Source organism: Xyrauchen texanus, chromosome 23, assembly GCF_025860055.1.
Source record: "Xyrauchen texanus isolate HMW12.3.18 chromosome 23, RBS_HiC_50CHRs, whole genome shotgun sequence".
Lineage (NCBI taxonomy): Eukaryota > Metazoa > Chordata > Actinopteri > Cypriniformes > Catostomidae > Xyrauchen > Xyrauchen texanus.
The window spans coordinates 12,834,924-12,907,012 of record NC_068298.1 but is presented as its reverse complement, the minus strand read 5'-3'; the positions used below and the strand labels follow the sequence as shown (position 1 = coordinate 12,907,012).

Genomic DNA, 72,089 nt, shown 5'->3' with positions numbered 1-72,089 from the left:
GCTACATTTTTGAAAGGGGATTTTAAGAAACTTCAGTGGAACTCCAAATGACATACTGTAACTGTACTTCTTTCGGAGTTGTTTTTGTTTTCTTATAAACTGATAAAGTTTTAGATCAAATTCCAGCTGAATATTTTTCAAATTTCATATTTATAAATTCTATTAAGTAGCTTTTGGACTTTTGCAGTGTAGCTTGCAGTGTACTACTTTCTCTAAAGTTTAGCATTCAGCTTATAGCTTTTTTCTGTATTATGTAGAGTAGTTGGTAAATTAGTTAGCTAGTTAAATTATTGTATAACTTGCACAACACTGCATAGATTCCAATAGGCTCTATTTTCTTTGATCTATAAACAGTCGTGAAAATGTAAAACATGACTGGTTAGTGTGAAATTTTAGACAGCCTGCAATGTTTACCATGTATTATTGATCTCAAAATGATTTTGGGTGTACTTCAGAGGCTGGCCCTGTATACGATTTACTGGGTATTGTTTTATTTTTCATTCTAATTGTCATCATCCTGTCTGTTTTAATAGTCTGTGGCCTATTGTGGTAAATGAAAATTAACAAATATTATTTTCATCATTTAAACATTGTGAGTTTAATTGTTTATCTAATATGTAATGTCCCACTATTACTCACGATGACATTTCATTGCCACGTTTAAAAAAAAAAGTAGCTAACCACTCTTGTATTGGATAACACAATAATTAATAAGCATTAACAAACTTTACTAAAGAGAGTATCATAAGGCGTGAGCTAATTTGTCATCAAAGGGAAATTTGCATTATGGGATAATTGCACTATCTCTGTTCAAAGGTGTGAACATTTACTCCAGTGTTGCTAATTAATTTTCTCTCAAACAGGATGGTTTTATTCAAATGAGCCAGTCCCTTCATTAGCACACCTGTGCTTTGCTCCCTCATTAAAATTGGTATCCTGTAAATTTTTACATCCACAGACAGTGGCTCTGTTACCAAATATTGAGCAAAGTAGCACTGTGTTAATTAATGTTATAACGAGTCGGTGAGTCAACGAGGACTGATTTGCATAACCTGTGCAAAAACAAAACCCGTGATGAGTATTCGCTCTCTGCTATTGTCGGAGGGCTCTTCACAAAATACCTTTGTATTGTGTTATTTCTACCCTCTGGCCCTCTAACACACATACTGACACCATGTGGAGCAAAATGTAAAGCAGGAAATATCAAAGAAACAATGGTTCATTAAAATGCAGTTTATAAGTCACACATTGAACTTTGTTCTTTTTCTATGTTTCCTCATATGGTGCATGATATGGTATGTAATTTCCATGCAGCAATCCAGTAATGACATGGGTATGTTGATGGTAAGGTGCCTCCGAATCCCCTTCTGCAATCATACTAACTCAGTTTATTCTTCAGCTCTCTGGAATAATGTATTCTAATTGGTCAATCTCATTGCATAAACCTGTGGTCCAATATTTTTGTATTATATCTGCTAAACTGTATATTTGACCATTGTCCCTGACAACCAATCTCCTACACTTTGTTAGTCTCTAGTATCACTCCATAGTCCATTTATTTACTTATTTGTTACGTAAGTAGCCATGAAAATACAGAATATTGCACAGTAAGCCGTTCAGTATTTCAAAATAAACACCTGCAGGATGATACAAGACCCCCGCTGCATGTCATCTGAGTTTATTTTGTAATAGACTACATTATCCCTTACTTATAAATAATAATAATGAGGATGCTCCTGGTCTGATTATGTTGAGCTCTCTTGAAAAACTTAGGCTACAACTATATCACAGATTCACGTGGCAATCAGGCGCTTTGTGTCTTTTGTTCACTCTAATAGGCACCAAACCAATGGGTACTGGCACTGTCTAAATTGGCCTTTTGGACATGGGCTATTTATTGGCTATTTGTTTAAAATGGACTGTGGGCAAAGAGCAGGCTTCTACCTTTCCCTTAAATTGTATTTTGTATAAAGTCTCATGGGTGTATTCTGCATTCATGCATGCCAAGTGAGGGGTGGGACCCACATCCTGCAAATTAGCAGGCCTATTTCCATCCAAAAGTTTGGACAGTTCAGACCAAGCGTTACACACAGGCCCATAGAGGAAGGCCATAACCATTGTGGTTGGACCAGAGGCTATTCCCCCAATTCAAAACAGTTGACTTAGTTATTACAACTAGGGATTACCCAAATAGTTTTACCATGCTCTGTTAGGTTTGGCTCATGTAACATAAGGTCGGGATTGGCTACGGGGAGGTTTGTTTATTTAACGTGTATTGTGCTTGCACAGGGGTTTGTTAAGGTGTGCGATGAATCCTGACTGTTTTCACTGCCGTTGACAGAGTGGAGCAGAACATTTGACAACTGCATTAGCAAAGAAAGCACAAACATCATTACAGTGACCTTGTCAAACCATCAAAGCAAAAACACTAAACAGAAATCACTCGCAGTATATTACTGATGACGAGTGGTTAAAAAAGTATTTTGGCAGGGATTGATTCATCATATGTTTCTCTTAATGAGAAAATAGAAATTCGTGAGGCTCTCTGCCCAAGAAGTTGGTTGCACAAAATCTTGGCACAAAACCGGCAGTGTGTGATAGAGTTAAATAAATGCACTTAAAGTTGTAATCATAAGCATATGCACCACAGTCTGTTGTGTTATTTTCCAGCACGCTAATCACCAAAAAGCAAATTTAGTGTGTCCTGCATGTCAAGATTCTGGAAAGACTTCACAGTTAATAATTCATAAGCACTTGCTAATCTCACTGTAGGAGTCTAATTAACGCATCATTAAAAACATAATTCTGATAATTATAATTTCTCACTTTTTAAATAGGAGTGCCACAGAACCAAGCAGAGCAAGGAAGGGTGTCTGTACAGCCAATTTACTCAGTGCACCAGATGCCAGATACGGGAGCAGGGTGTAGGAGGAAGAGGCCCAGAGTTAGGGAGGAAATCAAGGCTGGTACACCCTGTTTAGCTATCATAATGCATTCTCCTCTGTTTAAGTGATACTCCTACACAATGTTGACTTGTGTTATTTGATGTTTAGTGTAGTCTGATAAATAAAGATGACTTAAATAATATATTTGACGATCTGATTAGCAGAGTCACACCACAACTGTAAAAAAAAAAAAGGCCAAATCGTTTCATCAGGGAATATTTTTTCGATCTGTGCAGAACGTGCAAGTATTTATGGAGAAATATCGGTGTAAATGACTCGCAGTTCATCCTTCGTTTATTATGTCAACAGAGGCTGTGCCGGTATGAGAGAGACCCCAGATGTTCCTGGTGCGGCTGCTGTCCAAATCAATTAATCTTCTCTCAGCATGAATTCAATTCTCCTGCACTCATCAGAGGTGTGAATAGGTAAACATCACTCTATCCTCTTTTCCCCTCATGGTGCAGCGCCGCATAAAATGAGGCAAAGAGGCTGTTCAAGCGGAGTTGTGGCTTGTATATATAGAGGTTGGTATTGCTGCCTTCCCATCATGCCAAACGTGGTTAAATATGGCACTGATTTCCCTAATGGAATAGCATAAATTCACAAGCCTATTACAGTTGTGTACCCTTGTTGATGCTCTCTGGAAGAGAACGATTAGATTCTTCTTTCACATGCTGTTTGATGGAGCGATTAGCTAAAATATTCACCTTCTCAGTTGTCTGATAATCTGAAAGTCTGTGCAACCTGTGCACCTGTGTTGGGGTTGATGAGACTTCACATGATTAGACCTGGAAGACTCTTTTTGAATAAAGTTCCATTGTATTCGCTTTCGCACCTGCATGCGATCAGGAGGTGAGAGCTTCACCACCTCAGGTGTGGAAAGGATGTCGACTTTCGCTTTGTGTGTGAATGTATGTGTGTTTTTCTGTGTGTTGATGGCTTTGTTTCTTGCATGTTTGTGACTTACTAGAAGTGGTTCACAAGTTACAAACTGTGTTTAAGACAAACAAACTTTGAACATTTTGTGAGGTCTAACTAGTTTCTTGAGGTGTGCCTTTTAGGGAAAATGGAATTTGTGGTTTTTAATGGGGTCATAGCTTATTTTTTTTTTATTATAATTATTTGTATAATTTCTCAGACTTCTAGAATTAAATGATTTGTGTATGTAACAAACGGCCCCTTCACATGTTAAATGTGCCATGGCTGTGGGTTTGTTGTCATGTCCAAAGTAGTTTTTAGCTGCCACATTCTTTAACCTTGTGCTACCCACGTCCACATGTGTGGACAATGCATTTTGGCTTCACTACATGCAACATATAATTTAAATGAATTAAAACCAGCTGAATATTATTCACAAGACTCTACACTGTCATTTAAGTCATGTTTGGCAAACATGGGACAATGAAAATCAATACATAGATTCAGAATTTGATAATGCAAAACTTTATTTTAACATGGTTGGCAGTGATTTGATGAAGTTGGCCATTACTTTTAATCAGAATTATTTATTCTGCTTTATAGAAAACCAGCTTTAACGCCTCAAAACCATGATTAACCAACACTCCTGGACACACAATTTTCAGACTTTATATAGGTTGGTATTACTTTAAATTTCACAGTTTAGTCCTGCTGTCCACTTATAAGGACATCAATTTTTAGAAAATCTTTTTGCTCTAGATTTATTTTTTATTTGCTTGTTTATAAGTTGCTACTAATTACAAATCAAAAAGGGAAATGAAAAATGCACAAAGCAGTCACGCGGGGGTGTCAGGAGGTTAATAAATGTATTACACTGTGACAGGTTCACAAAACAATCTAGCTAATACTATTAAGATCTAATTAAATGATCAGTGATCTTGTCTTGTTGTCAGGAACAGCACAAATAAATGAAGGAGTCTGAAGGACTTGGAGGAGCAAACGTTAGAAGCTTTAGCAGGTCTCTCTTGCCTGAGCTGTGATTTAAGGCACCGTCCTCTCAGCTCGAAGACCCTGAGGATAAAGGTAGGGAAAGTAAATGAGGTCTGAGTTGCTATGGTAACACCTGCAGACCTCTTTCTGAGAATATAGTCCTGGTAATTTTTGTCCCATTCATGGAAGTCTTAGCCTCAGATGAATGTTAACTGCCCATATAATGCATGTTGCTCACAAAAACAGCAAGCACACACTACACAATTCAAGCTTGTCTTTTTTTATGTTTTGAGTCAACTAGAAGGCTTAGACCGCACTATTGAGAGCTGTGTAGTGTAGCAGAGTAGACTATCATGAGCTAAGGCCATCAAGAGATGAACAAGAGCAGATGGAATTGAACTGTTTTCTAAAACAAATGTCTCTTAGTATTTAATAGTTGGTTGTGTCTTGTGCCCCTTGATAACACTTCCAGTGCAATGTCACGTGAGGATTTCCATAACTATTAACAACACTTAATATGCAGGTGATAATCACTGACTACTAATGAGCTCCTTCTCAGTTCCTCTTTTGCACTTAAAAGTAAATCATTTACACTCATTAAACCTTTTGAAGTAATTAATGTCAACCGCTCAAAAGTTCATGCTTCATTAGTGGGTGATAGTGTACAACAGAAAGGGGTGAGATATCTCAACCGTTCTTTATAAACCCATCAGTATTAGGGCTGCTGCTGACAGTGTGGGCTGGCTGCAAATTCACGCAATGCTGCCACTACAGATGGCAAAAGCTTGTCCAGCCATGAATTCTCTGTACAAGATGGCTGGATTGGCTTTTGTTTCCCCATTGCCGTCTGCACACATTAACGATGGCCAGCTACTCGGCACATCACCGTGCATCAAGTGGAGCCCACGTAAAACTGTTATCTTTGAAGCATGGTGTCACTACGGTGAATTAGCTATCATCTGTACCTTTTCGGATTTAAGTGCTGGAGGCACTTTTCTGGCATGGGTGAAGTCTGTATCAAGACAGGAGGCCCACAGGTTTCTCTGACTGACAGACACTGAGGATGTCAGCTAGTGAGAAAGACTCTGACCTGAACAGAAGCGGGAGGCTGGTGCTGGCAACTCTCCCAGCTGAGGTGCCTGCCGGTGCAGATGGACGGGGTCTGGGTGTGGGTCTCTGTTATCGCTTTTCCACCGGGGCTGGTGCAGGAGCTGGAGCTGGTGCTTGTCCAGAGGGTGGCACCTGCTCAGAACCGGCTCGTATTTCCACTGACAAGCGAGCTGAACCCACTACATCAACAATAATGTGGAAGTTACACTACAGACACAAACATGGTGCCGTATGCAGCAAATATCAAATGTCTTTTTTACGTTTTACAAACTTACCTCACTTTCGATCATTTGGCTCGTCATCTGCAAGGCACGGCAACAGGCATAGAGAAGAGTAAGTATACATTAATGTTTTATATATTTTACCTCTACCGTTATGATGAGCGTTATTATTGTACACTCTAATAATAGTAATCCCATTGAAACTAATTTATTTTTCAATTGTTAATTTTTAACAGATAGCTCTGCGGATTAGGGCAAGGCACTTGGCTGTTGTGTGAGCATATCCTCGAGTGCGCCACTGGTGGGATACCAGCATTCCTGGATTTAATCCGACACAGTTTATCATGAATTTTCACATTTCCTGAGAGTCTTTTGATTATATTTGCCATCGTCTCCATCATGTTCTGGAAAGAAGAGTCACCAATTACAGTTTGTGTGTACCTGTGAGAAAACGGGTAGCCATTGCCGTATGGAAGTTGGCCACTGGAAGTGAATACAGAAGTATAAGTCACATTTTTGGGGTAGGTCTAACCATTTTTGCAATGCAGTGAATAAGGTACTTCTTGCTGTACACATACAATTCCCAGATGCTGTGTGATCCATAATATCCATAATATCTTTGAGGAACATGGAGACTGTTTCAGTGAGGATCACCTGTCTACGCTGCATTCAAACTTCCAGCCCCCTGTCCAACCAGTACCTGAGCATGGGCAAACAGAAGGAAATGATGTGCGAGCTGCATTATTGCACTTTCAACAGGCAGGATGAATGACGTTCTTAATATACTAATTGGTATTCATAATAGATGAACGGAGTCCATCACATAAAAATTAATAATTTTGCTCCATCCACTGCTGTTCATCTCTGTTTTTTTGGACCCTGTATTCCTTTTTACGTTTTTTTAATTTGTTGACCACTTGATAGACAGAACGGCTAAATCCTAAGGTGGCCATTTCACCTGCTATACCATCATATACGCACTCTAGTTGTTAATGTTTACTGCAACTCCGAAAAAAGCTTCAATATACAGATTATTGGTAAACCAATGTTTTTTTAAATGTCTCACTCCTAAATGATTGCCCCTAATCCTAAACATCTGGTCACAGCCTTGCAAAGTATAACAATAGTAATTTATTACTACTAATGCTTTAGTGCTACATTTTATTAACTATAAAATCTGAACAGATAATTTAATAATATCTGGAAGCATCACTCAGGCCATGTCCGAACTAATATGTTTTCGTTTGAAAATGCATTGATATAGCTATGTTTTTGCGCATCATCAACACTGGAACTGTGTTTTTCTCTCCATAACCGCATACTTTGTGTGATGAGGCAGGCAAGTAATAAGGATCTAAACACAGCTTTATTAAACTGAAAAACAAACAAGACAACTTGGAGCAAAAGGAAAAGCAAAACACAGGGAACCTGGCACAGACAACAAACAAGGGAACAAACAAGGGAACGAGGAACACCTGGGGGAACAATCAGGGAATGAGAAATAATCAGAGAACCAATCAAGGAATAAAACTACAAAGGATTACAAAACTAATAGGAAACAGGAACTAAACAAGAATTTCAACATAAGAGTACAAAAACAAAAGACAACAGGGAATATGACATTTGTAAAATGATGACGTTAAGAAACATAAACTAAGATATCACAAAATTTTAATTATGCACACATTTAAAAAATTTATTTTTAAAAATGTGTTTTGGGCAACAACATTTCCAGAAAATATCATTGCATCATGTATCAGTTCTTACAGTCCATATTATTGTACTTTGCCAAGATACATTTTTTTGCAAAAACTGATCATTGGTTTTTTTCATAGCACAGATGAAATATTTATCCTGACATGGCCAATATATTTAAACTTAAAGACTGCAGCTCACAACAAGATTGATGTTTAACCACATGACTTTACAATTAAGTACATAAAACAACATCCATCAAAATAAAATAATCCTATTCATTGAGATTTCATATCAGTATTTGTTATTTGTAATTCTTTTTTGATACAACATAAATCACAATTTTTATTATGACACCTAATGCCTACAGTCCTTTCCAAGATATGGTGTGTAGACCCTAGAGCATGTTCACATTACAGTGATGATATTGCAATGATTTAATGATGACAATTGAAATCAAAGTTCTAAAGCTATGTGCAGTAACCATTCACCATTCCTTTGATTGTAATAAAGATAACAGCAAACATGCTAGCAGTTACAAATTTGAGTTATACAGAACAATGACAGCCATTGCCACTGTTGATTGATACACAAGTTTTAGTAATTAATTGAATGACTACAACACTTCATGTTTATTTTATAATAACTAAGGTTTCGTACAATATACCCAAAATAAAAAATTCTGTCTCCCAAAACAGAAGAAATTAACCACAAAATCTAACACACACACACACACACGCAAAAGAAAAGCCATTCCCTTATGACTCAGTACAATTGACATCGCGTTCTGCTAATGCATATGGGGAACAGAGTCCCATCACGGCGCACTTCACGATATAAACTTCCAGAGAGGAAACATGATGCACGGTCCCGTGGGAAGGCGACCGACATGAGTATGCCGCAAGTGAGGACCGTGATGTTGGGCCATGAGGGCAACACTCAGAATGGATATATGAATTTTAGTCATACAGTATGAATTAACCCCTTCACGAACCCAGTAGGGAAGGAAGTTTTATTTAGAATGAAAGTGCTTGTCATTATGGGAACAAAATTGTCCAAATGAAGGCGGTTGTGTAAAGTGACAGAGAGCCCATACTTAAAAAGAGGGGCACAAGTACATATTTGGCCAATAAAATAGCAAGTGCTCTAGACAGAGAGGACTTGTTTTGAGAGATGTTACATCTAGGTTGTAAAACCTTGTGAATGAGTTTTGAAAAGACCTTCCTGCTGCAAAACATATATCTTGTAAGGACACACAGTTCGTCCATGCCCATGTAGAGGCCACGCCTCTACTTGAGTGTATTTTAACACCAATTGGGCAATTTGCACCCTGCGACTCGTAAGCCAGAGTGACCTTCTTTGCTTGGAGATGGATATTCCTTTCGTGTGTCCTCCATAGCACACAAAGAGTTGAGCAGACAATCTGAACTAGCATGTGCGCTCAATGTATGTGTGTAGTGCTCGCAACGGGCAAAAGAAATGCAATGACTGTTCCTCATCCAAATTAAATGGAGGAGGGAAAAAGTCTTGAAGGCGAACCGACTGCACGCTGAAGGGTAACCTTAGGCACATAGCCTTTTCTGGGATTAACAGTGGTTTTGAAATACCCAGACCAAATTCCAGACATGAACTGTCAACTGACTGTGCTTACAAATCACCAACCCGCATTACTGAGGCCAAAGCCAGCAGTGATGCGTTCTGAAGAGAAAGCACACACAATTCCACATAGTCTAGAGGTTCGAATGGAGGCCCTGCGAGCACTTTTAGGACAAAGTTAGGTCCCAAGTTGGGGCTGTAGCCAGGCGAAGGGGATTTAGCTTCCCCGCCCCCGAGGAATTATGATTAAATCATGATTTCCTATGGAAGTGCCGGTTTCAGGTTCGTGATACGCAGATAAAATCGCCACATAAACTTTGAGCATAGATGGACTGAACCCTGCATCTGATTGCTCTAAAGAAATATACGAAATTCAGGTATGGGGCAGTTCACTGGGTCTTTGCCATGTGAAAAGCAACAATTAGTGAACACATTCTATTTCAGTGCTTAAATGTGTCTCGTGGATGGTGCTCTAGCCTGTAATATGGTGTTCATAACAGACTGAGCCAATTCTGGCTCTGTTCAAAGGCCACATGTGTAGGCTTCGCAGCTCTGGCTAGAGATGCCAAACCGTGCGTTGTGTTTAAGAGAGAATATATTTTTTCATCTGTATTTCCCATGGAGGCCCATCCAGTATTTCTGCCATCTCCAGAAACCTGGACTGATTTGGCCATTTTGCCACAATTAACAGAAGTATTTCCATGTCCACTCAGACTTTGCTGTTGACAAAATGAAGGAAGTGCACTGGAGGAAACGCATACTTGCATTTTGCCTGCCATACGTGGGCCAGCATGTCATGGCGACATATATATGACACTACTGTTGTGTTGTCCGAACAAATCAGAATGTGGTGATTCACTATATCAGAATGAAAAGCTCTCAAAGCTAGAAAGATAGCCAGTAGCTCTAGGCAGTAGACATATCATGGCCACTTTGCACCTGTCCAGGTGTCGAAAATTGGGCGTCCATTACACACAATATCCCAACCTGTGTTGGATGCATTTGTGGTCAGCACTTTCCTTCTGAAAACTTGACCCAGCATAACACCCTGTTGGTAGAAGCCTGGCGCTCTCCATGGTGCTAGAGCAGCCAGACAGTGGCGAGTCACTACGATGCGCATGAAAATGTAATTACTTCAGTGATAATTTATTTTCAGTTTGAACTGAAATAGACACTGAAGAATGGTCTGTACGCATTCCTTCATGAGGTGCGCATGCATGAGCTCCTAAAAAGGAGATTTACTGTTGACATTAGATCAGATTTTCCATATGGCAAAGGAGCACGTCTCTGTGTTTGATCAGTATTGATTCTGATTGGATAATAATAACCAATAACTGAGGTAATTCATAACAAGCACACCATTTATTTTCAATGGGGCAAGCGGCGCATCGATACAGACTGAAATGAAAGACTTTAAATACGCAGTTCCCTTGAACATGGCTTGTGTTGGCGCAGGGCTGGCACTGAGGCATCTGCCTTCATTTGGGCCATGGCTTGTGTGTATATATATATACACACACACACATAAGGACACTCCACATATGCGTTAGCAGAACACAATGTCAAGTGTATTGAGTCGTAAGGGAACCTGTGACATTTGAATAATTTCTGGGAATGTTATTTCTGGGAGAGCTATTGAAACGCCATAATTTACGTCATCAGTAAGAACTTCTATGTTTTCGATGGTGATTAATGAAGGATGTTTCATGGTGAATAAAATAAAGATGATATTTTTCTGAAACAAGAACTGTTTGCAGAATCTTTTTAACAAAATGTTTATGTCTGCGGAAGTGCTGTGTTGTCCTAGAAGTCTTGAGTGAGACTTCCATGCTGGATCAAAAAGTCTGGAGTCTGGAGCAACATTGTTGTAGTGGAAGATGAACAAATTTAACCGAGACAGAAAATCAAAATGAGCGTTTAGCCATGAGTGTGAATTGCCTTTCTCACCAGACAGATTTTCTGATCCTATTATGGCTCCAGCTAGCGTTTTTAGTGCAAATTTCGCAGTGCTTGTGTGGATTGCACATGCTCCCGATGCCTAATGAGTGAGCATTAGCCAAGGGAGAAGCAGTAATTAGAGCAAGCGTCAGAGTTGAGGACAGATGGCATGCAAAGACAAGTATTTTCCTTCAGACTTATTGTCCCTCTCCTGTGAGGGATGTCAAGACATGCAGCTATGATACTTTTGAAACACTAATTACAAAACAGTTTATTTAGATGAGCTAAATGGGTTTTCCACAGTTCTTCTAAAACTAAAGGAGTATGTAATCTTTTTTATTATTATTTTTATTGTTCATCATAAGCACAGGAAGTTTGTTCGTTGATTAGAAATATTAACACTATAAGAAGTGGCCAAAAAGTGTTTCTATTTCTAATCAATCTAACCCATAAAAATGACTTTTGTTGGCAAAACCTACTTTGTCAGATGGATTTAATCATACTTCATAACATTTTTGACTTAATAAAATCAGTTAATTTAGATGTTAATACATGAAGCACATTTTTTAGTTTACCTGACCAATCATCTTCATAGTTTGCTCAGTGCTGAAGACATTTTTGCTACAGACAAAAACGTCTACTAATTAACATTTTTAATTTATTTTGTTTAGATGCTTTTGAGTATACAGTATTTGTTCAGACCATAGTGTAGCATGGTAGATGAAGCTGCCTTTCTAGTTGGGATAGTCATTGTTTATTTATTTTTTCAGAATTGAAAAAGAATGAAATGGTTATTTATGTAACGATGCTGGCAAGGACGAAGACGAAGGAGTGAAGATCCCATTTGCAGTTTATTTAAACAAACGTTAAACCAAAAACCCTAACAATAAACAAGAACTAAACATAAACATGAACTTGACTTGAACTAGACTAGACTTTACTTGGCATGGACAAAACAACAAAGTTACACTTACAAACAATACTAGAAAAAGGACAATGGTAAACATGAGGGCTTAAATTCATGACATGGGGGAACATAAACCGATGATGAAACAGAACACTAAACAAGATAACAAGAATAATAACCTAAAACCAACCACAAACTAGAACTAATAACAAAGTAATCAAACAATGAACCAATGAAAACAAGACAGATGAACATGGAGGGAAACATGAAATTATCAGGAACTAGACTTTTCAAAATAAAAGACATGAAAACATGAACCAACAGAATAAACACGAACACACACATTAAACATTACAATTTAGTTTTGACTGTACATAATTAGCTTGAGAGTATGGTATCATTTAACATGTTTTATTAGTGTATTGTTTATGGTAATTTATTGTACATGTACTCAAATATTGTGAGACGTTCTGCATTTGTCAATGGCACATTTGGGTCTCTAATGACATTGCATGGAGTTGCGAAGAAAATTGTGTGAAGATGATGACATGCCTATCAACATATCTCTGAGGTTTATGGGTAACTTAGAGTGTGAGAATGTGACTTGGATGACAAACACAATGTGAAGTGCCCTGTTTATGCATCTCAGCATGTATTAACAGTCATCCACATACACATACACACACTCTCACGCACAAAAATGACAAATAAAATGACTGTAAAGGGGCTTCTGTTTGTATCAAATCTGAAAAGTAATTGGCAACATACTGTATATTTATTACACATTAAAATCAACATTCTCACAATGCACATAGAGCTTCTCTTTGAAAACATTCTGCTTATTCTGTACCGCTTTTACACTCTCACTCCTCTCTCAATAGGGTTCAGCTGCCTGTTCAGGTGCTGCTTGTAAAGGTGTTATATGGGCTGTGCAAAACCAGCACATTAGTCGAGGAGGCTCAGCTATCTCTCACCGGATGCCATGCTTTAGGGGATTAATTCTGATTCACACATATTCCCCCAAGCATCAAACACTCTTCCTCCATCACTCACTCTCTCTGAAAGCACTGAATCAGAACTATGTGGATTTAAAGGGCCTTGCTTTTCAAAAGGACTTGACAGCCTCGGCTTTCATTGTATTTTAATGCAACATTCTTGCATTGTATTTTGTTTATTATTTCTTCTTTTATGTTGGTATTCCCCTGACGCTGTCGGTCCAGCTTACACACCTGCACTGCCCCAGGGACTGTCCATGGCTCAGACCCCACACCCCTGACACTCTGTCTATACGTAGAGGAAATGCGGAACACTTACACCTGAGGAATCTTTCAGAGAGTTCACAGAGACTTGAGTTATTGCCCAGCAGTCACAAAACGCTATAGTTTTGACGCTTCATCTAAAAGTCAACCAAACCTATAATCTCAAACTAGTTATCAACAAAGACAAATTGGCAAAAAAGGGAATTGGGTTTACTCTACAAAACTTGTGGGTGATGGCCGGTTCTGATAATAACATACCCTCATATTTGAAAGCCAACATATCTTTGCAGGGTAAAAGAAAATACGACCCAGTCTACCTTAAATATGAGTTAACTCACAACAAGGTTAAACATGTTTTTTTGCATTGAATAATTGGCTGCTGAGAGCATGCAACCATTAAATCATTTTTTTTTTCTTTTTTGACAATCAGGCATTTAGAAAACAATGATAAACCAGTTAATACATTTTTTATAGAATTGATTTTAAGGACATTTTTATGTATATTGTACAATCAATTTTGCTCAATTTTGGGTTGCCTCTGATGCTCAATTTGAAATTTGAAATCCTGAAACAAATCCAGTTCAAATTATGACATAATTTGAGCACATTTACATGGACATTCTTACGCCGATCATACTTAGCCAAAAATGTGTGTGGTCATGTAAGTAATGCTCTTTGGTCAATGAGGTTGAAAGTTGTATGAGCTTATTCATATTTTCTAAATAACAGCATCCCTAGCTTTGTGGTCATCTATGTGCAAGTGAGTCTGTTTTAATATGTGTGTACATGTGTAAGAGTGTACATGTGTAAGAATGCAATAACTTTGCATGTGAGTTTTTGTGTATGCATGTGTGATCAGCAGCACCTGGGACATCAGCACACCAGGAATGGTCTCTTTCCCAGAGTGACGAGCAGCAGTGCCCGCCTAGCTTTGACACCTCATCTGTCAGCCCGTTCTGCTGATGAGGAGACGGTGTGGGGTGATGAAGCCGATAATGAAGGTACCATCTTGTTGTCACGACAGATTGTTTGCTCTGGGCTTTCCGAAGTGCCGGCAAGCTCCACCAAATTCCATGCCCCCTCTGCCTCAGGGCTTGGCACCTATGCCGGGGAGAGGAAGATATTTTTACCCAGCGTGCAACTTTCTGCACTCCTGCCAAGAGCAGCCATGTTAACTCTCAATGATATTATTTTCCCTAATGACTCTCTATTTTGTAGGTGTGCAAACATTTTTTACTCTTTAAGTAATAATTAACAGTAAGCAAGCACACAAAATAATCTATTTTATAGAGTTTTTTTTAAAGGTTTCAAAATGTGTAAGGATACCTCTAAATAAAACAAATCAATTTTTTTCCCTCACCATATAGAGATTTAGAATTACTCTGTGAAGTGCACAAATGGTTTTATGTAGGGGCTTCCACTTCGTCTCAGAGTTTTATAATTGAAGACTGAATGACAGTATTTGAGTGAGCCAAGACTTTAAAAGGGTGCTTTGTGAAATTTGTCAAGGGTTTGCCTCTAATGAGAGTTTGCCCACTTGATGAGGGATGCCCACTTCCTCTGCACTAAATACTACAATCATTACCTTCTTGTCTTTGATATTTTATAAATGTTCTCAGATTTTGTTTTGTATTATTCATGATCTGAATTTCCAGATCAAAGTGAGCTGATCTTTATGCTCCCTATATTCATTATAGAAAGACCCTGAAAGAAGGGTAGAATCAGGAAAACACTAACTACTAACTAACTCTGTCAGAAGTGTAGAAACAGAGAAAAAGCTAACAAAACTAAATCTGAATAACTGTTAGGGAATTAATTGCATAAATTAACTGAATCATTTGAAAGAAACCATATGCAGAAGCATCTGCTTTCTCTAAATCTTAACTTGCTGAAAAGTCCAAACCATGTCCTGAGTCTTTTGCAGCACACCGAACACTTATTTCAAATGGAAGGGCCATCTGTCCTCTGCTCTTCCCTTGTGAGGGCTTTTTTTTGGCACACAGGGATGCTCTACCTCCACCACCGACACTCTCAAATAATTCTCTCCAGGCAACTCCCTAAAGTGGTGGGATATGGACTGTGAATATGTTGAATATTCTTTATGTGTGAATCCGATGCCTGTATTTGGAGAAGCATAAATCTCACTAAATGTCACACAATGTGACTGCCAACATATGACTTGAAGTAAATATTTTCTCAGGCATAAATTCATGTGACCAACTAACTCTCGATCTGTTTCAGCTTTGATGAAATTTTTTTAAAATAATATCTTCTGAAATATCTACATTTCCTGAATCCTTTATGTCCATTCCAATGAAGTGACTCTCCAACCACCACCAGTGCGGCATCAACCTCGATGATGTGACGGCAGCCATTGTGTGCCAGTATGCTCACCACACAGCAGCTATTGGTAGAGAGTAGAGAGTAGAGTTATAGAGCCAATAAATGGATGGGGATTATTAGGAGACCATGATTGATAAGGGCCAATGGGGGGAATTTGGCAAGGACACCAGGGTTACACCCCTATTCTGGGATTTGTAATGATCGCAGAGTGTCAGGACCTGAATTTAATGTCTCATCTGAAGGACAGTGCTTTTTAGAATATAGTTCCCCATCACAATACTGGGGCACTAGGACACACACAGGGTGAGCACCCCCTGCTGGCCTCCCTAATACCTCTTCCAGCAGCAATCTTCCCAGGAGGACTCCAATCCAGGTACTGACCAGGCTCCATCCTGCTTAGCTTCAGTGGGCAACCAGTCTTGAGCTACAGGGTAATATGATGCTTGAGTAAATCTCTGGGGATGGATGGACGGACAGACGTATGTTCATATCTTTCAACCCTGACCAGTCTCCCAGTCCCTGCTGCTGAAAAAAACAAAAAAATCACAGCATGATTCTACCACCACCATGCTTCACTCTTTGGATGGTATTGCACAGGAAATTAGCTTCTTCATTTCATCAGACAAGATAATCTTGTTTCTCACAGTCTGAGAGTCCTTTAGGTGTTTTTTTTTGTGCAAATTCCAAACTGGCTTTAATGTGTCTTGCACTGAGGACAGGTCACTCCGCTGTAAAGCCCAGATCGGTGGAGTGTTGCAGTGATGGTTTCCTTCTGCAAGTTTCTCCCATCTCCACACATGATCTCTGGAGCTCAACCAGTGACCATTGGGTTCTTGGTTACCTCTCTTACCAAGGCTCTTCTACCCCGATTGCTCAGTTTGGCCAGGTGGTCAGCACTAGGAAGACTCCTGGTTTTTCCAAACCTTTAAGAATTATGGAGACCACTGTGCTCTTGGGAACCTTCAAAGCAGCTGAACGTTTTTGGTACCCTTCCTCACATCTGTCCCTCGACACAGTCCTGTCTCTGAGCTCCTTTGACCTCATGGCTTGGTTTTTGCTCTGATATGCATTTTCAGCTGTGAGTCCTTATATAGACAGGTGAAGCATTTCCAAATCATGTCCAGCATTTACAAATCATGTCCAATCACTTGAGTTTGCAGCAGGTGGACTCCAATCAAAGTGTAGAAACATATAAAAGATGGTTCTGAGAAATTGGATGCACCTAAGCCAAATTTCTAGTGGGACCTGAATACTTATATCAATGTGATATTTCAGATTTTTCTTTTTAATAAATTTTTTTTTTTTTTAAATCTGGAATATTGCTTTGTATTTATGGGGTATGGAGTATAGATTGATGTGAGAAAAAAAAATAATAAAAAATGTTTTAGCATAAGGCTGCAACATAACAGTGTGAAAACTTTCAGAATGCACTGTATATTTCTTTCTTCAGAGAGTGAAAATATCCCGTGACAGGGGGTTACCGAGATTAAGCAATCTAAACATGAGGGACTCAGTTTAAAATAGGCTACTGATATGACATGAGTCTTTATCTCATGTCATTCTACATGATTTTGAACATATTTCACCCTCCAAATACTATTAATTTCTTTGCAGAGAAACATTTAATGAGGAAAACAAATACCAAGTGCACCTTTAACAAGTCTTTGAGGCATGTTTTCATATCACATCACATGCCATGAAAGTGAAGACCAGATGAAAGGCCACGCAAATGCTGGAATGCCTACTCCTCACAGAGCTGATGGCAAGGAAGTGATCACTTTTGATAATACAAGTGAGCTTCAGTCCTGCCGCTTGTAATGAGGGACTTGTTTTGGGAACCTGGGATGACGGCAGCTCCTGCAGGTGTCTATTGTGCTCACTCTCCATGAGAGGTTTAGGAGTGGGGGGAGTGGCGGCTAGTTTGAAAACGACCACTAGAAAAGGACCAGGCATGGATTAGCTTGTTCCCATCAGTATGGGGTTAATTTGGAGATAACGTCATTAGATGGCATTAAAGCAATTCACTTTTTCCCCTTTATTCCAGAGCCTTTCCACAATAAGGAGAGGATTAGAGTAAAAGCAGCTTTAATTGTCAAACTACAGTCATTGTTGATTTTCCTTCAAAATAATGTTATTCCTCACCACTCAGTGAAACTCTATAAAATGTTTAGCATACAATCCATCTCTGAAGTAAGTCCAGAGAAAACAAATTGTGTTCTGTTTGTGGAAACCTAAGTTTGTTAACCTGCTTTATGTGGTATAGCTTCTAAATCAGGAGAGTTTTCGAGGTCACGGACTCCTAAATATGATGATACCCTTCCGAGTGACCACCCCCTACTTCCCTTTCTAAAGAGTAAAGGCAACTTAAAATTTTCATGTAGAAAGACTCAATTTTAGTGTGTGAGATAGTTATAAAGATAACATGCTAGAAAATTAATTGGCTTTATATTGTCATTGTACTAAAGCCAAAAGAAAGTATTAAAATTATCTGTAAAATATTATTTCCAAGAATATTTATTTTGTATTAAGTTTACAGTGTATTTATTCTTATCATCTTATTTTCACTAATAATTAATTAATTAATGAGGGGGTCCCAGTTCTCTCTATGGCCAGTCCACCCCTAACTGAGAATATGGCCTAACAACCCCCAGTGATCAAGCAAAAGGCAACAGCTAATGGTTCGAAAATATTTTTTTATTATTATTATTATTATTTCAAATGGTTAAAAACTGGCAGAATAATATATTCATGATTAATCTCATTATTTCCAACCAGTCTGTAGAAAACAGAATAAAACAGTAATGCCAAATGCTGTAATTTCTTACTTTTCTATTGTAAAATTTTACACTTTTAATCTTTGACATTTTCTGCAGACCCCCTAGCAGCCCTTTGAGGACTCCTGGGGGTTTCTGGAACCTAGCTTGAAAACCCCTGTTCTAAATTACTTGGTAAAACACAAGATTTAATATGACTGAATCAAACTGACTGTATTAGGTTATACCAACAATAGTAATTTAGAAGGGTTAGATTGAGTAAAAATAGAAACTTAAGGTAACAATTGTAAGTTCCATTTTTTTTTTACAGTATGTATTATATTGATTGAATGGCTGATCCCCAATTTCTTAAAATACCAAACTTGTGTTTTGTAAAAGCTACATGTTTAAAAATCAGTGGTAAATTAGTTCAACAATCAAAGTGAAAATGTCGGGTTGTTTTGTCTAATGGCTCATACTTAAGAATTTATTACCTGACTGAAAATTAAGATGAGATAATTATAGCAATTAGAAGAAAACTATTTTGCTGAAGTGAGGCAACTTTTGCTGTTCGTTTCATAGTGGGAACAAGCAGTGCTGCACTGATGTAGTCCTTCATCTCTATAGAGCCATGCTGTAATTAAAGCGTGATTAAGAGTCTGGGTCTGATGCATGTGTTTCTAAGTGCACCATGCTGTGCTGCTGTTGGGCCCAGCATGGCGATTTTAATTGATTCCTGCTAATCAGTGAGCAGAATTAAAACAGTCACAGTTGTTTGGAAGAACAAGAGAGCAGGTCTGGGCACTAGGATGAGTGAAACCAGCAGAAGGCCTGATCCACGCTGGAACGGTTTTCAGCCCTGCATAAATTATAGTGGGGAGGCACATCATTGCGCCTGACAGTTTGGTGAAACAAATGCTTGCTGCTATTGTTTATTATCCACAGAAATATTCACCAGAGACACTGTTCTGTCTCATGTCAAGTCTCAGTAATGGAATATGTGTTTTTACTATCTATCTGCTCACCATTTTTTGTTAATTTATAATTATATGACTAAATAGTCAAGAATACAATAGAAGTCAATTGTTCTCATGATCCCAGCATGAGAATTGATTTATTTGCCTGATTACTTTGAAATCGTGAAGGATACAGTGGAATCAGTTTGAAAATGTCACATGATTGCAGGGGTTTTGTAATTATAGCAGATTTCAAGCAGTCGGTAAGCTCCAATCTGACAAGCCTTTAGATGATCTTACCCCCCCTATAGGGGCTCTAGTGTTTGCTGCCCAAAAAGAGGAAGTCATGTTAATGTTCGTGACAGCAGCCCTCGGGGCTAAGCACTGAGATGGACCAATGACTTCACAGTGCTTAAATTACAAGCTTAAATCACTGAAACAGTCAACTGTGTAGGGACAATGCAACAGAATGCTGATAAATCTATATTTGCCAATTATGCAATGATTTATTAATGGATGAGCCTCCTTTCAAATATATACAGTATGTATTTTATAACACCTGTAAGAGTACTCCCATGTCAAAAAGCAACTTGGCCTCATGGATTCACTTTACAATACCTCAATTTTTGCAAAACGGTTTTAATGTGGCTGGCTGGTAAAAAAAAAAAAATAAATAAAACACTTAAGGCACTACCACAATATTTCCATTCCCAGAAACCACTAGTACAATGGCAGATTATCAGTTCATAAACACTTCTTTTTTTGCCTTGTTCCTCACACTATCTTATGACATCAAAACACTCTTCCTATAGTGCATGACTTGTAAGGCTATACATTTCAACATTCGCATTACATAACTATTTACATTTTCAAAGTGCATTTAAGATACATGGTTGTTCAACTAATAGAGCATTACACTTCAAATGAGTAGGACTGGGGAATGAGTCCAGAAGAGTTTGACATATTAATTGCATGCCATTGGCATGCAATTTTCATGGGATCACACTGTCAAAAAGGGTTAACTATTTTTGAAAACACTCTACAAATTTTGGTTCTTTTCTACAACTCACTGTTTGCATTGTGTATTTTGTGTTTCTGTAACATGTCTTTTAGATAAAATGAATAGAAAAACTGTTCCATAGATGCAACACGCATTTGAAAAAGCAAGGCGCTAGAGAGCACAATTCGTTTGAATGCAAAATACAATTTCACCGCTAGATGGGAGAAATTCCTACGCAGCGTACCTTTAACATTTTAAGCAAAATATCTTTTATCAGCCATTTTATAAATGTTTTTAATGGTCTTCCAGCCAATCAGAAAATCATATTGTTATGCCTATAATAAATAACACATTTTTGTTACATTTTAGATTTCCTCCCTGGCAACTATTGGGGGCCATGACACCAAACGTGTCACATGGAACGTCCTTTCCCATGACGATGTCGGGAGGAGGATCAAGTAGGGGATCAATTGGAAGGGCATGAATGGGAAAAAATCATTCAATCAGATGGAGTCTAAAAAGTTACTCCTGTGTAAGTAAATGTATTAAATATTGTCTGGCTAAAAAATACAAGCTAAAAAAAAACATTGGTTTTTTTAACAGTTTTAAACTGAAACAGTAACACTTTTTTGGTTTAAAATTTACAACATTAATGTAAGGAGCAAGTATATCATGAATCCATCTTCCAAAGTGTGATTTGTCTTATCCTGAATCACTACAATACACCTATAATAAGTGTTTATATTCTGACTATTTTAGACAGCGCGGGATGCCGACCGCTACGGAGTATCCCATTACCTGCCGTGACTTGGCATAGAAATAAACCAAGAGAAGTAGCTCTGGCTACAATGTTCTACCGCAAGACGCATACGTTTCTGTTTATTAACCGCTAGAGCGCCAAAAGTTACAGTGTACCTATAAATGTCAGATTGTACACTTTTGTTTTAAAGGCAGTGGTTATGTCTATCCTTTAAAAAAAACAACTTGGTAGTTTCAATGTGATTTCATGTCATTTAATGAAAATGTGCTTGTGTATTACAGGTGCTGTGAGAAAGAGCCATGTCTCCCGTGCCGCCACCGATGACGAGATTACGAAGAATGTAATACGTTGGTTCAACCTGGCAGCAGATAGGGGAAGCTCAAGGAGCCGTCCCAATGTCAGCATTCTGACCCAACAGTAGTGACTTTTAAATTTTTTTTTTTTAATGTTTTTTCATTTAGTAAAATGTTTTTCATTCAATAAAACAATGTTCTTGGAACAATTTATGGTTGAATTTCATTTTTCTGTAATGTCTATTCAATGTAGCCTATACATGAATAAAACTATTAAAATAGTAAAAAAATAGTAAATACATTTATAGACTTTAATTACCTATTTTTTTTATAGTTTTATTGTTACTGGCTAAAAATTATGATTTTCAAATTTTGAATGATTTCATGTTTTATTAATATTAATAAAGGCAGACACATTAATAACTATTGAAGCTTTTATAGAGCAATCTAGTCTATCTAAAAAACATTTCTGTAGTTTTGGCCAGATTACTAGTTTTGAATGAGGGATCTGAAAGGTTTTCAGACTGAAATGAACGGGTCCAGATCGGATCCGCGGCGGGTGAGCTGCTTTATCAGCGGATACAGGGTAGGGTCTGCCGCGGATCTAGTCTGGATCCGCAATCCTTATCTGTTCCGGATTCGTTGCGCTGTGCAAGTGGACTCCGTTCCGGATCCGTTTTGCGGATCCGTTCCGGAGCTTGTGACACCTCCGTGGCAGATCCGTTCCGGAGTCAGTTTGCTATCTGGGTTTACTCACCAGCTGCTGTTTCTGCAACTCTCTGAACTGAAGGGAAAATGGCTTCTGGAAAATTCGCTGCAGTTCCAAAAAACGCGTACATTTACATTTGACTGGCGGGCTTCCTCTTGCCGCTAAAATATGGATTACAGTAAAAGTTCAACACTTCTACTATAATCCATATTCTGGTTCTATCTGATTCTATGGACCATGCACTAAAATAGCCTACACTGGTCATAAATGCATTGTTCATTTAAAATGATAGGTTTAGACACCGTGCGGATTGTTTATTTTTTTTTTTAAGTAACATGACCAGACATACACAACTGTTAATATTTGGGAAAATGCTAAAAATGGCTATAAAAACACTGACGTATATTAAAATCACTTTAAAGCACATTTTAATCGCTGTCAGTAATGATAGTTTAGGCTAACAGCTACACAAACGACCACAAATAATCCCTTACAATGTACATATCTCACCGTTTCTGAAATAATTTAATGTATATTTCCTTACAGAACGTCTATCAAATGCTAGCTTTTAAGTAGCTTTACTCACCCACTGCTGTTTCTGCAACTCACTGAACTGAAGGGAAAATGGCTTCTGGAAAATGCGCTGCAGTTCCAAAAAACGCGCCAGTTACGTTTGACTGGCGGTACTTCCTCTTGCTCGGTTTGCCTCTAAAATATGGATTAAAGTAAAAGTTTTGAAAATGCTAAACACCGCTATATAATACACTCACGGACATTAAAATTAAAGCACATTTTAATAGCTGTCAGTAATGTAGTCAATGACAGTTTTTAGATAGTCTGACACACTCCAGTGTCTTATCTAAAAACTAGGATCTTAGTTACACTCCTACTACGCAAACGACGACAAATAATCCGTTAAAATGTACATTTTGTCACTCTATCTGAAATATTTTAACTAACAAAATATAAATGTATACTTCCTTACAGAAAGTCTATCAAACGCCAAGTTAAGTAGCTTTACTCACCCACTGCTGTTTCTGCAACTCTCTGAACTGAAGGGAAAATGGCTTCTGGAAAATGCGCTGCAGTTCCAAAAAACGCGTACTTCCCCTTGCTCGTTTTGCCGCTAAAATATGGATTAAAGTATAAGTTTGGAAAATGCTAAACACGGCTATATAATACACTCACAGACATTAAAATTACTTTAAAGCACATTTTAATAGCTGTCAGTAAGGTAGTCAATGACAGTTTTTAGGTAATTTGACGCACTCCTACAACACAAACGACGACAAATAATCCGTTAAAATTTACATTTGTCGCTGTAACTGAAATAAAATAGCTAACAGTACACATTTCATACATAATGTCTATCAAATGCATACTTTTAAGTAACTTTAGACTATATGTTGCTGTTTCTGGAACACTCTTGAAGTGAAGGAAAATGGCGTCTGGAAAATTCTTCAGCAAGTCAGCCAAAGGTGGCGGCATAAATGCCCGGATGTTGAAAATAACACTGGCAAGTGTTGGTTATCTGTAACTGTGATTTTACACTGACTCAAACCAGCTTCTAACACTATTCGTGTTAATTTCTCAAGATCTAACACTAAAACGTCAACACTTTACTCTGAAAGGCCATTACACTGGGAATTTAACCCTGATGAATTTGCTGTGCAGATGACTCAAAAGACTTTTGTTGGCAAAAGCAACAAAAAATTGCTTGGTTAATTTATTATTGGTAAAATTACAGTATTAGTGGGGGACAGATGTTTTGGTTGTGAACATGTCGTCTGCAAAAGATAATGGTGATCTAATGAGATATACCAAGCTGGCTGTACAGATGGCAGTCTTGAGGTGGCTTAACATCCAGTAGGAAAGATGTCATAAGATCTGTCTCTAAGGCCCCAATTAGAGGAATCATACCATTAAACACTTTGTTGAAACTCACTGGTACCTATGAATAAGCAGTGTGACAGTTACATGGTGGTAAATGAGGGAATTTAACAATATAATTAATTTCCTGCCTCTCTGGAGTACTTGATTCTGATTGGTCAGTTGCTGCAGTCCATGGTCAAATATTTTTGTGTAACGACAGCTACAAATAATTGACCATTATCCCTGGCGACCAGTTTCATACAACGTGCAAGCTTCATGTCTATCTTACACTTATTTTAGTTCAAATCAATATTACAGTCGATGGGTCATTATTGCCAAATAAAGCATTTTGGGATGATACAAGACCCGTGCTTCGCATCCTGTCAGTGTTTTGTTGTGAGATGACTGACTGTACATTATACCAGTTGATAAACGCTGCAAATTTACTGCATAATTAGCATGTTTAGAATGTGTAATGATACTTTTTATTTTGCATACCAATGATTGCAGGAGTAGGTTTGATAATAGGTATGTTTTGAAGTTTGCTGATGATACAGTCACTGTGAGTCTTTTAGCAGATGATGAGGTATCTCACGGTCCTGTGGTGTAAAACCTGCTGTTTGGATATAAACACTGCTAAGACTAAAGATATGATTATAGACTTTGGAAGGTCTACCACCTCTGTCACACTGACAGTTATTCAAGGGAGCGATTTTGAGATTGTATCTGAATACATGTATTTGGGTACAGTTGCTGTTGACAAATTGAGTTTTGATGCTAACACTGATGCTATTTGTAAGAAAGTCCAACAGCGCATGTTCTTTTTAAGGAAAATTAATTCTTTTAAGGTAGGCAATGTGCTAATGACACTGTTTTATTGTAGTTTTATTGAATCTGTTATGTCTTATTGTGTTGTGGATGGTTTAATTGCATTAGTGTAACTAGCAAGAACAGGCTGATAAAGCTGGTTAAAACTGCTTCGAAAGTGATTGGAATTCAACAGACACGGCTTAAGGAAATGTTTAGGGTACGTGTTTTAAAGAAAGCCTATTCAATACTTAGTTGTCTTGAGCATCCTTTGAACAGAGAATTTGAACTCCTTCCCTCAGGCTGAAGAGATTTAGGAACTCATTTATCCCTGTAGCTGTTGGCATGTTGAATTCATTAGAGACACATTAAACATTACACCCTATTTATATTTGTATTGGAAACATTTATAACAATGGAATTTGAACATGTACAAACAAAACAAAAAAAATAATATATATATATATATATATATATATATATATATATATATATATATATATATATATATATATATATATATATATATGTAGATATTTATGCCTTGACCTGATCCTCTATTGCTCTGGACTTTTTGTGTGGTCTGTTGTTATGGTATGTAATTTCCTACAGGATAAATAAACTGAAACTGAACTGATGGTAACTAAAATGGGTACGGTATGTTTCTTGCACAGAAAATGTTGATACTTTTGCACCATTTAAAAATCAATGCAAATTTGTCCCCAAAGACCAATCCGTTTCTTAGTGGAAACCCACTTTAAAGGGTGCTCTAATTAAATCATACAGAGGTAGTTATAAAATATCCTCCTGACCCAGCTTAAATAGTCAATGCATTATGCTTATTGTGAAGTACAACCACACAATTTCAAACAGATTCATAATAATTAAGACACAAATGCCAGGCTTCTTTCTTGCTTCAAATAAGTAAATATTCAACTCCCCCAATTAAACACACTCTCACACCTGTGTGCACACACACATACACACTCCTCACCTCCCCAGCAGGTCTGTGCACTGTAACAGGCACACCTGGAGACATTTGAGTGCGCCTTGTGTGAAGCCTGTATTATGCTAATTGTGACCCACAGGCACTGTGTTAAGGCTTGGTATAATTATCCGTGTAATTTTCTCGTATTTTGTAAAGTGCCAGATCGTTTAATTCAGGATAAACATTTCTTCACCTCCAACGGCTAAAGGCTTTACGTTAACTCGTTTTTTGAGAAAAAGGAGAAATTGGTCCTCTATGTGCACTGCTCTCCATGAAAAGTCAATTTTTGACATTTACTCTGGAAGAGGGAGATGACAGAATGGCTTTCATTAATGGCAGCATCAGTTTTCACATGCTCGATACCTTAATCCTTCAACGGTTTGCCCTTGTGGCCGTTTAGCGTGGGTTCTTCGTAGCGTACCTCTTGCTAAACTAAACATTCTGTCTCCAGCATGGTCAGTGCAGCAACCACAAATTAAAGCCTTATTATCCACCATATCTCACTGGTGTTGTAGCCTGTTACAAAAGCCAGTTGCTGTGATAATAATGTTTAATGCCTCTCCTTATGCCAGCAGAACTCGTTGACTTTAACTGATATCGGCTTTAAAGAAAAAGTTCACCCCAAAAATGAAAATTCTGTCATCATTTACTTACACTCATGTTGTTCCAAAGAACACAAAGAGACTGTGTCCACTGTGGATTCAGCAGAGGTGGGTAGAGTAGCCAAAATCTGTAAAAGTACTAACATAAATAATTACTTGAGTAAGAGTAAGAAAGTATCCAATTAAAAGAGAACTCAAGTAGTGAGTAACTCGTTACTTTCACAAATGACATAATGAATGTCAACTCTATATACCATTACATAATACACATTGAACATGTATTACAGAATTATTATTATATTATTATTATTATTATTGTTATTGTTATTATTGATGGAAATTCTGTCATCATTCACCATTCATGTTGTTCCAAACCCATATGACTTTCTTTCTTCCATGCAACACAATAAGGAGATATTAGCCAGAATGTTAGCCAGAGTCACCATTTATTTTCAGTGAATGTTTTTTTCTCCATATTTTGAAAGAGAATGTGACTGAGACTGTCAGACTCTAACATTCTGTCAAACATCTTTTGTATTCCACAGAATACAGAAGGTCACATGGGTTTGGAGCAACATGAGGGTAGGGAACTTATGACAATACATTAAAATATGGCTGAGCTATAACTTTAAAGGAATAGTTCAACCAAAAATGAAAATTCTCTCATCATTTACTCACCCTCGTGCCATCCCAGATTTGTATGACTTCCTTTCTTCTGCAGACCACAAAATATGATTTTTAGAACAATATCTCACCTCTGTTGGTCAGTACAACGCAAGTGAATTGGTGCCAACATTTTTATGCTCCAAAAAGCAAAACAAAGGAATCAGGAAAGTAATCAATTTGACGCCAGTAGTTAAAATGTATCTTCAGAAGTAATATGATAGGCATGGTTGAGAAACAGATTAATATTTGTCATTTTTTGCTAGACATTCTTCTCCCTGCCCAGCAGGGGGTGATATATGAATCACCAAAATCCCAATAAGATGAATGTGAAAGTAATCTGTATCTCATCCACATCTATCACATTGCTTCTGAAGATATTGATTTAACCACTGGAGTCTTATAGATTACTTTTACGTTGCTTTACGTGAATTTTTTTAGCTGTAAATTTTTTTAAATGTTGGCACCCATTCACTTACATTGTCAAATCAAGTAATTTTTATTTGTACAGTGTCTTTCACAACACACATCGTTTCATAGCAGCTTTACAAAAAATCATGCATTAACAGAAAACAAAACTGTAGTATCTATAATCTCTTAGAGTCATCATTGTGTAGGCTGATAAAATAAGATTGTGAATTGTGTTTAAAAATAAGTAATTAAATACTAATTGTATGAAGAAACCCAGTGAGCAAGACGTAGGCAACTGTGGCAAGGAACAAAAAACTCCATAAGAAGTTGCTTAGTGAAGAAAAATATTGTATGGCCCCAAAGAGCTGAGACATTCTTCTAAAAATGTTAATTTGTATTCAGCAGATGAAAGAAAATCATATACATCTGTGATGACATGAGGGCAGGGCTGGACTGGTAATCTGGCACAGCGGGCATTTTCCCAGTGGGCCGATGCATTTTGGGGCCGATCAGGGGTGGACTGGCCATCGGGAGACCCGAGCGGGCCGGTGGGTCAGCCGCGAAACCTGCCAAATGGGACGCGATAAGCTAAAAGAAGCCGCCGTGTTATGCAGAACGGACCACAAAACGGCGCCGCAATATACAGCAGCAAATTTTGGCTCAAGTGGTGACAAGTTTTGGGCCAGTTTCCATGTAAATCCCAGGCCGATTTCTCTTCCCAGTCCAGCCCTGCATGAGGGTGAGTACATTTTTGGGTGAACTATCCTTTTAAGGGCCCTTGTCAGATCTGGATGAATATGTCAACAAGTAGAGAGGTTTGGAAACCTTTCTAGTAATTATTACGGTAAAAACGTGAGCACGAGCAGGCGAGAGAGAGATGCCAGTTTACTGCTTCATTCACTCTTGCAATGTTTTATTTCATGCTGAATGTATTAAATTACTTTGGAAAATCAATTCTTGATTAAAATAACATAACATACAGAGATGCAAAACATACAGATACATAAAAAATTTAAATTAAAGCTAAAGAATTCTTTATTTACTAAAGAGGTGATAATATTTTAACTCAGGAGACTGCACAAAGTGGAAATGATAATTCTGTGGATGATTTCAATATTCAGTTATAACATGTAGGTGTAACTAGGCTGGCAACAGGTAAACGAATATACGATGATGAAGTGTAATGATTCCAAGTGTGGTTTATTAACAAGGTGTATCCCAAAACATGAATCCAAACGTGAACACAAAACATAAACATGAACTAGACTTGACTAAACTTAACTTGACATGACTTGGCTTGACTATGAAACAAAACATAAACTTGACTTGACTTTTTATATAAACAAAAATATTAAAAATGACAAACAGAATGAAGATTTATTGTATTAATATATTATTTAATAAGAATAACAACTAAGTCCAAGTATTTTAAAAGTTCAGTCCCGGAGTTCCGATGTGTATACATCAGTGTACGAATTCACTCACTTATTTTGTTCACTCACTGATGAGATGTAGTGAACTAACTGCCATTCACTATATAGGAAATAGTGAATGAGTGAACGATTTTGCCATACAATTGCCTCGCGCCCTGCTGTGCATGTGCAGAAATGCTGTCTGTTCGTGTTCCAGTTGTAAATCACACGAACGGCAGAGCAAAATGCATTTATTTACAATTATCTTGGATGTTTACATGGATTTAAACAGGTAATCCACCCGAAATAGCTGCGATAATTTCCAGCACCCCCGTGAGGGTGCGGGGCAAATGCGTAAATATTGCTCATGAGATGCGGGACGCAGCACACTAACTTAAAAATTTACACTTAAAAACTGATGCTCAAGAGCCCATATTTACAGAATCACCCTGAAAATTACCATCACCGTGTCACAGAAAAGCCAGCATTATCATTAGAACCACAACTTACCTCAGAGTGCTGCCTTAAATTGGCGCTGCAATTGTAATCTTGAAATATTCGCTTGGCGTTAAATGAAGGTATTGCATGAGGAAACTCTTTTTTACTGTTATAACTACCTCTGTTATTCTTTTAGTGTTTCACTTAGTTTGAAGAGCATAATGCTGCAGCAGTGATGGACTCGGCTTGAGTGAAAGTCATGCAATTGTGTGAACTTCTTCTGTCGAAAAAGTCCCATTCAATAATCTCTCAAAGAATTATGCATTAAAATGCAGTAATGTAACAACAGAAATGCTACCCATTGTAACAAAGTAAGAGTACATTTTTTTAATTAGAAATTTACCTGATTGAGAGTAAAAAGTACCCACTTTTAAACCTACTCTAAAAGTATTTTGTTTTCCCCAAAACATTTATAGTAAATGTAATTTGAATGTATGAGTTAATGTAGCACACTACTACCCACCTCTGGAAACTGGAAACAGTTGACTTTTCTTGAGCTAAACTAAAGTCTTTGCTTACTGAAATTTGAAGCACTGCACCTTGTGGCACGGTGTGAATTATGGGGGGCAGCTGTTATCATCACCAGGACAGCTACTTTGCGAATAACCTGATTAGAATCTTACCTGATGCAGATCCCTTCATGTTCGCTGTAACTCCGCCTTAGGATGAACTTCAAGCACTGTTACTTTGCTCTTCAAGTCCTCACAAAACCTGTTGTGTTCCACAGAAGAAAACTAAAGTCATGTAGGTTTGGAATGACACCGGTTGCTCCGATGTCCATGTGCCGTAGAAGTCGGGCTAAGTGACAAAATAGCACCATTTTGGATCCGGAGTGGCTGCTGCGTTGCCGCCATCTTGGATCAACTCCAGAACATCTGTCTATTGCTATGATGTCCTTAAAAAAGGCTTGGCCTATGCTTTTAAATTCTGTCTATTTCTATGATGTCTTTACAAAAGGCTTGGCCTATGCTTTTAAATTCTGTCTAATTCTCTGATGTCTTTAAAAAAGGCTTGGCTTATGCTTTTAAATTCTGTCTATTTCTATGATGTCCTTAAAAATGGCTTGGCCTATGCTTTTAAATTCTGTCTATTTCTATGATGTCCTTAAAAATGGCTTGGCCTATGCTTTTAAATTCTGTCTATTTCTATGATGTCTTTAAAAAAGGCTTGGCTTATGCTTTTTATGTAAAAGCATGGTGTGTGGCAACAACCTATGTCTCTTAATAATCCAAAGTTCTAATTTGCAATTTTTTACTTTTAAATTGTCTTTCAAACACGACACGGCACCAACTCTCTCTGTGCGAGATGTGACATTCCATTCATTTCTCAACAGTGTACCTTCAGGCAAAGACTGACTGATTCTTTCAGGTCTAATTATATAATGCACAATTATAATCTAGAAAAGCTTATGTCTGGGCCCTACCCATTATCTGGATTGTCTTACAATAATAGTTGAGTTACTTTAGATTTAGCCAGGTAAAAGGTTAAGTCTAAAGACCATTTATTCTCAGTCATCAAATTGTTGTATTAACTTAATGTTTGAAACCAGTAACACACTTGCTCTGTTGTACTGAAAAGCAGCACAACTGTGATTACCTGATGGCCAAATCACAGCAATGGTAATATCTGGTACAGCAGCACTTTTGCTTGTGCAACATTGCTTTTACACAACAGTTAACTGAAAAGAAATTGAAGCTGAAAAATAACATTTTAGACACAATATGGCCTGTAATTTTTAGTTTTTGCTCTAGCAACAAAAACAGTTCCAAATGACACCAAAGCTGGATCAACTATAGCTTGTCTCCAAGCAATGCACTGATTGTCAGTCTGTCTGGTATGTCGCAAACTGCTACCAACGGTACAAATGGAAATATAAAGGGTTATATTTATATTACACAATCTTATAATACTTATGTCTGCAACATCACATTAGTTTCTGAGATGCACAATCACAACTATGGAGATTTATGGAATCTTAATCTTTGAACATGACATCAAAATCACCGAACCATGCTGCTTTTTTTTTTTTCAACTAATCTGATAAATGAGCAGCCTAGAGCAAAATTAATAGGCCTCAAGCAAGACAAGAAAGACTGTGGTGTCTCAGGTGACAAACCTCTGACAGGCGCTAGAACACTTGACATCGAGGGATTTTTAATGCTTTGCTGATGAAGGGGCATAAGTAATTCAAGTCTGGACTTGAAGCATCCTCCTCACTACAACTGTACATTTACCTTTATTGTCTTAAAGTGACTCAGCTCCCCCTGGCATGCTGAGATTTCACACTTCCCAAAATCCATGGGAGGATTTCAGTAATAGTCATTTGTCACTGTGATTTACAGTGAGTTACAAGCATTAAAAGATATTTGATCTTGTCAACCATTATCTAGCATGCTGAAAAGTTGTCTTTCAAATGTCCACAGTCTTGACATGCTGATATGTCATTACAAATGAGTCAAAGGAAGAGAACTTTCCCATTCATTGAGGGATGATGGCATACAAATTACCTGACTGAACATGTCAATATTAAAAACAGACACCACACAGATCTTCCAAGCGCTGATATCTCTATGCTGTTATTTCAAATTTCCAACACATCATAAACCTGTTGCACCATCTGTATGCAGTGCCTGCCAAATCAACCCACAGGGGTGAAAAAACAAGTAATTCCTCATGCTGTGTAAGAGATGAATCTTGAATTTACTAAACTCTCTGTATCTGTTAGCAGTAACATGTCTTTTATTATCAGTGGGTTTTTTTATTTGCTTTGGGACTAATCCAACATGAAGCAAATGTTCTTTGTCAGTGTTTGTGACATGATATTTTCTGATAGGTGACTGACAACTAGTTACCATCTGCACTGCATGTTTCTAAAAACATGCCAGTGACGCAGAAAGGCATCCTGCTGCAGACAAATCTATTAGCATAACAACTTGTCGAACTACTATATGTCAGAAACAATGGTACAGACAGTACATCAAAATATTAGTGGCTCAAACACCTAAAACAAAGTACTTTCTAAAGGGTAATTTTTCAGTGCTTTATTTGGGCATACTAGAGACATTAACGATCATGATGGACAACTTTGAACTGAACTTTAACATTTAACTGAACTGCAAATTTCAGTTATGCACTCAACAGCCTCTGTGACTAATAGAATGATTGCAGACCATGTTGGAGCCAGACTCACTTTACCTCCCATCAAGCACTTTCTTTGTTTTTATGCACATAGTAACTGCTAAGAGACTTGTAATTATATTCAGGAAGGACAGGAACCTGTTGCTTAGTGTAGCTCTATTGCACTTCAAACAGTTTTCTCATTTAAAATACATGAATAAATAAATAGCTGTTGCTAGGGCTTCAAAATGATTGATTAGCCTCAGATAGTACTAGAAGCTGTATCCCAAAAGACACATTATGCACTTACACTATGCACTGTAGTCTATTAATTTTCAGACCCAAACTCTGTTCAACACATATATTTCAAATAATGAACATATCCATACAGTGTGGGGTGATGGTAAAGCATTCAACGCACATTTGGATAGTGCTGTCTTAAGAGGTCAATGTGCTCTGGATGAGTGTACAGTGCACGTACATGGGCAGAGCTCATGTACAGTGATCTGTTCATATGTTAAGAACGAGGGAAGTATAATCAAGCTTCAAATCATGATCGCACCTTGGAGACTGCAGATGTCATGTTTTATAGTGAATATGGAGTTACATTTTTGGTCTGTTCTCACCCTAAACCAATCGTGACGCTTTACAAGACTGGTATAAAACCACTTGAGTCACATGGATTAACTTTATACTGCATTTATGTCTTTTTTGGAGCTTTGAAAATTTGTTCCCCATTGACTTGCATTGTACGGATATATTCACACCATAGCCTATCTACATTAAAAGGAGAAATATCACCAAATGAACAAAATGGCAGAACAAAAACATTACTGCATTTCAGCATAATTAGTAGGTGAACTAAACAAAGCTTGTTCGCCCAGTAAGTATAAATTAGCCTTTATGAGTTTGAGATGGAATGATGGTGAGTAAATGATGAGAGAATTATCATTTTTGGGCGAACTTTTCATTTAAGTGTCCAAAACCTTTATTGTAGAATTACTTTCTTGTTTCATTCCTATAGTGAATCTCTACCATGCTGGCCTTGAAGCAGGGGTGGAGGGATATCAGAGTTGCCTTTTCTGATCCAGACCACTTTGCGAATATACCTGTAGAATTTTCAAAGATAAAATGACCACCTAAGTAGCCATAAAATAAGATTTATTGACATACTGCAATCCTGACAGCAGGAAAATTCACTGTAAAAAAAAAAACTGGGATAATTTGCATAATTTGTAGGTGAACTAAACAAAGCTTGTTCTGTCAAAAAAAAAACTTCCAATACATATCTGCTAAAAGATGAAGCTTGATTCAGCATATGCATGATGATGCAAATGGGATATGGCCTGTCTTAAACAATTTTATTTTGTCAAAAATTTGGAGGCAGCAGAACACACAGGCCCCATTAGTATTGTGCCCAAGGAATTAAGAACACTTTTTATATGACACCAAAAAGCAGCATATTGTGAGAACGTAACAGCATATTGCGTAGCATATTGCGAGAGCAGCATATTGCGAGAGACTTATTGAGAGAAAGCTGCATTCCTGTTTACATGTACTGTATAAGCGGTCTACTCTTAACTCACATATACATGCAGCTTGGTAAGAAAGTAGTATTCTCCATAGCAACGTAATATCCTTGCGACGCTTGTGTAAATAACAAACATGGCATCTGAGAAAGACTTTGCGATTTTACTCTCTGTTGCTTCACTTTATTTACATGTTACATTTGTTGCTGTGTTTGTTTCCTTAAATTTCTGTTGTTACCTGCAGTGGAATTGCGCAGCAATAGTGGATTTTCTCTCTTATGTAAAACATCGGTATTCCCCCAATGTACGAGGTAAGGGACAGTCGATAATTTACACTGGTGTTTATAAATGAATATGGTTTATTGTGCATGTGCTTTCCCTACTGTACTTTCGGAAATGTTGAAGTCTTTCTTCTTTGTTTACTTCTTGTTCGGCTCCATCCAATGACGTGCTACTCCGGTCAGTTCACTCACATGCACACTCTTCAAAAACCTGTGAGATCTCCGCTTATGTGTTTACATGGTCAGATAAGCCATGTTCTCCGGGAGAAACCTAGGTGTGTTAAACCGCTTTCTCTTAATCCCTTAAGTGGCGTAAGGAAAGCTGCGTGAGGTCTTTCAGATGTTTACCTGCTGGCCCAGGTTGAAAGGTTGTTTATTTGTCACCTAATGTGTTGACAGGAGTCAAGGTATGGTGCCTCTCCCTTTGAAAAGGGGAGATGGGCTAAGGGGAGGGGGTTGCCTCTGTTACCCCTGGGGTCTTCCTGTGGTGGCCTATGTTCCCAGTGAAATCCCTAAAGGCGATAGGGCTTTAAAGAGGCTTTAACCAGCTCAAACAGCTCCCTGGTGTGCACAATTAAGCCTTTGTACAACTCTGTTTATTTTCCTGTTTTCATGTTGATGCATTGTTTGTTTTGGTCTTACATTATGTTCTTACGACATCGGCTTCATTCGATCTTTGATTCTTTGTTGTTCATTTTGGCTGCATAGTCTTTGCCCTGCGCTTTATGCAACAGCAAGGGGAGCACATGCTTGTGGGATTTCAGATACTCAATGCTTTTATGTTGCAAATTCTAACATTTGCACACCTTTGATATGGAGGGGGTCACGTCTCCCCCAAAACCCAAAACATTTTGATTAGAGGAAACCTGTACGGATGATTCTTACAATATAACATTTTGTCCCCCGTCCAAAATTGAATATTTGGTTATAGTTTTATATTTGCATTATGTAAAGCAAACATTATGCACAAGTGTAACGCAAACATAATGAACAAGTGGATTTGCTCTGAAGTAAATTACTTCTTTTACTCTGGATGACTCAGCTAAAGTGCTAACAGGTTGATGGAATGTGGCAGGAAAAATTAGCTCAAAGCACGGACTTTGAAAAGAATTCTCTCTGATGATTGACTTCAAATTTGTTTCCTCCTACAAAAGTGACATAAATTGACATGGCACATAGTACCAAAGAGAGAAAAGAGAGAGAGAGAGAGAGAGAGAGAGAGAGAGAGAGAGAGAGAGAGAGAGAGAGAGTTCAGTATGGACGTTATGCATGAAAGGAATGTAGTGAGGCTGCATCTCTTGTACATCAGCTGCCATTGATCTGTCTTGTACCCTCAGATCTGTCTTTAGAAACTTCAGATGTGATATTGCTGCCAGTATCGGCCAGGATTGCCCTCTGAAGGGCACTCCTGGCCGATACTGGCAGCAATATCACATCTGAGGTTTCTAAACTACAATGTGCCAACACACAAAGGACTAGGAGACAACAACAAGCTAACAAACTAATTCTGAAAAATATTTTTAATGTAAATAAGCCACAGGTTTGGAGAGATTGTCTATGTGTGTCGTTAAACAAGTGTCCAATTTGCGGGTAATGATTAGTGATTACTCAGCAAATGCAAACAGTGGTCTATTGTGCTATTCCAAAAAACAAAACAAAACATCTCTTGTGGATGTTTCACACACAGACTTAATTTTCAAAGTAATTATTCTGCCTGATATATGTACAGTATCTACTATAACCTATGCAGCCTCATTAGAGAGATAACTTTTAAGAGCACACCAGTGCCCTGTGAACTCATGAGAGATAACTTGCATTCTTGTGACTTTACTTCACTCTAACCACCAGACATTTACAAGAAATTCATGGTTAATTTATTCATTACTTTAAGGTTATGCTTACTCAGCATTACTGTAATTGAGTTTGCTAAAGGGGATAGTAGTAGTGGTGGATGTCAGTTCTTAAATGATAATTTATGTTTTGTTCCCGGGGATGGCTTGTTGCAGGGGTGGTGTACCATTAACTAAACTCAATCTTTTCTGCATGTTTTCACCTGTGGGAGAGCTATGCAAAAAATGCCATAACTCACCATATCTCTGTGCAACTGAAGACATACAAGGGATATGAAGGAGTTTCTGAAGACCTTGAGCACATATTTCAAAGAGACAGAAACAACTTGTTCACTACATCATCTAGGCTGTCAATCCACCAATTTTTTTACATTTTGGTCATTTGAAAATCATCTCAATCATGGTAATCACAATGGCCTTGTTTGCAGATTAAAATAACAATAAAAAAATAACAACTGCATTGAAGTGTAGGCTATATATATCACCTGAAATTTCCACCACAGAGAAAATATTAACAATTCTAAGTCAATTTAGCTCATTTACACTCTACTTTGTTAATGTCATAATGAACAGTGTTTGTCTACATCTTGTAGACATGTGAATATCAGTTTATATCATTAAAATATAAACAACTGCAGGTGGTAAAGTCCAAATTATAGAATCCCTTGGGGTCTCTGCCATTAATATAACTGAAATACTATAAATATACCATTAATTTGCCTGACAATACCATCGTCATTTCAATGGAGACATTCTAGCCTTCAAATTACTTGATTTATAAACCAACCAGAAATATGGCTCTATCATTCCCGACAAATTTGACGAATATTCAGAGCAAACATGTTGTATCTTATCTGATTTAAAGCGACGAGCCAACATTGTGGGAAGTACCTGCAGCACAGAGCTCTCTAGTGGATACCACAGTTAGTACGCTGAAACCATATAGCATTCGCATGTGAGAAAAGATGATTAACCGCTCAAAATGAGTTCACACATTATTCATCATAGTAGAGGGCGGTGCCGGGTCGTGATACACCCGGTCCCTAATTGGGCTGATTAGCCCAAGAGAGATAATGGCCGACTGGAGATGGCTGTTTGTGAGAGAGAGAGGGAGAGAGAGAGAGATTTACGGGCAGCTGTCCGACTCCTGTGTGTGTGTGTGTGTGTGTGTGTGTGTGTGTGTGTGCGTGTGTGTGTGTGTGTGTGTGTGTTTGTCTTTTTGGTTAAGTTTATAATTAAAATATTATTTATATTGTCAAGCCGGTTCTTGCCTCCTCCTTTCCATTAATCCCTTTACAGACAGTACGTCCGGGACAGAGGGCAATTTTATATATTCATAACATTATATAATGCGGTGCTCACCATTGGGAAGCGTTTGCTCATAATGTGAGGCTTTGAAATGCAAAAGCCCTTTATTGAAATGTGTGAGCATCTTGTGCATGTGCAACGAGCACTGTTATCTTTTTTCAATCTTTGTAATTCATTACAAGTTATAATGTGCCACTCACAATGATGTGTGGGCTTTGGAGTTGGAAAGCTCTTATTGAAAAAGTGTGAGCGTCTCGTGCCAGTGCTGTTCATACATGGAATAATACACCGCTCACCATTGGGAAGCAGTTGTGCATATCGTGCAGACTTAATTGCAATTGATTAATATGAGACACAGAAAACAAAATATTGAGCAACATTTTGAACAACAATATTCCTTTCCCAACAAGCAGCAGTGGGGAAGAGAAAAACAGTATTGTGTGTCAGGAGCTTTTTGAACCAGTTTGGCCCACCGCTGAGTATGCTCTTCCAGCCAGTGTGGATGTTAGTCGACATGGCTTAGATAGATGAATGGAGCGTGAGTTCCATGCCCTGCTACTAGCGGGTGAGAGATGTGCCGGTTTCGCCTCTTCAGAAGGTGTAGTTGGGCATAACTGTTTTCTTACCCATGATCCACATTGGAGTGGATGTAATTGCTGTGTGGGCAAGATGGATAATGCATGTGCCAGGATTTTGACAGTTCGTTATGAACTTCAGGGAAGAACTGGGCAGATCTATGAGATGTCACTTGACTGCTTCTGGACCGTTCGCTACCCATTTCTGCATTTTGCGACGCCGTTTTGTGGTCTGTTATGCATAAAGCGGCGGCTAAAATTAGCTTATCGTGGCCCATTCGGTCCATTTGCGGCCGACCCACCGGCCCGCTCAGTTCTTCCGATGGACAGTCTGCGACTGATCGGCACCAAAGTGCGTCGGCCCACCGAGAAAATGTCCAGTATGCCACATTAACAGTCCAGCCCTGGTCCGGACTGCAGGAACCATTCATCAATGCAAGACTGTGTAGGTTCCTCTGGAAGAGACCAATTGATATCAAGCACTTCAACCGCCCTTGAATGGACATGAAGCATCTACTTGTCAGTGGCGAGTACATGCTCCTCGCCCTCGCTGGGGGAGGGGTGGTAGCATCATTCACTGACCACTCTCCAGATGCAGCAAGAGACATGACATCGTCATCATCCCCAGCATCAGAACCACCGAATGAGATGAGGACATCACGCACATATTGTATCAGCATAGACACATTGCATGGAGATTGAGGGGCTAGCAAGGCATGTGCCGGCACGAGGTCCACCTCAAATTCATCCTGCTCCACCTCGCGGCCCTGCCGTGCTTCCTCGTGTGACCCTTTGGGTATCACAGAAGAGGCGGTTGGGAGGGCACATGAGGCGTCAGCAAGAGTAGCGCCTTGAGACTCATGCCTCACAGGGCGCAGCACAGAGAGAGAATGCAGCTCTAATGCCGATCTGACGGCAGGATGTGCCTCTCGCACAAGGAACACTAAAAGACGTGAACGCGTAAGCGACTCTTTTAGATATATATACAGTACTGTGCAAGATTCTTACATAAGATGTTTCACAAAAGCATTTGTCTTAAGATGGTTATTTATATCTTCAGCTTTAGTGTGTCAATAGGAAATATAAATGTTAGACTCCCAAACATTACTTTTGCAAATTGAAAAGATTAGAGTAGAAGAACAGGGAGCCCTGCAACAAATGTCATGACCCCCCACTGAGCTTTGTGTCAGTCTGAGATTACATAAAAGGCAGAAGCTATTAAGACAGCCTAAATAGATTCTCCAATGAACATTCTATCTGCCAACATCCAAGAAAAACTGTCCAGGTGTAGGAGAATTGGTGCTGTTTTAAAGGCAAAGGTGGTCACACCAAATATTGATTTAGGTTTTTTTTGTTTACTGTACTGGTGAAGCAGTAGAGGGCATCTAGATGAGAGATGAATTGCTGTCTTGAAGGAAGAAAATTCAGAGGAATGGTGTTTGTGCATCTGCTTTTATAGTGGACAGTTTCGCATCTAAACACCATAGCCAATATTAGAATATTGGTGTTATTGTAGAGGAGTTTAAATTAGGTCACGTGGAAGGACAACTCCCTATATGCGTTAGCACGCATGCCACATGGCAAGTGTACGGAGTTGTAAAGGAACAACAGTACCAGCTATTGAAGAGACTCTAGTCTCTAGTATGAATAAAGGAATGTTAAATTTATATAGCGCTTTTTCTGACACAACACTCCTCAACCACCACCAGTGTGTAGCATACACTGGACGATTCAACGGCAGCCATAGTGCACCACACACCAGCGGAGTTGACTGGAGAGGAGAGAGTGTATGAGGGGGGAGGATTTTTGGCCAGGTTACACCCCTACGTTTTTTTCAAGAGGTGTTGTGGGATTTTTAATGACCACAGAGAGTCAGTACCTCGGTATAATATCTCATCTGAAAGACGGTGCCTTTTTACACGGGGGAACTAGTACCTAAACAGTGTGAGCACTCCCTGCTAGAATCCCTAATACCTCTTCCAGCAGCACCCTTAGGGGGCTTTCACACTTGGTTCGATTGCCTATTCCGAACCCGAGTTCGATTGCTCCCCCCTCCCCTCTGCCCCCGATGGACTGTGTTCACATTATATATTTGTATCCGAACCGCGGTACGCTTGCGTCATCAAGCTGCAGCTGGTGCGCAATCGTGTTGCTTGATAACCGCGAAATGAAAAGGCATCAAAATTCAATGAATAGACTTGCTCGGTTCACATTTGTTCTTCTTTTTTTTTAACCTTTGGTTTTGTTTTCAACATCAAGATACAGAAACACACTTGCGTCTGTCTGCCGCAAAAATACTGAAATCGTTCAAAAGACAGCGGGCTGTCCGCCGAAGACAATTTTTGCGAAGGCAAGCAGAAATCATCTCTCTGCTTGCAGTGCGTGATGCGTCAATCCCGCTTTTAGTCAAGGTAAGTGTATACACACACACGCGACGCACGCACAAAAGTAAACCCTTTCCGCTCATTTTGAAAGTGACGTGTGTGAGACTGACGACCACATTATACGTCATCAATAGTGGTTCACTTCCGCGGTTTGGTTCGATTGCGTTCATATCAGCAGCGAACCGTACTGGAGTTCACATGAACCGTACCCCAGACCACCTTTTTAAGCGGACTCGAGTACGGTTCGCGGGTGCGCACCCGAGTTCGGAAGACAGCGTTCACATCATCCAAACGAACCAAACTCTGACGTCATTCGAACCGGGGTGTGCACCAAAAGGTGCTAGTGTGAAAGCCCCCTTAGATTCCCCATGAGGACTCCCATCCAGGTACTGACCAGGCTCAGCCCTGCTTAGCTTCAGTAGGCAACCAGGCTTGAGCAACAGGTTGATATGACTACTTGGAGTCAGGTTTATCTCACAACCTTGTTTTCATTCGCGTCAAAAAGAAATTATGGGACTGAAAAAAGTCTACGGACTATGGAAATATTTAATCTTAAAGATTGTTAATATAACATCTTGGAGATCACATAACCATTAATTATACAAACCTCTGTGAAAACAGATATCTTTTGATCAGATCTTTCTGTAGATGTTTCTCAAATTTTTATATGTAAAGGGATATTCCATGCAGGTTCATTACAAGTTGATCTCCATCGACAGCATTTGTGGCAGAATGTTGATTACCACAAAATTAATTTTTGAAGGGGAAAACTAAGGCAAAGATCAAGGTTGCAATGAGGCACTTACAATAGAAGTGAATGAGGCCAATTTTTTGAGTGTTTAAAGGCACAAATTAGAAGCTTCTAATTATATAAAAACATATTAATTTTTCTGTTACAGTATATGTATTTTTTACGTTGTTTAAATAAATGTTTTTGCGAGATTACAGGGTTTACGGTGTTAAATCACGGAAAAAAGTTGTATAATTGGATATTTTAGGTACATTCTATTTAATTATATCATAAGTAAATCATGTTAACATGCATAATATTTAGGCCTATATCTTGTGGCTATACTTCTGAAACAGTAATTACTTTAACATTTAAGAATAGGCGAATTTGGCGCCATTCACTTCCGTTAGCGCCAATGGAAGTGAATGGCGCCAAATTTGCCCTGTAACCGAGATTTTTACTAGTTTTTAATTAAAAGGAGAGACAAGTCGAAATAATTTATTTGTGTTAACGAATATGCCACAAATGCTGTCAATTCAGCTTAACTTGTATTATACCTTTAAGGAAATTCAATGGTTTAACATACATGATATAAAAACATCAGGATGCGCCCTATTAAGTTGTTTGGCATTCGTCAAAACACTTTTGCAATCAAAAGCGGATAACTCTGAACTGATACATTATTCTGATAACATCCAAGGTGGAGTTAAATAATTGACCGCATCACATATATAATAATTATTTGACAAGCTTTGTTGAATGATCCACTGGCCCATTTCGTTTTATGTCATGGTTGAAAATATTATGCTGCCAAATTTTAGGAAATAAAGCTGATTATGGTGTGTAAAACAAGGATGGTGATAACCAGCCCCACACATTTTAATCAAAGCTGTTTTCCCCAGGGCGCAATTTTCACCTTTTTTGTTCGAAGTCAAAGTGATAAGGAACAACTCAGAAGCCTCAAATAGATTTGAGAAGATTCATGTCTGCCTCCACCCTTGCCAATGCTAAGGTTACCTTTGCTGTAATAAACTATTAGAAATTGTAATGAATAAACCACTCGAATGAGCGCACATTATCAAAGGCAAGACACGGGAGCAGATGTCGGTTAATAGCAACACATTATTTTCAGTAGGCCTGTTAATGGGAACTGGGAACTCTTCTATTGTTAACAGCACGAAAGACAAGTATTGTATTACCACCGTGTGACTGATGAGGTCACAAAGGGACAGCGCATGAACTCAGGTGAGCTACACAACAAAACTCTGAACCTTTCCCCAATCTCCGAGGACCCACTGTAACACTTTATTTCTCCTTCAAAAAGATTGGCTTTTTATAGCCTTCCCTTTTTAATGGCCTTTTATGAAATTATATTTCCCACCAGCCTAGTTTATTTAAACAGGAAGCCTAAAATAAGGAATATAAAATTATTAGACAATACAATCCGAAGCAACACTTCACAATAGCTCAAATACTAATAACACATATTATTCCATCATAAATCGTAAATGTATTTCTTTAAACTGTTTTAGTAAGAAATTATTTACATATTTTTAATAGGCCGTTTCATTTTCCTATTAAATTCGAATGCACATGAACTGATGAATAAAACGGTTAATCCTAAATTACTTGTTAATAACATTTACCAAATATTATTTAGGCCTACAATTTAATTATAGATGGAAATATGATTAGGCCTACATGTCATCTATATCTCAAGCAATTAATCATTATGTCAAAATCAGATTATTTGACCTTTTCGGCAACAAAAAAAATATTATATGGAAAATTAAAGAATACTATGAGTCAAACTACAAGCTATTGACACGTCACTGACACCGGACATAAAGTCGGATGTTGCTTTCAGATATGCGTTCCTGCGTTGTAGTGAAAACCCTCCAGAGCGAGTCTCCTAAGTGGCTGTTAAATGCTGGGAACCTCCTGACATCACTACAAGGGACTGACCTGTGATTATGTTACTGGCTAGGCATGCCAAAACGTGCCAAACATTCAGGGAAGCAGTTATCCTAACATCCGCTCAACAAACAAAAAGAGCCAGGCTGTTAACAGGGTAAAGATCTCAACCTGTCAATCATCCTGGCTTCATCAGTAACACCACCGCCAATGTGTTTTATTACACGTAATAGTGAAAGTTGTGGAGCGAGTGAGAATACTCATTTTGGGGTGAACTATCCCTTTAAAATGGATGGTTATAAGTATTAATTCTGAAACAGCTAGATTGTAACGTCCAGGATTAACGTGCTCTGTAGAAATCAGATGCCAACTATCATAAACACCACTTTTATCATCATAATTTTTTTTAAACATTCCCGGACCCCCTGCTGAGCAACATGTTCTCATTATAGTTATTGTGTTGGATTTTCCTAATACAATTCTTTTAAACATGTAGTTCCAGAAGATCTGCTCTGAAGTTACAAAAACAGTCCCCCTGATGCAGCTTTTCCTTTATAACAAAGGCACTTATATTTGGCAGAATATTTAGAATACCACACAACAATAATAAAAAAAACAATAAAAGGGCACACAGGAAACAAAAGCTACTTTCACCTGTTTCTGAAAAGTTTTTAAAACGGCAATACATAATTGCAACGGCGAGAAGGCCACAAACCTTATTCACACTAGCGCCATCTTTGATTTTTAATGGGAACGACAACGAGACTGTGAGGAATAGATATGCAGTCAGTCTCTTCCGAGGCACGAGCGGTATTAAGTTTCTAGATCACATCTAATTTTCCACAACTCATGTTGTCTGGAACTCTTTGTATACTGAATGTTCTTGGACAGATATTTTATCAACGATTCAAAAACACTTTAAACAGCAGTACCGCCCATTAAGGAGACTGCATGTCTGTCCCTCACAGCCTCGTTGTCATTCCCATTAAAATGTCCATTTACTGAAGATCAGAATGATTAAGAGAAAATTATATTGTGCCAAAGTGTGCAAGGTGAAGGAAAAACACATACTGGTAGTCAACAAAGTTGTCAAGGCCCATTATCTCACCAACAAATAATAAACAGATAAAAAAAGTGCAAGTGCATCTGAAAAGATCCCAAAGCTTCAAGCTACACAAACAAGTGCTTCTGGCTCTAATTATGTTCGAAGGCAAAATGATACAGAGCCTGCTTAACAGCCGTTTTCTTGACAGAAAAAAAAGAAAGACTTTTTTTACAGCTGCTAATACATTTTGTACCACATACAACAAATTCAGATGTTAAAAGATGTTACTACATTGTGTTCCAAAACACAATTACTTTTAACAGAAGTAGCTACTGCATTAGATCCACAGATATTCCAAAAATGGAATCAAACATTCCTGATATTAAATCTAAAATATAAAAAAATATTTTTTTGCCAGTTGAAATGATAAATGCAGTAAATCAGTTTCAACACTGCATGATCACAGCACTCTACAAGCTGGCATAACAAAAACAAAAAACTTTGCAGCTGCAAAGGCACCAAGGGATTTGGTGGTTGGGTTAATTCTGCACTCAGCTGGGAGACACCTCTGCAGGTACAATGGATGTAAGGTGAAATGAAGAGCAGGAGTCTCTGTTGTGTACGAGTTTAAAAAGTAGCTCTTCTTTCTCCTGGCTGAGTTTCTGGCTCTGCAGAGACTGGTTTTCTAGCGCCTCCTGCAGCTCATTCTGCTCCTTGGAGAGTTGACTTTAAGAAAAAGAAAGTGTAAGAAAAATATTTATTTGTCATCAGATATAAATATTAAAACAAACCTCTTACTCATAATTGGATAATCTTGTAAATGACAAGGAAAATGGTAATAGATCTCAAAATACTCCAGATGGCGCTATACACAAACATTTGAGCTAACGACTGTTCAATCTCATACTTGCTGTCAGTGCAAGAATACAATTTTATCAGGCAAACGTCACAACATTTTAGTATAGTTATAGACTTGCAAGTTAAACTACACAAAAAAGGATATTATGATAACCCTCAGATCTAGCTGTGTGTAGCAACTCCAGTGCTCTGCATATCCTTCTGATGGATCCCAATGTTAGGAGAAAGTGGCAAAGTTTATTTTTAATGGCTCCGATCATTTCAGCCTGATCTTAACCATTTTTGTGGCACATTTCAGCACAGATGTTTTTTTATAAATCTGTCAAAACCTAATGCAGAGTGGTTGTTGTTGCTGATTTCACAACCAAAAGGGGTTGTTCATTAGGTGCAGAAGCAAAACACTGCACCATTAAAAATGTAATTCATTTATACATATATACCCTCAAGTGCAAAACATACTGTTAAATAAAAATATAAAGTGGTAATAATATATGATATGTCTCTTAAATGGTCTACTGCAGTGTTTCCCAACCACTGTGCCATGAATGATTGTCAGGTGTGCTGTGGAAAATTAACAAATTCCACAAAATAAATACAATGCATGAAAATAATTTCAGGGATCCAAACTCCTCACCTTCTGGAGAAATTTGCTGTTTTGAAAGCATAATCGGTCACTTTTGTGATTATGAAGAGCAATGATTAATGTGCAAAAGTGACTGATGTTTATACGTGTTAAGGGTCTTTCACATGACTAGCGTCAGCGCTGCAGAATACATTGAAGTCTATGAATTGATGTCACTTTACACAAAAGTGTTTTTCACACACACACACACACACACACACACACGTTTTACTTCACCAATAATGTCTTTGAGAGAACTAAGCAACAATAAATATTTAAAAACTGTCCAAATTTGTGAAGAGACATTGAGACATTCAATTTCTTTAAATATCACATTATCGTTTAGGAATATCAGAGATCCCAGTTATTGAATTAATTTAAATTCACCAAGAAAACACTTCGACCTAAACATAAATGAGTCCTTTTATTACTTTCCGCTATCAAAACAACTGCAAGCTTTTTTCTCTCTCTTCCAAATACATGTTTTCAATGTTTATTGTGCACACCTCCCGCTTTTTAACGTGGCAAACTCGTAAAATCGTCTGTCCGAGGCAAAGACACAAAATCTAATGATTTTAATGCCTCAGCATCTCCCTTGATGCGTTTGATTATGCACAGGCGAGCACGTTTAAGTCGATGCGGACCAGTAGGAAGGTTTGAGTTGTCAACTGAGTTCTGTTCAGTTAATTTTTTACGTGTTTTGTTCATATTTTAATCGTATTTGTTTTTTGTAATATTGCGTTGTTAAAATGACTTTTTTTGCATAGCTGAATTTCAAACATTACAAGTAAACATACTACAGACGGACAGAAAACACGGACAAGTTCTTGAAAAGGAAAAATATTGACGATGGTTAGCCTATGTGGGATAATGGTGTGCAGTAGAATTTTTTTAGTCATACAAAGTGTACCGTGGCAGAAAAAAGGTTGGGAAACACTGGTCTACTGCATATATCCCTACATCATCAATCTTCAAGAAAAAAAAAGCATTAAAGCCAGTCATACTGTATGAGGCTTTGATAGTTGTCTATCCGGACCCTGAAGTCCTCATTCTGCTGTAGAACATGCAGGAGCTGATCCTCCAGTGAGAGGTTCTTCTCAACCTGACAATCAGGACAGAACATTATACAAACGGCTGACACCATTCTTAAATAAACAGTACATCAAAGCTTACAGCCCTTTTTACCCTCAGTTGGTCACTTGTGCATTTCTTTATGCAAACAAATAGGTCAATTTGCCATATGCAAATAAGCAACATGAGTACACAAACAACATGCACCTGCGCCCAACTCTGTAGTCAATTTCTTTGACAGTAGACTCAATAAGAGTCTACCATGTTATAAACATGTAGTTAACAAGAAATACTTTCAAGTATTTGGTGTGACATGTTACATTTACTCTGAAACTCTTTTAAATTGTTTTTATGACCACATAAAATGAGTATGTGTTTTTAAAAAAATCTTTAAGAAAAAGTTTAACAGGGCTCCCACCCTTTTTGAACAATGAATTTCCATGACTTTTCTATGACCTTTCCAGACTATTATGGATTAATGGATTAAGATTTTTTAAATCATTATGATTCACACTGATTGACTTATGAATCATTCAGGCCAATTGAGCGCAACAGTGCCCGTCCACTATTTCAGCAGTCTGAGTTCTGGAAGTATTTCTACCATTCATTTTTCCCATAGGCTTTTCATAGACGTTCTAAGCCATGAACCAAACCACTCTGAGGTGAATCAAAACATTAAAAACTTTAATATGAAGCAAAAAGGTATCTGAAATTTTTTATGAAAAGGTACAAAACTTTACCATCTGTCAGGAGTGCATGAACTACAATCCCATGAAGCATTGCTAATGACAATCATATAAAAGATGGACATGTATAAAACTATTGATTTTAGGTTTAAGATTATTGCTAAATATTTCAATATATAAAAATAAAACACACACACACACACACACACACACACACACACACACACACACACACACACACACACACACACACACACACACACACACACTGCATCTGGAAAGTATTCACAGTGCTTCACTTTTTCCACATTTTGTTATGTTACAGCCTTATTTCAAAACTGATTCTTTCATTACTTTCCTCAATTCTACAAACAATACCACATAATGACAACGTGAAAGAAGTTTGTTTGAAATCTTTGCAAATTTATTACAAATAAAAAAAATTAAAAAATAAAAGTACATAAGTATTCACAACCTTTGCCATGACACTCAAAATTGAGCTCAGGTGCATCTTGTTTCCACGGATCATCCTTGAGATGTTTCTACAACTTGATTGGAGTCCCCCTGTGGTACATTCAGTTGATTGGACATGATTTGGAAAGGCACATACCTGTCTATATAAGGTCCCACAGTTAACAGTGCATGTAAGAGCACAAACCAAGCCATGAAGTCCAAAGAACTGTCTGTAGACTGCAGAGACAGGATTGTATCGAGGCACAGATCTGGGGAAGGGTACAGAAACATTTCTGCAGCATTGAAGGTCCCAATGAGCACAGTGGCCTCCATCATCCGAAATGGAAGTTTGGAACCACCACGACTCTTCCTAGAGCTGGCCGCCCGGCCAAAATGAGCGATCGGGGGAGAAGGGCCTTAGTCAGGGAGGTGACCAAGAACCTGATGGTCACTCTGACAGAGCTCCAGAGTTTCTCTGTGGAGAGAGGAGAACCTTCCAGAAGAACAACCATATCTGCAGCACTCCACCAATCAGGCCTGTATGGTATAGTGGCCTGATGGAAGCCACTCCTCAGTAAAAGGGACATGACAGCCTGCCTGGAGTTTGCCAAAAGGCATCTGAAGGACTCTCTGACTATGAGAAACAAAGATTGATCTCTTTGGCCTGAATGGAAAGCGTCATGTCTGGAGGAAACCAGGCACTCATCACCTGGCCAATACCATCCCTACAGTGAAGCATGGTGGTGGTAGCATCATGCTGTGGGGATGTTTTTCAGTGGCAGGAACTGGGAGACTAGTCAGGATCGAGGGAAAGATGAATGCAGCAATGTACACAGACATCCTTGATGAAAACCTGCTCCAGAGCGCTCTGGACCTCTGACTGGGGTGAAGGTTCAACTTCCAACAGGACAACGACCCTAAGCACACAGCCAAGATAACAAAGGAGTGGCTACAGCACAACTCTGTGAATGTCCTTGAGTGGCCCAGCCAGAGCCCAGACTTGAACCCGATTTAACTTCTCTGGAGAGATCTGAAAATGGCTGTGCACTGATGCTCCTCATCCAACCTGATGGAGCTTGAGAGGTCCTACAAAGAGAAATGGGAGAAACTGCCCAAAAATAGGTGTGCCAAGCTTGTATTATCATACACAAAAAGACTTGAGGCTGTAATTGGTGCCAAAGGTGCTTCAACAAAGTATTGAGCAAAGGCTGTGAATACTTATTTACATGTGTTATTTTTTTTTCATTTTTATTTTTAATAAATTTGCAAAGATTTTAAACAAACTTCTTTCACGTTGTCATTATGTGGTATTATTTTATTCAAAATTGAATACAAACAATGAATTTAATCCATTTTGGAATAAGGATGTAACATAATAAAATGTGGAAAAATGTAAGTGCTGTGAATACTTTCCAGATGCACTGTATATATTTGCATATTATATTATATTATATTATATATACATTTTATAAATAAAATATCAATGAGCACTTTATTAGGAATACCTGTAAACCTACTTATTCATGCGATTATGTAATCAGCCAATCGTGTGGCAGAAGTGCAATGCATAAAATCATGCAGATCTGTGCAAGGGGCTTCAGTTAATGTTCACATCAAAAAATGTGATCTCAGTGATTTTGACCATTACATGATTGTTGGTGCCAGATGGGCTGATCTCCTGAGATTTTCACACACAACAGTCAGAATGGTGCCAAAAACAAAAAAAACATTCAGTGAGCGGCAGTTCTGCAGACGGAAATGCCTTGTTGCTGAGAGAGGTCAACAGAGAATGGTCAGACTGTTTTGAGTTGAAAGAAAGGCTACGGCAACTCAGATAACCACTATGTTCAATTGCAGTGAACAGAATAGCATCTCAGAATGCACAACACATTGAACATGGTGGCGGAAGGGCTACAACAGCGGAAGACTTTCACTTCCACTTCCGTCAGCCAAACCAGAAAGCGGAGGCTGCAGTGGGCACAGGCTCACCAAAACTGGAGAGTTGAAGACTGGAAAAATGTAGCTTCCTTTGATTAATCTCAATTTCTTCTGAGGTACACAGATGGCAGGGTCAGAATGTGGTGCCAACAGCATGAATGGACTCAACCTGCCTTGTGTCAACAGTACAGGCTGGTGGCTGTGGTGCAATGGTGTGGGTTTTCTTGGCACACTTTGGTCCTGTTAATACCAATCAATCATCACTTGAAAGCCACAGCCTATTTAAGTACCATTTCTGATCCTGTGCATCCCTTCAAAGTTCTACTGTGGCCTTCCCATTCACCGGATCTGAATCCAATCATCTTTGTGATGTGGTAGAATGGCAGCTTGAATGTGCAGCTGACAAATCTGCAGAAATTGTGTTATTCAATAATGTCAACAAGGAGCAGAATCAAAGGAATGTTTCCAACATCTTGTGAAATTCCATGCCTCAAAGGATTGAGGATGTTTTGAGAGCAGTATTAGTATAATGTTCATAATAAAGTGCTCAGTGAGTGTATGCAGCGTGATATAGTTTGAAAGCAGAGACTTTGTTGTACCAAAAAGAAAAAAAAAACCACAATATTTTTTTTATTTGCTTTACTTGCTCAGTGCAACTTCGATGCACTGCATCATTTTGCTCAATGCAAATTTAAGAGCTGAATTAGTGACCACATTTATTATCAACCTATTTATGCTTTAAGTACAGTTAGTGTTCCTATAGTAAATTGAAGGGTGGTTGTGAAGATTTCTGTGCTGAATTCAAAAGATTTCCGCTTCTCACTGATTTTCACAAAGTTGCGAGTTTAAGAACTGGAGCGTTGCGCTGCTCTGTCCATTTAGCCGTATCCATCTACAGAGCCATACAGGTGCATTAGCAGAGGTTGTTCCTCTGCCTGTGTATTTGATGCTGGTAAACCAGATACATAAGATGTGTCACTAGACTTAAAAATCAGATGAACCACGGTACAAATGTGTGTCAACCTGTATAATTGACAACCAACTGATACACTCAAAGTCTAGATAAACGTTTTAATGAAAAGAGGAACTCGACGATAGATTTGATTATTATGATTGATAAATGCCCCCCATTTGTAACCTATCGTCCCCCCCCTCTACTAATTTGCGCTCCGCACCCCCTGGCATCCTTTGAATGCCCCCGTTGGCATATACCACGCTCTTTAAAGGTTTACATGTTAGCGTTAAAAATAAATTTGTCTATGGAAAAATTAAATGGGTTTTTTACTTATAGAAACAGATTGTTGCACTTTATTTGTGAACCATTTTGAGCTATGCATTGACAAGGATTACCTCAAAAGAACAATTCACTCACAAATTGGACAGCACAATAGATTGCAAGTTTCAAGTTGCAAAATCTAGCTAATAAAATATTTTTAGAGCAGACCAAAAAAAAAATAAAATATATTATATATATCCATGAAAAGAGCATGGAAATTTCTATAGTGTGTGTATACACACACACACACACACACACACACACACACACACACACACACACACACACACACACACACACACAAAAATTCCATGCTCTTTTTGTAGAGCCTTCTTTTTTAGCAAAGCAAAGATTTATCTAAAGTGTTTTTAGAGAGGGGAGTAAAGTGTGTACCAGTGTTTCCATGTGCAGCAGTTTGTTCCCCTGCTCCTGTAAACGCTCACGCTTCATTTCAATGACAAATAACAGGCTCTCCTGCTCCTGCTCCCAGAATGCACCAGGGCCGCCATGAGTCTTAGACAGAAAGACAGATTCAACTGAATAAACAATGTACTGGAACCACAGTTATCTGAAGTGTGCTTTGATAAAACATCTCTATTGTCATAACAACAAACCTCAATATTTCTCTGTAGGTCCCTCTTGAGCGTGGACTCCTCAGCTCTGCGCTTTAACTCATTGAACAGCTTCAGTTCTGATGTCAGCCCTTCAATCTTGTCCTGAGTTCATAGAAAGTTCAGACCAATCACTTCAAAGACAATTCTGGTATGACTGGCTTGGCATGGAGAGCACAGTATATTATATCAGTTCTAAATAAAATGTATTGAGGAAAATCTGAACAGTGGCATTACAAATAAACACATACTTTACCTTTAAAGCATTCTCAGTTGCTGTGTGTGTTTCATTTACAACATTCTTCTCTTCACTGTGTAATAGTCGTAGCTCTGCAGAGTAAACAATTAGTCAGTAATTATTTTTTTTTAACTAGAAAGGATTTGATATACAGTGGGGTCTTACACCACATCCATAATCTGGGACTTCTGTTGAAGTGTTGAAAGTTTAAGGATAAGAAAAATGTTATGACACAAAATGAAGAAATATTTAAGGTATTGCGCTAGGGTTGCAACGGTATGAGATTTGCACGATACGATAACAGTCTCAGAAAATATCACGGTTTCAAGGTATACGGTATTACACTATTATTATCATCAGCTACAATGACCCTTAAAGGAGTGAAAACAAAGTTTTATTTTGTATTGTTTTGGGGGGGTTGAACAAACACTATTATAATTGAATTTTTTTTTAAAAATGGAAGTATGTGTATAAAAAAAAAAAAAAAAAAAAAAGTCTCCCCTTTGAAAATAAATAAAATAAGAAAGCTAACAGAATTATAATAATAAACATGATAAAAAAAATTGCATGTAACTAATAACATGTTATATAACTAAAGCATGTTAGTTTACATGTTAGCATAGCATGTTAAATTAACTACTAAATGAAAAATAAAATAAACTGCGTGAGCTTTTAAGTAATGTCCTATGATTATTAATAATTAACATATACTGTATGTGCACGACAGCATAGCCAAACTGCTCCTGTCTTTACCTTTAACTCTGTGGTTCTCAACTGGTTTTGTTTCAGGACCAGATTTTACATTGGAAATCAAGTGGCAACCCACCATAAAAATAAAAAAAAGTAACCTGTATTTAAATGTATCCTGGGTCATAGTTTTGTTTCATGGTTTTCAAGTACAAGGACATGCATTAAGTGATGTTATTTTTGTTGTTGACAAACAACAAAATCTACAGGAAGTTTCCTCTCCCCCCTTTTAAAAATTTAAGAGCATATTTACTTATGAGCCCGTTCATATCCCAGTTGTTTCCTAATTTGAAACATAATTCAAACAGTACATATTACACAGGAGGAAAGGCTCATTACCATGGTTGGGTCAGTGTAGCTAGACTTGAATAATAGTAATAATAAATTTAAGTATTTATACAAAATAAATACTAGCTGAAACACATCTTGAAGGTCTAATAGATTCTACCTTTAGATTATTACATATGAAACTATACAATTTTGTCAAAACATGTAAAATCGTGAAACAATTTTGTAAAGGTGATGTATAATAATAAATAATTAAAAAGAAAAGCGCATAGCACAGTGTTGCTCTTTTCCTCCTCAGTGCGGTCTACTGTTTGAGAGGTTCGACTAGACTTCCTCTGTAATGCTTTAAACTAGAAAAGTCTCACTAGAATTTAAATTGGTAACATCAGTTTTGAGGTCTGAGCACCGAAATATCGAAAGAAGCCTGGTTGTTGCACACATGCATGCGTGCAATTATTTTTCCTGCACGTGCATTTCTTTTTTCTCAATACCGTAGAATAGATAAGCAAATGTACATGGTATGAAAAATATCAATTGTCATACAATGTTATATAGTGAAACCTGTATACCACCTCAACCCTATTCTGCACTATTTCTAGGTCACTAATCAAATGTAAACAAATTAGTGTTAGTGACCATGTTAACTCCAGGCCAGATTTCCTTACTTCCATTGAAGCACACAAAAAGCTATATGTAAAATTCACATATCATGCTGGGATATAATGGATCACCAGTAGGATGCACGATATATCGACAGGCTGATATATTATTGGCAGATAAATGGGAAAAATCTAAATATTATTGTGCAGATAATGGAATTGTCACAGACTATTTTTACCAATAATTCAATTACCAATAAAACCAATTATCTGACTGCCTGCGACGTCTATCCTTCAGGCAGAGACTCATGCAGTGTCAAGCGACAGTGCGCATACACAGCGTGTATGTGTGAGTGAGAGCCAAACTTATGTTGCTCTGTGAGGATTATTTCAATATCTCGTATACAATACCGTAAACACCTATATAAATGGGCATTATTATTTATCATTTAAATCAGCATACATCTGTAATATAGGCACAATTATGCTTCATGTTATATCCATCAAACTTTAAATAGCAGTCCAAAGTCCAAGCTTTTAAATGACACCTATTTTTTGTAATTAATTAGAAAGCAGTTCCAGGTAGAAGCATGAAAAATGTGAACTTTTATTTTGTGTGAAAATGTATGTATCTGTATAGGCCACAAAGAGTTGAGAGTTATCGTATTGGCCCAGAAATTTCATATCAGTGCATCCCTAATCACCAGGTTTTGCACTTGCAGAGTTCCTACCAATAAATATCAACTTATCAACCAAGTTGCTAAAACATATTTTCAAAGTTAGAAAACTAGTGGTCTCTTTTGGACCCGACTGTATATAAATAGGTTTTACTTTGTTCTGACCTTCTGTTGCTCTCTGATGCTGTTCTAATGTGCTCCTCATCTGCTTTTCATGAAGATCATTTAGATCAGCGGTTATCTCAGTCTTCACCTGTTGATACACAAGACATGCACAATGTAATACAGAGAATGTAAACATAGTGGTGAACAAGTAAAATTTTGTGGAATAAATAAAAATAAAGGTTGATAATATAGAATATAAAAGGTCTATAGTTATTAAAAGCACAAGTAATGAACAAACACTAAACATGCCATTTTTGTTCGCCCTTGTTAAAACAAGTGGTGTTCCTCAGTATGCTTAAACTCACAAACCAGCCCTCTTCGTAGGCCAATGAATAACATCTCTCCATACAAACAGGTTTAGCTTTGTTGGTCAGAGGTTACCACTAGGACAGGTGTACTAAAGCACTGATACCAAAGCCCTGTACAGACATTATAACAAATGTGTTCTGAATTTACAATGTTCCCAATTATGCTGGAATGGAAAAGTCTTGTTTATTACTGTTTACAGCTCCATAATATATAGCCTGCTGACATAATCTGGGATCAAAAGACTAGTCTTTCTTGAATGGCTTTAAACTTGAAGCTACATGTGAGAGATTTGTTCCATTCAAGACAGAATAAAAAATACTTTTTATGAGCCCAAGTATGCAGATGGTGCTTTCTAATTGGAAAAGCAAACAAACAAAACTAGCAGAGCGGGAAGAAAAAAAACAAAACACCTCTTTCTGTTTCTGTTTCTCACACTAACGCTATCATATGACTTGGAATATGGTGCATGAGTCTTATGGATCAATTAAATTATACTTTTATGTTTTTGACCACTAGTGGTGTGAAACACAATCAGTCAGGGAAGCACCACCCTCACCTGTCAATCGACGGCTGCGCAAAAACAAGGGTTAAACTTTGCCTGTTATGTGCGCTTTAAAAAGGAAATAACCATCCAAACAGAAACTTTGAAAAAGTGAATACATATGCAAGCATGAGAACTTCTTGGATCTTTCTCGGTGTGTCTGACGTCAACATGCATGAGTTTTTTTGTTTTGTTTTTTTTTTACACTTTCTTTGTGTTTTGACTTTTTTTTATTTACCATCGTGCTGTAACACAGGCATGAAATCAATGCCCCCTCCCCTTGAAATTCGAACACAAGTGGTCAGAGGAGACACATGGTAATACCAGGTGGAAACAGAGTGTTCGTAAGTCCTCATACTCTTTTACTCTAAAAAAAATAATTCAACTTTTGTGTTCCACTGAGGAAATAAAGTCATGCAGGTTCTGCATGAAATTTGTTCTGTGAATAATGACAGTCTTATTTTTTTAGTCAAAAATTCCTTTAAACTCACAAAGGGTTCTCTACCTTCGCTATAATGCTGTGGACCAATGTGCAAATGTCTCCAGGATGGTCCTTGAGGAGCTTGTCTCTCTCCTGGTCTCCTGAAGCCGTCAAAACGGTATGTAGTATCTTCAGCTGCCACTCATATGTTTCCAATCGATTCTCCAAGCCAGATTTCTGCTCATCAGATGAGAGTATACCTAACAGAGAACAATATGTTGTTTGCTCTAGGGTGCATCTGACACAACATCTCCATGAACACAAGCCAGGATTGCTCAGGGCCAGCAACACAAAAGACCGAACAGGTCCAAACAACCTAACATTAGCACTACCAAACCCTGTGCTCTGCCAACATCAACACACATCACAATGGATTTGTGCAACATTCAACGGACTTTGAATCATACATAGGAAAAGTACACATTAATACATAATAACTGTAGCTCATACATCAGGATCTGGAAGTCACAAACATGCATTTGAGGCTTAAAATGGGACATTATGAAATAATCTGCTTATATTTAATAATGACAAGCTGCTAGACATGTAGATTGTTTTATAAAAAGTTCTGAAAGTGAGGAACTCTGTGTTCAGAATGTCACCAAATGCACAGACCCCATGTATAAACATGATATGATTCTGAGAACCCACTCACCGTTTCTATCTTTAAGGCTGATGATGACTTCCTTTATTTGCTTCTCACCTTCTTTTGCTTTGTTTTTCTTCTGAATGAAGAGAAATTAAGGTTTAATTTATTGCACTGAAACCAAAACCTGCACACATATGGTCAATAATTCAAAAACAGGCTGACAAACTCAAACTCTACACATGCAACACATTACTTTTAACAGAAATTGTTGTCATATAAATTGATATGTGTTACATTACACACCAGTCTTATCAGTAAGATATGCATTCAAGATTGCACAAACATGACATCATCTACAAATCTTTCTCAGTAATACAGCATGCTTTGTAGGGCTGCACTATTTGGGGAAAAAGTCATATTGCGATTATTGAGGTTAATATTGCGATATAATAAACAAATGGTAACATGAGTCAACTTGCTTGGTTATCAAGGAAAATGTACAAATAGATTACTGATAATGCTGAAATGTGTATTTTTCAACTCAAACATACAAACTAGCAACAATAACATCTATAAATGCAGTGTTTTCAAATTAAAATATTTTTACAAATTTAAAAATCTTTGCATTACTGCAAACTTGTTATTTTCTCAATATTGCACCTAAATAAAATAGAACAATAAATAAGAACATATGAATTTTCACGAAAATAATATTGTCCAAACAAACAGGGACATTTAAGCAGGATGTAACATTTACTTTGTATAAACTCTTTTGAAAAGGAAACTGGATATAAAAGTGTGGTTCACTCAAACCACTAAAACTGTTGTTATTGTGTGTGTGTATATACATATATTAGGGTTGCATGATAACCATCTCAGAAAATATCACGGTTTCACGGTATTACACAATTACTATTATCAGTGAAAACAGAAGGGTTATTTTATTTATTCATTTATTTGAGCAAACATTTTATTATAATTGAAAAAAGCTAACAGAATTATAAACATGATAAAAAAAAATAGCATGTAACTATTAACATGTAATATAACTAAAGCATGTTAAATGAACTACTAAATGCAAAATAACCAGCTGTGTGAGCTTTTAAAGTGAAGTAATGTCCTATGATTATTATCAGTTAACATATACTGTAGGAGCGCAACAGTGAGGCCAAACTTCTCCTGTCTGTACCTTTAACTCAGTGCTTCTCAACTTGTTTTGCTTCAGGACAGATTTTACATTTGAAATCAAGTGTCGACCTGCCATAGATTAAACATAACCTGTACTTAATGTATCCTGGGTTGCATTTCCTTTTATGTTGCATAATTTCTTTCATGTTTTTCCAGTACAAGGACATGCATCAAGTGATATTATTTTTGTTAATGATGTCAAAATGTACAGGAAGTTGTCTCCCCATTCACTTCTATGAGCCCATTATTATCCCGTTTGTTACCTAATATTACATATTTATACACGCATTACACAGAAGGAAAGGCTCCTCATTACCATGGTCAGTGTACTAGTCTTAAATAATAGTAATAATAATACATTTATGTAATTATTAAAAATAAATACTAGCTGAAACACATCTTACAACTGTCACTGTTGATATAACAGTTTGTCAAAATATAACAGTTACTTTTAATCATGTAAAATCCTGAAACAAATTTGTAAAGGTGATGCGTATAATGATTAATTTTTGTAACTATTTTGGTAAAGGGGCCACATCGGGCTTTAAGTAGTGCATAGGGGGCCACATTGTATTCCTTTTGAGATACAATGTTCTGCAATGATTTGTTTTTTGTATCTTTTAATCCCAGAAATAGTTGTGTACTCAATTTTCTGAAGTGTATCTGTGACTAATGGGATTATTCTGCAATTGCCTGAAGTATTGTATTGCTCTAAAAAGATAGATACTTTTCTATCAGGCATTAAAAAAAAACATAATAAATGCGGAGATTATAAATATATTTTGCCATCTCTACTTCCATGTTAATTTATTATTCAATTTAACAATCTCTACATCAGGGGTCTGTTTTAATAAAAAAAAAGAAAGAAATTTGTAGAACTTTTCATGTTTGTCACAAAGCATGCCAGTTGACTTTTTCTAGTACATTACCCGTTTACATGCTAAAAGAGTCATGATGGTTTCAGCACACAACTGAACAACACCGGCCGCATGACTATGATAAATGATTACTGCAAGAGTTAGATTAACATAGAGGCACGAAGGGACTTCAACATTTCTAAATTGCACAAATAAAAAATACATATACATATGCGTCTCTGGCTTGCTTTTGCTCACATGTCAATGATTACCCCTCCATGCGTCAATGATGCAGAGATCTACTTTTATTATTTAATTTAATCACTGAGAAGGTTTACCTGCAAAATTAGTAGCACCAAACATCACAAACAGCCTCACGAATGGACACAGAGTAGCTGTATAACACTTTTCCTTGAGCAGAATATTGCACTACAGATCGCCAAGTTTGCTCAAAGGAGAAAGCGAGACTGCATGGTTGCCAGATTGCACAAATTAAGTATAACATTAGACGGAATATTTCCAATTTGCGCGAGTATAAATCTCAAACTGGGGGTGGTGCGTCTTATCAGGCAACCCTGAGCATGTTAAACACTTGTGGAGACGAGTCTTGGTAGTCCTAAATAGTCTATCACCTGTGCGGCCGCCGAAATATCTTCAATGGGAGAACCATGGTATTGTTGTTTCCCTGCTGTCCGCGACACAGTCCGAATAAAGCAGTTGAGAAACACTGCTTTAACTCACACACACTCATGTCAGTCCGCCTCACTTCTCTCTGACATTTTCTTCGCTGCATGTGTGTGTCGCAAGTTGACGAGTCTGACAGGCAGACAAGGAGGAAAGGAGATGTGCACGCGAGTTTCTGCATCTGGTTGCATTTTTTTCTCAATACCGTAGATAAGCAAATGTACATGGTATGATAACCGTAAATTTTCAAACCGTGGTATACAGTGAAACGGTATACCGCTGCAACCCTAATATATGTACACACACACTTTATTGTTGTTGTAATTTTAATGTTGTTTTTTTTTTTTTTTACATAAGATTGATCTTATCAATGATGCAACACGTTGCACAGCGGGGGTGAAAGACGAGCGTCTTCGTGTTAAGAGCGCACATCAGCTGGCGGAAATTTATATCTCTCCCAGTTTCGACTGCCGCTCAGATTGTGTCTCTTCCGCGACTGGTTGAAGCAGCTCTGACCACACGGAGAATGACAGTTTTGGAGTTTGAGCTTATTTACATGCCACGCTCCCGTATTATATTAACTTTAATTATTGATGAAATAAAGATATTTCGCCAAGCTGTGATCCATGTTTCTGTGTTATTTTTTCTGACCACCAGTTCAGTGTCGGTCTGCTCGGCATCCGTCTTCACCTGATTTCCACACTGAACACCGGAAACTCACCTGTCATGACTACAGGTGCCACTCCCTAAACTGAGACTGACTGGTCATCTTTTTATTAGTGGTGTAGAAAATGGGCAAACAGCTCTCAGAGAGAATGGGCTGTCACGTCCACACATGCACTAATTTATTTAATAAAATGGCAGCATTTGCCGTCATATAATCGCACAGGCTGACATCGCGATTGCGATACGATTAATCGTGCAGCACTAGGGCTGGGACAACGCGTCGACGTCATCGGCGACGTATTTTTTTGCGTCGACGTCAACACAAAATATGCGCGTCGATTCGTCGGACCCAAAACGAATGGCTCCTCAGACTATCAGAAGTGCAAGGTGGCATGCACTCGTTCCTCTAAAGTATGGGAATTCTTTAATTTAAAAGGAAACAATTCCGTGATATGTAATCTTTGCAAAATGGAGATGGCCTTCCATTCTAGCACCACGGCAATGCACCAGCATTTGAAGAGGCGCCACCCGGAAGTTTTTTTTCAACTCCCCACTTTGCACTCGATGTTGGAGTAGGCTATAATACGTTGTCGACACCTAAAGTTTTCGCTTATAGCTATTAATAATGCGCTTATAGCTATGAATGTCGTGAAAAATACATAGAGGACACTGACAACGCGCTGACAGACAGGACCAAGCAGGTAACATTTAATAAAGTCTCAACTTTCAAATTTGGTCATTCAAAGAAAATTAAACCATAAATAGGCCTACTATTTTGTGGCTCTTTAATGTGTCGTGACAGATTGCCTCAGTTAAAGCTGCTCGTGAACCGATCATCTTTTCCTTGATTAATTTATAGCATCAAATAGGCTAAACATGAATGTAGCCTACATCAGAAGGACTGTTGTTTTAACCGCGGAAAGATGTCAGTACGGTAGCCTACAATCCATTATTCAAATTCAAATCCACCGAAGTTAATCTTCTCTCTCCTGACTACTTTGTCGGACAAAAATGGCGTATTATGATTGATTGATCAGATCGCCAGTCAATCAAACTCCTGACAAATGTTTTTTTTTTTTAACATTTTATACACCCCCGATGAAACCGGTATTACCGGTGTTGTCACAAGTCGATTAATCGAAATCGAACTGAAAAAAATGAATCGTTAGATTAATCGTTTATCCCAGCCCTATGCAGCACTAATGCTTTGAAAACTTGACAAATGTTTCTCAATAAGCAACCCAACCTAAGCAAGTAAAATGACTAATTTCCTTTTAATCAGACAGATTATCTAAATGTAAAGATCTAGTGAAATCACACACTGCCTAATTAACACACACTGCAAAACTAACGTCAACAATAGGAATTGCAACAATAAAGACCATTTTTCAAACAGGTTTCACCAATCACTCCCCTTGTTTGCCTGTGGTCAAGTGGTTTGGCCAGTAACCATGTTGGGTTAGTTGGAATGCTCAAACAAACGGAGCAATGTCGTTTACAATTTTCAGGTGCAACAACCTACAAATGGCTTACTTATGGTTGTCTCGTCATATTAAAAAGGAATGTTCTAGGTTCAATTCAAATTGAGCTCAATCGACAGCATTTGTGGCATAAAGTTGATTACCACAAATTAATAAAATGTTTATTTTTAAAAAGAAAACTAAGAAAAAAAGGGTTAAACTGAGGCACTTATTTTAGTTATTTAAGTAAATGGGGTCAGTCCATTCATTCAAAAGCATAGCCACTAGAGATAAACAATATTCTTTTTAAAATGTTTTGAGTGTTAACATGTAACTTTACACAGAAAATATTAGAAAACAATATACATCCAATTTTACAACTTTGTTGCCATGACGACGATATGACGTAAACCCTGTAATCCATGTAAACTACGATTAAATTTTTTTTACAGCTCAAATAATACACACATTTTTACAGCATTAATACAACAGAAATGTGAAGTTTAGAAATGTATAGAGAAGGGAAAAATATAGAAATATTTTCCCATATGATATTGTAGCCCAAATATCAATATTATTATAAAACTTGTCACATTTTAATGGGATTTTTTTTTCTCTTTGCCAAATTGATCTAGGAAATCATCAACAGTCCCTTAGAACAGTGTTTCCCAACTTCTGCCACGGCACACTTTTTACGACTAAAAAAATAAATACCACATAGGCTAACCATTGTCAATATTTTTCCTTTTCAAGGACTCGTCCATGTTTTCTGTCCATCTTAGTAGCATGTTTACTTGTAATGTTTGAATTTCGGCTATGCAAAAAAAATAAATAAAATTAAAAAAAAAAAAAATCACATTTGGTAGGATACGCTGTGTGAGGTCACAGGTGGCAAGAGCGCTAAATGGGTAATGAAAAAAACAACAAATTTGCTTATTTTCTAATTTGTAGAATTTGTTCTTGCAATTCCACAACAAACTACAGGGACGCAAACTCATGAGGGGGGAAAACGTAAGACATTCACTGGTCCACAAACATTTTTTCTGGGATATGTTTTTTTAAAGATTAAGCTAAAAGCACCAATTCCAGCTATTTTATTGATTCAAGTTTATTCACGTTTACAATTGTGCAGAATTAGATGCAAAATCAAGAGTATTTTGGTGAGGCTTTCTTCTGTTTCACAAATTTGTTCTGATTAGTTCAGTGACCACTTCTGGAGATGTCACTAGGTGGTGACAAATGAGCGTCTTATGTGCTATGAGTGAGTCAGTGAATCATTTTGAGTCGTTCATGACCGAAATCTACAAACTGACTTGTAGATTATATAGTGTTATAGGGTTTAAACATTATAAGAACAAAGCAGATCTGTAGTCTTCTTTCAGTCTGAGCATTATTTTTCATCCAAAAAGACAACAATAATAGTCTAATATTAATGGTTTTATGTATTTTTTGAGAAAATGCAATCGCTAACGTGGACATGCCATCCATGGTTGCTGGGCTATCGTATGTACTGTTATTTCATTCTTCCTAGTATATTAACAATTTCTTCATGTGCAAATAAATTACAAAAAGTTGATGACTAAAGAGAAACTGCTATCTACCATTTAAAACACAATATGTATTTTGTAGATTCTTTTTTATAAAGTTAAAGTTGTGTGTGTGAAATTGGGTAATATAGTGCTAAATAAGAGTTCATTAAAAAGTTTTTTATAGCAATTTTATGTTTATGTTATTTACTATATTAAATTGTGTGATAAATCGGCATTGTATCGGCCTATCGGCATCAACCATTATCCGTCCTCAGGCTGATTTGCATCAATAGATCTAAAGGACGCACCTGTACTTTTATGCACGAGTTGCTCAAAACATTGAGATTCGCATTCGAAGGAACAGCTTATTCATTTAGAGTCCTTTCCTTGGCTCTCCACACTCTTGAAGTGTGTCAATGTAGCACTCACTCAGTTGAAGCCGAGCAGCATGCACATTTTGAACTTCCTCTATGAATAGCTATTATTAGCCCGATCAGAGGCTCTGTTGTGAGGGCACAGGAATTTATTACTCTGAGGCCCAGGCTGTACAAATGGCAATGCCAAACTGGGCGAAAATCATCCGCCATTGCACTGTTATGTCTTTTACATGAGACCTCTCAAACACCGGCGGAACGCCTGGAGCCAGGGGTGCATGCACATTGGCATACCATAATAGCTTACAGAAATGCCATGTCCCTTCCTCAAGGGACCGAGGCCCTTAAACCCCCTCGCCCTGCTACAGTCCCTGCTTTGGATTTAAACCTGGTGCTGAAGGTGCTCACGAGCCCACTGTTCGAACCATTGGAAGTTGCTTTTGCTTTCTCAAAGACCACACTCTTATTGGCTCTGGCCTCAGTTAAACAGGTGTGTGAAATGCAGGTTGACGGCTCATGCCTGGTATTTGGGCTGGGTCTTTCAAATGCCAAAGTCAACCAAGAAATGCTATGTGCCTAGGGTTCTATCCATGCCCTTCAGGGCTCAGATGTCTGCCTAAAAGACTTATTTCCCCAACTGTTGTAATAAATAATGATTTCAAAATGTTTAGGCTATTGTTGTTTTCATAAAGTTGAAGTCAGAAGTTTACATACATCTTAGCCAAATACATTTAAACTCAGTTTTCCCAATTTTTTTTACATTTAATTGTAGAAAACATTCTCTGTATTGGGTCAGTTAGGACCACTAATTTATTTTAAGAGAGTGAATTGTCAGAATAATAGTAGAGAAAATGATTTATTTCAGCTTTTTTTTCTCGTTTTTGGCAACATTCTGAGTAAATTCTAGAGACTGTCGTGAGTGAAAAGATCAACAGGTACAGAAATACTCAACCCAGTCCGTCTGGTACAACCATCATCCATGTGATTATCTGATCAGCATATAAAATAATGCATATATGGGTCAGGAGCTTTAGTTCAGGTTCACATCCACCTTCAAAATGGGGAAACAGTTTTATCTCAGTGATTTGGAGCGTGGCATGATTGTTGGTGCCAGATGGGCTGGTTTGAAGAATTTTGTAACTGCTGATCTTCTGGGATTTTCAAAAAACATCCAATGAGTGTCAGTTCTGTGGACAGAAATGCCTTGTTGATTAGAAGGCAAAAGAGAATGGCCAGATTGGTTCGAACTGACAAAGTCTAAGGTAACTCAGATATCCACTTTGTACAACTGTGGTGAGAAGAATATGATCTCTGACAGCTATTCTGAGATGCGGGTTGGCACTGTTTTGGCGGCACGAGGGAGACCTACACAATGTTAGGCAGGTGGTTTTAATGTTGCGGCTGATCGGTGTAGATATTAGGAAATAAACTGGCCCTGTTTTTTAAACAGGAACTTTTATATGAATTTAACAATGCATTTGGTGATTCGGTAACTATTCTCTGAAGTCCAATGAAGATGAATGAGAAACATTGAGTAGAATATTGCAATATATTGTAGTTTGAATCGCAATAATATTGTATTGTGACTCAAACATCGATATATTGCATTGGCAGTGACCTTGTGACTCCCACCCCTAATTTCTGCCTTTAAACCCTGCCTTACTATAACCTCGATTTTTGCTTTTTTGTTAAAAAAAAATTAAGAAAAAAGACAAATAAAATGTATGAGGCAACGTTATATTTGTATGGTAATCAACATTATGCCACAAATGCGGTCAATTGAGCTAAACTTGTTTCGAACCAAGAATATTCCTTAAAGCCCTTTAACAGAAAACTAAAGCATAAGACAATGCACAAAGTGTAATTTCTGCAAGAAAGGTAATTTCTCTAGCTTGAAAATGTTAAAGCTTTTCTTTTTTAAATTTATTAGCATGCCAAGCATGGTAATACAAATTCAAAAAAAAAAATTCCGCTGAAAGTTAGAAACAAGAACACTTTCATAAATCCAGAGGGAGTAAAGAATATGCCATTTCAGTGTGAATGTTTAAAGATTTCTCATCGTCAGTGCTGTTGACAGGCGATTTCGTTTTTTCAAGCTTGTGTGCCAAACGTCTGCCGAGATATACCCACACCGAATTAAATCACTCAACAGTGCAAAATCTATGTTAGCAATCTTTTGTTTGCATTTCAGGTTTAGAGGATCAGCAATTTATCATTATTTAATTCAAGCCCACACCCTCAATCAAGAGTAACAAAAGAATGTCATCAAATAAAATCCTCCTGGTCAATGACTATTGAGATGTCTTGCAATTTCTCATCAAAACAAACCTTTATGTCATGCAAACAGTCTAAAGTGACAGGAAGACTGTACTTTGTCAGTGCAGACCCCAAAAAAAAACAACCAAAGCTGTTCTTGGAGGTGTAATCAAAACATAACTCTCATGGTTCATGTAATCTAATCATGACAATCTAAGGATGTAAAGAAACTATAAAGAAACCAGCATAAGGCTTACAAATATTCTAATATTCATGGAAAAAAATGTATAGGCTTCAGAGTAGGGTTACTTTCAAAATATAATCATGAATAAGCAAGGGCAGGAACTGCTTTCATCACATAATTCAGCTTAATCCACAACACCACCATTATTCATGTACTTTCTCTATTTGGCCCTGACCCAAATGTTCTGGAACTTTAATCAACCCTTGGCTTTATTTCACTTCACCATCATGTGGTTATGATCTTCTGATGCAACTCCAATAGAGGCTGTAATTGTGAGTGTAAAGCTTTCTCTGTTTAGTCTTCAGAGACATTTCACACTTCTCCAGTTGCCCATGTCAAGTATACTGACACATGGCTATGTGATTAACAGGACCAAATTAACTCTGTCTGGTGTGTGCCTGTTTATAGGGCACATTAAAACATGAGGTGAGAAACTTGGGACCCTGTGTCTATCAAGCTCAATGAAATCCTTCAGCAATCTGGGCTAATGAAAGCTTGACCCTGCCCTTTATCAGAGCCAGATTGTCCTGTATGTTTAAATGGCCACATGAATGCGTTGATTTCTCCCGCGCATTTTAATTTAAATTTTAAATGCCGATGACGTTTTTAGTTCTAATCTAGAGGCTCTTCTATTATTTAAATGCGGAACGATTTTTAACGGGACGTACAATATGACAACACGACAAAAAAAATGCAGGTAAACCTTCCTTTATTACCATAATGGATAAAAGGAAGCACGTTTTAAACACAGCAGATATCATTTGATGAACCCAGCATCTGTTTCTAATTTAAACGTTTATAAATCGAGAAACGAACAAATTAGTTTTCAAAATCGACTAACGCACAGAGAGGAAGTAACAAGTGATTTGAGACAACAACAGTGGCTCTCACAATAAATATCTATTTTACAAGAGGTGTATTTGCACTACAATATTTCTAAAGCTGGTGTAGGACTCATTGTAACTTTGTATTATTTGTGAACACACTGAATAAGCTTCACAAGCATTACCTACCTTTTTCCGGGAGACCTGGCCACAAACTTTGCTGTTGTGACAACCCATGCTCTTCTGCCTTTCCTCTTTATTCTAAACCCCGTCTTCGTTACTAGTAGCAGCAGATCGCCTAACTTTTAGCTGCCTCCGCCCGTTCAAATATTCAGCTCCCATTGATCCATTCGAATAGGCGGAGACAGGAGGAGAGGGGCGGGAACTTCAGAGTCATGGCGGCGTTCCAAAAACGCAGTCAACATACACATGAACAATTTACGTAGTGGAAAATCGATGAATCCGTGCACAGATGCGTAAAGGAACATAGCCCACATGCAAACAGCTTTTACATTAACGTGGCAATAATTTTTGGTTTTGTTTTTGCATAACCTATGTTGCCTTAATCTCTTCACAAAAATAAAGTTAATTCTGAATTTATATCAATTCTGAATTTTTGTTTAGAATTGTTACTTTATACCTCACAATTTTAACTTTAGCACAATTTTGACTTTATTTCTTGCAGTTGCAACTTTATTTTTCAATTATGACAAATTCTCATCTTTAAAGGTTCACTCAGTAACATTTGTCATTGTGTCATCTTGGACTTGCACTGACACCTAGCGGCTTGGATACAGCTGCATCATTTAAAACCAATAGTTTTAAGTTTTAGATGCCATTGCAGAAATGTAGTATTCACAGTCATCCAAGATTATTTTAATCAATGAGTAAAGTGCCAAATAACAGGAAGTTTACTGCGATTATGTGATTCTTCTAACAAGACAGACCCCATGTACGGACAGACCCTCTCCATGTAGAATAAAACAGCTTTTATAAGGTCACTGATATGAGAGTCTTCATTTTTAATGTGAGCGGTCATTATTTATTTATTTATTTTTGCTAAATTACAATTCATGTCTTTAGAAGTTAAACATTTTAATGAGGAAAACATTACTGAGTGCACCTTTGATCTCACTCTCTAAGATGACATGCAGTGCAACTTTATTAACTCAGAATTATCTCTTTACCCTATTCACCTATAATCTCACTCTCGCAACTGCGAGATATAATGTCACAATACAAAGTGACTTTATATCTCACAATTCCTACATTATTTCTTGCAACGTAATCACCTTGTTATTGGAAAATTTCACTCATGGATTAAATAAATGGCTGACTGTGAATAGTGAAATTTTACAATTGCATCGGTTACAAAAACTATTGCATTTGAATTATGCTGCATCCACACCACTAGGTGTCAGTTTAAGTCCAAGACAACATGCATAAAAATTACTGAGTGCAACTTTAACTCAGAATTACCTCTACCTTATTCTGTGCCAGGATAATTATTCAATGAATAGCTTCCAAGCTCTTTTTTGAATAAGGAGTACTAATTATAAATAGATAGATAAATGTCAGGCTATAACTTAGCACCTTGCCATTTGAGACTTTGTAGCTGGCTTTTCATTATGCAGTACGCTCTGCCTTGAAACAATAATTCAAAAACTAATATTTCTCTCCAAATCGAAGGATAATAATAACAACAAATTTTAAAGTGGGCATATTAACCAGAAGCTGAAACCAAGGATAAACAAAAGCTTAGGTCATAAGAAAGTAAAAAGTTGTACTACATTATAAGTGGCTGAATTGTCACCCCATTGCTTTAGAGGAATTCAGTTTAGAGAAACTGTCAAAACAGAAGTGAACCATGGTACAGCTCTGAGGTATGTGGATGCACATGCTGAATGTAAACATAATGATAACTTTACACAAGTGCTTGTTTATTCTGGCTGCCAGTTTTGATTTCATCACCCATGTCATTTTATTGAGAAATTAGTTAAACATGAGAGTGAATTTGGAAAGAGACTACCCATTATAATATTGTAAAAACATTGTCAGCTTTTCAGTGGACAAAACATAAACCATCACATCTGAGGTAATTAAATTCACTGCTAAGCACTGTCAGAAATGCACTGTCTATTTTTGGACTCTTGGCTCTCTTGTTTGGTATATGCAGTATTATGCACTAATTTGATACATCAACTTTGACTCAACAGGGTGATTTGAAACTTTATTTTTGTCAAACCACACCTATTTATAGCAGACTCTCTAATCCATCATAAAAAAACAATAGAGCAGTTGTTACTTGTTCTAGTGCGTGATGACAAACATTCCATTGACAGGCAGCTGCATAGACTCTAACACTCAGTGATGACAACAATAAAAAGAGCCATCTGTTAGATTAGGTCTGCAGTTACCTACTGGAGCAAAAACACTGCAATCTTATAAAACAGTATGTTTATATTTAACAAAGGATTTGCAAAAGTTAACAGGCTTATCACATATGGGGTCTAGATTTTAAGAGAGAACAGTAAGTGCAAGTTATTTTCTTTAACACTCTTCAGGACACACCTCATCCATAGTGCAAAGTTTGAATGGTTTTGAAATGCAGTTTGCATTTTGTGACTAAAAGGATTGTTTTAACAGGATTGTAAATATCTTTTCTTTAGGTTTTCTAAAATGTATCGTTTCTGTATTGTTTATTATACATGGGAATGCTATAAAATGTGAAACTACTAAATATGAAAATAAATAAGACTTTAAAATCTTCAACAAATTAAACAGATTTGATCACCTTATCTTTTTTCTGGGGTGTACATTAATTTGAGCTCAATTTGACATATATTTCCCTTTTTTCAGTGTTGCTGCATGTAAATATTTCCATGGTAGATTAATGTACTGTGCCAGCCTGAGGGAGTCTGTGCCACACAGCTCTTTTAAAAAGAAAACAGACACAATTTTACAGTCAGCCAGCAGATTAAATTCTTTCCATTACTCCCCCTCCGACCCCAGGCACAGTTAGCCCCAAGGCCTCAGAAAGATGGAGGTTGGGCGAAATAAAACTTAGAAAGTAACAAGTTTTACTGTGTGTTAAGGATCTGGGAGAACAATCAGGTCAGGTTTAATTCACAATGTTAATGTAAAAATTATATGCAAGATAATACACAGTGCTGATCATATACTTTATGAGAGTTCTAAACTTTAGAAATACAGTGCATCCTAGTAATTACCATATTCAGCCAGGAAAGACACTGCAATTGTATGTCTACAAGTTTACAAGTGATAGATCCATGTTTAGCAGTCAGTAAAAACGAAGAACATGGCTAGTCTTGCTCTATGTGGAAGTCTGTTATGTATGGTTGGCATTTCACCTGGACATCTGGATTGAGGGCTGTACAACTCTTTAAAGATAGCCTGAAAAATCAGGAATGCAAGCAATGTTGACAGGAGGAGAAAAAAAAACAGTTATTATTGGAACAGTTGACCATATTATGCTATCAAGTACAAAAAGTAAAGCTGAGTAGATACATAAATATACAGATATACTCTTTACAGCATGTATCCCTCTATATCCTGTATAATGTGCAAAACACTGTTGCAACTTAATTTCAAATTTTATAAGCAAAATTGTCCTGTAAGCACTACTTTGTCTATACTTAGTTAAATTACACAAACATAAAAATGCAATGACAACAAAAGGTGCATTTGATGCCACCAAGTACACCTCTTACATTAATGTCACTTTGACTAAAGTCAAAACTGAAAGGGCCACTTTAAAAACCATATTGCTGCTCAGCTGTTTCGGAATATATTTAAATATATTATAATATATTTTCCTCATATAACAAGTCTCATTTTCTATTATTTTGCCCCACCATATTAAATATTAGCCTGTTTTTTTTTTTTACTAGCACTATTTATTTGATCATAAAGGTCTAATTTGATTTACTGTATTTTATAGACAAAACATACTTTTCAGATCTACCCCAATGTTCTTCTCCAATGTGCAAAATAAAACATGCATTTGCTAAATGTATGCTAAAGCCACACTACATTGTGTGCAGAAAATAGGAAATAGTTACAAATGCAAACCACGCGCTGACATTGACCAACTCATTTTGACGAGCTCTCATACACACCTATAGTATGTCATCATAGAAACACTCTAGACGTCTGCCTAATGTTTTCTGCTCCTTTATTTTCATCAACTTTAAGGATGTATGCATTAAAACCATACCGCAAGTTAATTTGATAAAGATTAACATTTTTGATATTGTGAAGCCCCTCCCTGGCCACCACTTAATATATTTGGGATGGCAATTTGTAGTCTGTGAAAGGCCACGTGACAACGCCTTTTCTGCAATGCTTTTGAAGATGTCGGACAATAATTTAAACATGAATAATTATGCTGAGAATTTGTAATAATCATTCACATTAAAATAAAAACATATTGCAAATTTAAATAATTTTCTTAGATTTTCTGAAACATGTCCCTATATCATACCGATCTAAATCTACGGCTGTAACTGAAACGAACTGTAAAATAAAAACAAGTAAATTCCTGTAGCTTAATCAACTTCTTTTTTTAATTGACACATTCTCTCTCTCTCTCTCTTTCTTTGTGTGTGTATGTCTGAAAGCAACCACTGTCTATGATGGACACAAAACATCCAAGTGTCTGGTACAAAAACAGGTCTTGTGATCACAATATCTTTCAACTTACTGAAAGAGAGGCCAGCTGTACTGACATGGTGCCTGATGCATGTGCTATTAAAAATCCTGGAGAAGGAATTGGATCTGGGTACAAATTTAGAGTCTTTAGGTATACAGGTTCACCTGGCTTTCCGCAGCTCTCCCAAGAAAACCCCCACACCTGGATGAAGACAGAAAATAACAAATTAAAATTTAAAGACACATGCCAAAGAAATCTCACCACCGGGAAGTGGTTGTGCTCAGATCATTTTAGGAGGGTCTCACATGACAATATTGGACCATACACAGTCTCTGATGCTGCAAGGTATATGGAATCATCTTCATCTTCAGAACCGCCAAACGTAACAAGGTCCAGTGTTCCAGCAGAGGACTGGAGCTTTTTGCACATATAACATATAGGTGAAGCCGCTTCAAGGGAAGATCGAGGGGCTCACAAGGCTTGCGCCAGCACAAGATCCACCTCTGACTTATCTAGCTCAAATTGACGGCCCCGCCGTGCCCCCTTGTGTGATCACTAAGGAGTCACAGAAGGGGCAAGTGGGAGTGCATGAGGCGGAAACATCCCTCAGAATGAGGTTGATCTGAAAGCGAAGCGTCTTGAGACTCATGCTCTCACAGTGAGGGCAATCTGTCTCCAAAAGAGCTGCTTTGGAGTGGCCACGGGCCAAGCAACAAACACAGCACTCATGACCGTGTGACGACTGGATGTGCTCACTTAGGACACTAAAGAGACCTTTCCACTGACTCTGAAAAACCCCAAAAGAAA

At 37.6% G+C, this 72,089-nt stretch overlaps 1 protein-coding gene across 2 annotated transcripts; it reads right to left on the bottom strand.

The window, feature by feature from the left end:
- Positions 1–43,880: 43,880 nt before the first annotated feature.
- Positions 43,881–66,932, bottom strand: ccdc69 (coiled-coil domain containing 69). 2 transcript variants are annotated; one of them, XM_052089059.1, is made up of 9 exons: positions 66,800–66,932; positions 56,595–56,664; positions 55,964–56,139; positions 54,609–54,696; positions 52,151–52,224; positions 51,898–51,999; positions 51,677–51,796; positions 46,864–46,961; positions 43,881–45,105 (listed from the first exon to the last, which is right to left on the bottom strand). In XM_052089059.1, the coding sequence occupies exons 1-9, from the start codon at positions 66,845–66,847 to the stop codon at positions 44,931–44,933; spliced, it is 951 nt and encodes a 316-aa protein (XP_051945019.1). In that variant the 5' UTR covers positions 66,848–66,932; the 3' UTR covers positions 43,881–44,930. The 2 variants fall into 2 exon arrangements, with proteins under 2 accessions (XP_051945019.1, XP_051945020.1); XM_052089060.1 differs by having other exon boundaries at positions 56,595–56,661; positions 66,800–66,924.
- Positions 66,933–72,089: the final 5,157 nt, after the last annotated feature.

Excerpts from the sequence above, each read along its gene's own strand:
- ccdc69 (XM_052089059.1), bottom strand. The coding sequence starts at position 66,847 with ATGGGTTGTCACAACAGCAAAGTTTGTGGCCAGGTCTCCCGGAAAAAG. Across the intron at positions 56,140-56,594 it reads CAGCCTTAAAGATAGAAACG|GTATACTCTCATCTGATGAG; the intron begins GTGAGTGGGTTC and ends GTTCTCTGTTAG. Across the intron at positions 54,697-55,963 it reads TCCACAGCATTATAGCGAAG|GTGAAGACTGAGATAACCGC; the intron begins GTAGAGAACCCT and ends GTGTATCAACAG.